Source organism: Scyliorhinus torazame, chromosome 15, assembly GCF_047496885.1.
Source record: "Scyliorhinus torazame isolate Kashiwa2021f chromosome 15, sScyTor2.1, whole genome shotgun sequence".
In the NCBI taxonomy this organism is placed as follows: Eukaryota; Metazoa; Chordata; class Chondrichthyes; order Carcharhiniformes; family Scyliorhinidae; genus Scyliorhinus; species Scyliorhinus torazame.
In genome coordinates, this window is record NC_092721.1 from 155,113,177 (window position 1) to 155,185,265 (window position 72,089).

General features: G+C 49.1%; 1 protein-coding gene and 3 non-coding genes across 4 annotated transcripts in view; 1 reads left to right on the forward strand and 3 right to left on the reverse strand.

The window, feature by feature from the left end:
* Nucleotides 1-24,309: 24,309 nt before the first annotated feature.
* trnav-aac (transfer RNA valine (anticodon AAC)) lies at nucleotides 24,310-24,382 on the reverse strand. The gene has a single exon. It is a non-coding gene; the product is annotated as a tRNA-Val (tRNA).
* A 201-nt stretch (nucleotides 24,383-24,583) lies between these two features.
* Nucleotides 24,584-24,657, reverse strand: trnan-guu (transfer RNA asparagine (anticodon GUU)). The gene has a single exon. It is a non-coding gene; the product is annotated as a tRNA-Asn (tRNA).
* Nucleotides 24,658-26,369: 1,712 nt separating this feature from the next.
* trnae-uuc (transfer RNA glutamic acid (anticodon UUC)) lies at nucleotides 26,370-26,441 on the reverse strand. Its single transcript has one exon. It is a non-coding gene; the product is annotated as a tRNA-Glu (tRNA).
* A 25,107-nt stretch (nucleotides 26,442-51,548) lies between these two features.
* Nucleotides 51,549-72,089, forward strand: part of alox5ap (arachidonate 5-lipoxygenase-activating protein) — a 22,280-nt gene continuing 1,739 nt past the window's right edge. Inside the window, exons 1-4 of the mRNA XM_072475961.1 lie at nucleotides 51,549-51,727; nucleotides 51,852-51,933; nucleotides 60,742-60,812; nucleotides 63,658-63,739. Of these exons, the coding sequence (XP_072332062.1) occupies nucleotides 51,658-51,727; nucleotides 51,852-51,933; nucleotides 60,742-60,812; nucleotides 63,658-63,739 (305 nt within the window). The 5' untranslated portion in view covers nucleotides 51,549-51,657. The remainder of the gene's footprint in view (nucleotides 51,728-51,851; nucleotides 51,934-60,741; nucleotides 60,813-63,657; nucleotides 63,740-72,089) is intronic.

The following is a 72,089-nucleotide window of genomic DNA, read 5'->3' on the forward strand; positions in this document are numbered from 1 at the left end:
CGACTGCCCCGTCCCCGGGACCCAGCCCCGCCGCTCTGGCTTCCCCGTCCCCGGGACCCAGCCCCGCCGCTCCGACTGCTCCGTGCTCCAGACCCAGCCCTGCCGCTCCGACTGCCCCGTCCCCGGGACCCAGCCCCACCGCTCCGACTGCCTCGTCCCCGGGACCCAGCCCCGCCGCTCCGACTGCTCCGTGCTCCAGACCCAGCCCTGCCGCTCCGACTGCCCCGTCCCCGGGACCCAGCCCCGCCGCTCCGACTGCCCCGTCCCCGGGACCCAGCCCCGCCGCTCCGACTGCCTCGTCCCCGGGACCCAGCCCCGCCGCTCCGACTGCTCCGTGCTCCAGACCCAGCCCCGCCGCTCCGACTGCCTCGTCCCCGGGACCCAGCCCCGCCGCTCCGACTGCTCCGTGCTCCAGACCCAGCCCCGCCGCTCCTACTGCCCCGTGCTCCGGACCCAGCCCCGCCGCTCCGACTGCCTCGTCCCCGGGACGCAGCCCCGCCGCTCCGACTGCCCCGTCCCCGGGACCCAGCCCCACCACTCCGACTGCCCCGTCCCCGGGACCCAGCCCCACCACTCCGACTGCCCCGTCCCCGGGACCCAGCCCCGCCGCTCCGACTGCCCCGTCCCCGGGACCCAGCCCCACCGCTCCGACTGCCCCCTCCCCAGGACCCAGCCCCGCCGCTCCGACTGCCTCGTCCCCGGGATCCAGCCCCGCCGCTCTGACTGCCCCGTCCCGGGGACCCAGCCCTGCCGCTCCGACTGCCCCGTCCCCGGGACCCAGCCCCGCCGCTCCGGCTGCCTCGTCCCCGGGACCCAGCCCTTCCGCTCCGACTGCCCCGTCCCCGGGACACAGCCCCGCCGCTCCGACTGCCCCGTCCCGGGGACCCAGCCCTGCCGCTCCGACTGCCCCGTCCCCGGGACCCAGCCCCGCCGCTCCGGCTGCCTCGTCCCCGGGACCCAGCCCTTCCGCTCCGACTGCCCCGTCCCCGGGACACAGCCCCGCCGCTCCGACTGCCCCGTCCCCGGGACCCAGCCCCACCGCTCCGACTGCCCCGTCCCCGGGACCCAGCCCCGCCGCTCCGACTGCCCCGTCCCCGGGACCCAGCCCTGCCGCTCCAACTGCCTCGTCCCCGGGACCCAGCCCCACCGCTCCGACTGCCCCGTCCCCGGGACCCAGCCCCAACTCTCCGACTGCCCCGTGCTCCAGATCCAGCCCCACCGCTCCGACTGCCCCGTGCTCCGGACCCAGCCCCTCTGCTCCGACTGCCCCGTCCCCGGGACCCAGCCCCGCCGCTCCGGCTGCCTCATGTTCCAGACCCAGCCCCGCCGCTCCGACTGCCCCGTGCTCCGGACCCAGCCCCTCCGCTCCGACTGCCCCGTCCCCAGGACCCAGCCCCTCCGCTCCGACTGCCCCGTCCCCGGGACCCAGCCCCGCCGCTCTGACTGCCCCGTCCCCAGGACCCAGCCCCTCCGCTCCGACTGCCCCGTCCCCGGGACCCAGCCCCACCGCTCCGACTGCCTCGTCCCCGGGACCCAGCCCCGCCGCTCCGACTGCTCCGTGCTCCAGACCCAGCCCTGCCGCTCCGACTGCCCTGTCCCCGGTATCCAGCCCCGCCGCTCCGACTGCCCCGTCCCCGGGACCCAGCCCCGCCGCTCCGACTGCCTCGTCCCCGGGACCCAGCCCCGCCGCTCCGACTGCCCCGTCCCGGGACTCAGCCCCGCCGCTCCGACTGCCCCGTCCCCGTGACCCAGCCCCGCCGCTCCGACTGCCTCGTCCCCGGGACCCAGCCCCGCCGCTCCGACTGCTCCGTGCTCCAGACCCAGCCCCGCCGCTCCTACTGCCCCGTGCTCCGGACCCAGCCCCGCCGCTCCGACTGCCTCGTCCCCGGGACGCAGCCCCGCCGCTCCGACTGCCCCGTCCCCGGGACCCAGCCCCACCACTCCGACTGCCCCGTCCCCGGGACCCAGCCCCACCACTCCGACTGCCCCGTCCCCGGGACCCAGCCCCGCCGCTCCGACTGCCCCGTCCCCGGGACCCAGCCCCACCACTCCGACTGCCCCGTCCCTGGGACCCAGCCCCGCCGCTCCGACTGCCCCGTCCCCGTGACCCAGCCCCGCCGCTCCGGCTTGCCCGTCCCCGTGACCCAGCCCCGCCGCTCCGACTGCTCCGTGCTCCGGACCCAGCCCCGCCGCTCCGACTGCACCGTCCCCGGGACCCAGCCCTGCCGCTCCGACTGCACCGTCCCCGGGACCCAGCCCTGCCGCTCCGGCTGCACCGTCCCCAGGACCCAGCCCCACCGCTCCGACTGCCTCGTCCCCGTGACCCAGCCCCGCCGCTCCGACTGCTCCGTGCTCCGGACCCAGCCCCGCCGCTCCGACTGCCCCGTCCCCGGGACCCAGCCCCGCCGCTCCGACTGCCCCGTGCTCCAGACCCAGCCCCGCCGCTCCGACTGCCCCGTCCCCGGGACCCAGCCTCGCCGCTCCGACTACCCCGTCCCCGGGACCCAGCCCCGCCGCTCCGACTGCCCCATGCCCAGGACCCAGCCTCGCCGCTCCGACTACCCCGTCCCCGGGACCCAGCCCCGCCGCTCCGACTGCCCCGTCCCGGGACTCAGCCCCGCCGCTCCGACTGCCCCGTGCTCCGGACCCAGCCCCGCCGCTCCGACTGCCCCATGCTCCGGACCCAGCCCCGCCGCTCCGACTGCCCCGTGCTCCGGACCCAGCCCCTCCGCTCCGACTGCCCCATCCCCGTGACCCAGCCCCGCCGCTCCGGCTTCCCCGTCCCCGTGACCCAGCCCCGCCGCTCCGACTGCTCCGTGCTCCGGACCCAGCCCCGCCGCTCCGACTGCACCGTCCCCGGGACCCAGCCCCGCCGCTCCGACTGCCCCGTGCTCCAGACCCAGCCTCGCCGCTCCGACTACCCCGTCCCCGGGACCCAGCCCCGCCGCTCCGACTGCCCCGTCCCCGGGACCGAGCCCCGCCGTTCCGACTGCCTCGTCCACGGGATCCAGCCCCGCCACTCCGACTGCCCCGTCCCCGGGATCCAGCCCCGCCGCTCCGACTGCTCCGTCCCTGGGACCCAGCCCCACCGCTCCGGCTTCCCCGTCCCCGTGACCCAGCCCCGCCGCTCCGGCTTCCCCGTCCCCGGGACCCAGCCCCACCGCTCCGACTGCCCCGTCCCCGGGACCCAGCCCCGCCGCTCCGACTTCCCCGTCCCCGGGACCCAGCCCCGCCGCTCCGACTGCCCCGTCCCCGGGACCCAGCCCCACCGCTCCGACTGCCCCGTCCCCGGGACCCAGCCCCGCCGCTCCGACTGCCCCGTCCCCGGGACCCAGCCCCGCCGCTCCGACTGCCCCGTCCCCGGGACCCAGCCCCGCCGCTCCGACTGCCCCGTCCCCGGGACCCAGCCCCACCGCTCCGACTGCCCCGTCCCCGGGACCCAGCACCGACTGCCCCGTCCCCGGGACCCAGCCCCGCTGCTCCGACTGCCCCGTCCCCGGGACCCAGCCCCGCCGCTCCGACTGCCCCGTCCCCGGGACCCAGCCCCACCGCTCCGACTGCCCCGTCCCCGGGACCCAGCCCCACCGCTCCGACTGCCCCGTCCCCGGGACCCAGCCCCACCGCTCCGACTGCCCCGTCCCCGGGACCCAGCCCCACCGCTCCGACTGCCCCGTGCTCCGGACCCAGCCCCACCGCTCCGACTGCCCCGTCCCCGGGACCCAGCCCCACCGCTCCGACTGCCCCGTCCCTGGGACCCAGCCCTGCCGCTCCGACTGCCCCGTCCCCGGGACCCAGCCCCACCGCTCCGACTGCCCCGTGCTCCGGACCCAGCCCCGCCGCTCCGACTGCCCCGTCCCTGGGACCCAGCCCTGCCGCTCCGACTGCCCCGTCCCCGGGACCCAGCCCCAGCGCTCCGACTGCCCCGTGCTCCGGACCCAGCCCCGCCGCTCCGACTGCCCCGTCCCTGGGACCCAGCCCTGCCGCTCCGACTGCCCCGTCCCCGGGACCCAGCCCCACCGCTCCGACTGCCCCGTCCCCGGGACCCAGCCCCACCGCTCCGACTGCCCCGTGCTCCGGACCCAGCCCCACCGCTCCGACTGCCCCGTCCCCGGGACCCAGCCCCACCGCTCCGACTGCCCCGTCCCTGGGACCCAGCCCTGCCGCTCCGACTGCCCCGTCCCCGGGACCCAGCCCCACCGCTCCGACTGCCCCGTGCTCCGGACCCAGCCCCGCCGCTCCGACTGCCCCGTCCCTGGGACCCAGCCCTGCCGCTCCGACTGCCCCGTCCCCGGGACCCAGCCCCAGCGCTCCGACTGCCCCGTGCTCCGGACCCAGCCCCGCCGCTCCGACTGCCCCGTCCCTGGGACCCAGCCCTGCCGCTCCGACTGCCCCGTGCTCCGGACCCAGCCCCGCTGCTCTGACTGCCCCGTCCCCGGGACCCAGCCCTGCCGCTCCGACTGCCCCGTGCTCCGGACCCAGCCCTGCGCTCTGACTGCCCCGTCCCCGGGACCCAGCCCTGCCGCTCCGACTGCCCCGTTCTCTGGACCCAGCCCCGCCGCTCCGACTGCCTCATCCCTGGGACCCAGCCCCACCGCTCCGACTGCCTCGTGCTCCCGACCCAGCCCCGCCGCTCCGACTGCCCCATGCCCAGGACCCAGCCCCGCCGCTCCGACTGCCCCGTGCCCGGACCCAGCCCCGCCGCTCCGACTGCCCCGTGCCCGGGACCCAGCCCCGCCGCTCCGACTGCCTTGTGCTTCCGACCCAGCCCCGCTGCTCCGACTGCCCCGTCCCCGGGACCCAGCCCCGCTGCTCCGACTGCCCCGTCCCCGGGACCCAGCCCTGCTGCTCCGACTGCCCCGTGCCCAGGACCCAGCCCCGCCGCTCCGACTGCCCCGACCCCAGGACCCAGCCCCGCTGCTCCGACTGCCCCGTGCCCAGGACCCAGCCCCGCCGCTCCGACTGCCCCGTGCCCGGGACCCAGCCCTGCTGCTCCGACTGCCCCGTGCTCCAGACCCAGCACCACCGCTCCGACTGCCTCATCCCTGGGACCCAGCCCCGCCGCTCCGACTGCCTCGTGTTCTGGACCCAGCCCCGCCGCTCCGACTGCCCCGTCCCCGGGACCCAGCCCCGCCGCTCCGACTGCCCCGTGCTCCGGACCCAGCCCCACCGCTCCGACTGCCTCGTGTTCCAGGGCCACTTCAAGGGAACTCCACTGATTACTGCCTATTAGATGCGTAGAGTCCACAACATAGAAAACGTCATTTGGCCCATGTGGGCATTCTTCTCTACATGAGCATGGGGTAGCACACTGGCACAGTGGTTTCCACTGCTGCCTCACAGTGCCAGGGACCCAGGTTCAATTCCGGACTCGCGTGACTGTGTGGAGTTTGCACTTTCTCCCCGTGTGTGCGTGGGTTTCCTCCGGGTGCTCCGGTTTCCTCCCACAGTCCAAAGATGTGCAGGTTAGGTGGAATCGCCATGCTAAATTGTCCCTTGGTGTCCAAAAGGTTAGGTGGGGTTATGGGAATAAGGTGGAGACGTGGGCCGGTACAGACTCGATGGGCTGAATGGCTTCCTGCACGGTAGGGATTCTATGAGGGTCCTGTCGACCTTCATCTATCCTTAATGGCAATCCTATTTTTCCTTCCTGCCTGTTTACTTTTCCCATAAATGCAACTATTCTGCTCATCTCAAAATCTGCTTGCGGTTATATGTTCCACATTCTTACCATTTTCAGTCAAGAAATTCTCCTGAATTACTGATTGGATTTATTAGGTGGAGTGAAATCAATTCCACTGTTCCATTGTGAATAATAATAATCTTTATTGTCTCAAGTAGGTTTACATTAACACTGCAATGAAGTTACTGTGAAAAGCCCCTAGTTGCCACATTCTGGCGCCTGTTTGGGTACACCGAGGGAGAATTTAGAATGTCCAATTCACCTAACCTGCACATCTTTGGACTGTGGGAGGAAACCGGAGCACCCGGAGGAATCCCACGGAGACACGGGGAGAACGTGCAGACTCCGCACAGACAGTGACCCAAGCTGGGAATCTAACCTGGGACCCTGGCGCTGTGAAGCAACAGTGCTAACCACTGTTCTACCGTGCCACCCAAACCATGTGTTTGAGAAGAACTTAAACATTAAGTCATAATCAAAGCTCAGATCAAATCTTTGGGATTATAATTACGTTGTGGTCCACTCCAGCAAAAACATGGCCAGAATTTGGCTGGATTAATTTCTCTGCTGAAGCAGCAACACAATGGTTCATATGGTGCCACCTGGTGGCAGGTGTGCAGTACTACACCATTAATAAACTAACTCGAAAGGAATTTGAGACGGTAAGAGAAAAAGTTGAAGTCTACCTTCACCTCTCTCCGTTTCACTGCTGTTTCTTTTTTTTCTTTTCGTTTCTTAAAATAAATTTTGAGTACCCAATTCACTTTTTTTCAATTAAGGGGCAATTTAGTGTGGCCAATCCACCTACCCTGCACGGCTTTGGTTTGTGGAGGCGAAACTCACGCAAACACGGGGAGAATGTGCAAACTCCACACGGACAGTGACCCAGAATCGGGATTGAACCTGGGACCTTGGGGCCGTGAGGCAGCAGTGCTAACCACTGCGCCACCGTGCTGCCCTTTCACTGCTGTTTCTAAGTAAAATACCGGTATATCAACAGTGCCATTTGCATCATACTGAAAGGCTTCGTCTCCAAAGGCAACCATTCAACTATATCACGCCCACACTAAATTGCATTAGGAGCACATTTACCTATTGAACAGTGAAATTCCAGGTTTGGTCTGGTCAATTTATAAAGCCAGTTGATTTCTGTCAAGGTGCTGATAGGAACACCGGCTGCCTCAACCTCCTTAAAATAGGAAGGAGAAAATCATCTACACGTATGAATGGGAATATTATTAGGCTGGATTGTGATGTCCTGCTACCTACTTTTGTATACATGTGTAAACAGTGTTAATGGATACTTTTAATTTGAATTTCTGGATCCGCACCTTTGTCAAAAACCTATCTCCGGACCAAGTTTTGTCGAAATCCAACACTTAGTAAGCATCCTTGCTGAAGCTGGGTAATTCTGTGCCTCAGCCGGCACTACTGCCACCTCTGGTCAGGAGGTGGAATCCACGTTTATATTCCTGTGTAGTCCTTTTTAAAAAATATTTTTTATTCTCCTCCTTTTTCACATTTTCTCCCAAATTTACACCCAACAATAAACAATAATCAGTAACGAATGTAATGTCAATCCCCATATCAACAACAACGATTCCATCCTCCCACCAAACCCCCGACATGAGCCCGCATGTTAACATAAACAAATGACAAAAAGGAATCAGGAATCACCCACCCCACCATTAACGCATACAGACCCCCTCCCCCCAACCCTCCCCGACCCAACCCCCCTAATGTTCGATGTGATCCAATTCTTGAAACTGCATAGTGAATAACGCCCATGAATTGTAGAACCCCTCCATCCTTCCCCTCAGTTCAAATTTGACCTTTTCAAGTATCAAGAATTCCAGCAGGTCCCCCCGCCACGCCAGGGCACAGGGTGGAGAGGTTGATCTCCACCCTAACAGGATCCGCCTTCGGGCGATCAACGAGGCAAAGGCTACAACATCTGCCTCCGTGCCCGTTTCCAACCCAGGCTGGTCCGACACCCCGAATATGGCCTCCCGAGGGCCCTGGTCCAGTTTCACGTGCACCACTTTAGAGATTACCCTAAACACCTCCTTCCATTAATCCTCCAGCTTTGGACAGGACCAAAACATATGAACGTGCTTTGCCCCCCCCCCACCCCCCCGGCAACGTTCACACACATCTTCTACCCTTTCAAAGAGCCAGCTCATCCTCACCCTTGTAAGGTGCGCTCTATACACCACCTTCAGCTGTATCAGCCCCAACCTCGCGCACGACGTGGAGGCGTTCACCCTCCGGAGCACCTCGCACCAGAACCCCTCCTCCATACCCTCTCCCAACTCTTCCTGATGGAATGCTGCTGCATTGGAGAAGGTCATCCTTGAGGATGTTAACCTCGATGTCCCTGTTCAGGTGGAAGTTAAAGGGTACCATGGATGTTATTCCAAAACTAGTGGTGTCCTTGGCAACATCAATCTCACCCTATACTATCAAAAATGAATCTTGATTGGTCATTCAACTCATTACTGTTTTTGGAATGCTAATTCGAATTGCAGTTGCACTTGCCTGCATTACAATAACTAAAATAATTTATGAATGAGCAAAATACTGCAGATGCTGGATATCTGAAATAAAAACAAAATGCAGGAAGAGGAATCAATAGACATGTTAAACTAGTTCTCCTTCCACAGGAAGCGCCGGTCTCCGTCTCGATACACGCCGCCTGATCCAGCGCCGCGTGCAAATGGTGTCCGGCCTGCGGCCAAACGAGTCCGACGCCCTCCTTCGCCAGGGTTTTCGGTGGATTCCTTCGACTTTGGGGGGGAGGGATGTTTTAACCTGCCTACTTACCATTGTCTGGGGACTAATGACTATCCCACAATCCTGTGGGAGTATGAGCTTCCCCAATGAGGGGGGCGGAGAAACCACTAGTAAACTCCTAGTATGAATAAAGCTGGCCAGTTCAGGAACCAGCAGGAAGGAGTATGTAGCAAGGGAGGTTACTGCTACTGTTATGTATATATGTTATAGTAAATAAATGTTATTACTTTGTATCCTTAAAACTCGTGCTGGATTCTTCGTGGCCCTTACAAAACTGCCATACCAGCTGACTTTTTCCCATCATTTTCTATTTGAAATTATTATGTGAAGTACGTTAAAATATTTTGAAGTAGAGATATTTGTTATATAAGTGCAAGCATTTCTTCTTGCCATCGCAAACAATATAATTAAACTTAATTTTGGCATTTTTAAATAGATTTTGGAAGTGTCTCTCATACCATAAGCTGGAGTAATTCTATCCTGAATGAAGTTTCTTCTTGTGTATTTGTGCAAGTATTGGTACTTTTTTATTTAATGTAAATGCTTTTTGACCTAAAGATGGCACCAAATCTCATTTTGATCTTTCAATAAATGCAGAGCGTAACCAATCAGTAACATTCCAACTAGTTATTTTTCTACAGGGTAATGGGTGTTCCCTACAGCAGTCTTAGTACTACCCTCAACACAGTTACGGTGCTGTGAATGTTTTAAGCCATCAATGTTTTCAATATTTAAGTCTTTCATAAAAGAACATGACATTGTGTTAGGTATTTAAAATACCTTTTAGATCAACTTTTAGATCAAAAAATTAAAAGTAATTAAGATCAACATGTGTTTGTTGATTTTTTATTTTTCAAAGCAATTATCAAAGATGGCAGCCCATGTCTACTTGTGCAATGACTGATTGTGGAACAGATGAAGTGAAGGGGTAGCATATTGTGCAAAGTTAGCTACAATTTGTTCAGTGTAGACTCTGACAAATATGCAGATGAGATGTGGTTTCCTCTTCCTGTTCCTCTACTTGAGAAAAGAACATAAATATTCAACTGTAGTTTCAGGCTATAGTGCCTAGTTTTGCTATTGATCATAAGTGTCTTGGGCCTCGGCAAAACATTTGTGTTGATAAGTTTAACATTTAGAAACCATTGCTTGTATTTTGTTTGTCAAACTTGAAAGATTATTTCACACCTTTGCTTCCTTTATTGCCCCTCTGCCCTTTGAGCTAAAGGACAACAATCAAATCTGTCCCTAATTCTCAACCACTCTACAGCCAGATATTTAGGAACTGTATGAAAGTAGCAAGGGGTGGTTCAGTCTCATATTTTGTGCGACCTATCTCAAGTGCCAATTTTCTTTCCCTGCAGTCTCTCTGCCCTGTGACCAGGAACTTGTGGTATGAACCCATTCGAAAGAGGAGCATAAGTTTCCTGCGTTAAAAATGGTTTCATGCTCATCGTTTTGAAAGTATTTTGTACAAACAAATTGAGAAGAATGTTACAAAATAAAAGGGGTGGGTGCATACAATTTTGGTACAGGTGACTTGATGAATCTGGAGCACGCAGGAATTCAAAACACTCGATGTACCGTGCTGCATAGTGTAGATTTTACAAAAAAATTATAAATCTTTGTGTTTCTGCTAAAAGGCCAATTTTAAGGAATGGAATTAAAAAGCAGAGAAATTAAACTTGCACAGAACATTTGTTAGACCACACTTGTGCACGATTCTGGTATCCATCTTATAGAAAAGGTACAGTGACACTGGAGAATGTGTGAAAAAGATTGACAAAATAGGTCCCTAAATTAGTGCAGCTTCCAGGAAAGGCTGAACAGGCTGGGACTCACTTTCCTAGAAAGGAAATGGCTGAGGGGTATCATCTAAACTATGGAAGAGCTTGTTAGGGTGGGGGAAGAGGATTTTCCAGATGCATCTACATTCATATCGAAATATTTTACAAAAGTTATAAGGAAGTCCTTGCGTTGAGAGGAGTAAATGTTGATGACTTGTGGCTGATGCAATTCTTTTCAGTTATTGTTGGATTCTGCTGACAGTTGATTCTCTGTTTCAGGGGTCCGGCAGTTCGATTGGGGGATTTCAGTTTTTTTCCAGCTGTAATCCTTTGCAGGCCCTGCCTTGGTCACTGGCATTACCTTCAGTATATGAAGTAACTCCCAGCTGCTGTTCCTCAGCACGCACACACATACAGCAACCAGCAGGCAGGCAGAGAGAGAGAGAGAGGCAGAATCACAGAAGAATGTTCCGCAGGCAGGCCAGCACAGATGTGTATTCCAAGTGACTGCTCTGTACTCATCTGTCTAGGCCAGGGGCCTTGAAATTAGATAGGCATTACATCCCTTTGTCTTCCAGAGTTGGAAAACAGTCTTAGGATCTTTTTTATAAGTACTTGAGTTGCTTGGAAGCCTCATTACATTTCCCATTGTTCCATAGTGACGCCCTGTAGCCATTCCTGTCAGTGGTCAATGGTACATTCACCGGCCATCTTAGGCGTCTTATGTCCATTTTTAAAAATCAAAGAACTCGGTCCTTTTAAAGTCCGACGTTTCCGTGTATGAGTCACATCATTTTATCTCCATCCCCATAACTCTTCCACACCTCATGGAAATGAGATTCTCATTTCATTACAAAAAGGAGGAATTTTTAAAATAAAATAACAAAACTCTCTCTCGCACACATTTGTTCTCTTCACAATGGTCGATACCCAGATGATCCCAAACTGTTTGTACCTTATCCTAAACTGGATAACCTGCTTGCAATTTTTTTTTCCTAAGCATTCAGCTTGGTGTCAAAGGGCCCAATTTTCCCACCCCGTTGCACCCAGCACCCATCCCATTGTGCTGGGTGAATAGCGGGAGAGGCAAAAATTGAGATCCGCGAACCATTTTGCAATTCACCTGGCCCGTTCCCAATGGCAAGGTCCAGATCTCGGACAAAAATGGTGAGAAGCCTAATCTGCGTTCATTAACGAGATTGAAGTCAAATGTAGTGGCCTCCCGGGTGTCACATGGGCGTTGTTTCCTCTATAAAAACAGGAACCTGGCGCAATGGCTACCGAGGGGAAGTGAGGAGGTGGGTAGCCATTTCCAGTTACTGGCATGTAGCTCACTGGAGTTTCTGCTTCAGTGCTCGGGGCGAGGGTTGTTTTGAGGGTTGGAGGAGGCCAGGTCTGGTTCATCCCTGGGCAGGAGATAGGGGGGCAGCAGGTGCCCTGTCTGAGAGGATGATTAGTGGACTGGATGTTCTGTAAACCTTGATACCTGAACAGTGCGCCTGTAATTCAGGTGCATCAGCACCATAGAGGCAGCTGTTAACAATCAAACACTGACGAGCTGGGCTTCACCACTGAGGATCCCCTCGCAGCCAAAGGGTAAGTGTCTGGATGAGCAGAGGGCAGCTGAGCACGGCCTCCATAATGTTCCCGGCAGAGGTCTGAGGCCTAGGGGTTCTTGATCAGCTGGGTGTGAGTGTGCAGAACAACATTTGCCAACACAATTTGCTCGCTGGATGGCACTCTGAGAGAAGACGGGACAGTCATGGCAGGGCGGGGAGGCTTGCGAGTTGTGAGGGTCCCGGGATGCAAGACTTCAAGTCATTTTTTCAGGTGAATTGCGCCCAAAGGTATTCTTTCCTTATTGTCAGCTCCAGTTGGTAGCTCTATCAGCCCTTTGCTGTGACATTGGACTAAGTATCATCAATGGAGTTTGGCTATTGATTGGACTATTCCAGTCAGGTGTAACTCTGGGGCCTGTGAATTGGCTGGATCAGACCCAGGCATTTTTACAGGTTTGATTGACTTCCACCTCCTGTAGGAATTCTGGTTCCAACATTTTTTGTGAGCCTTTCATCAACTCAGTCCTATTTGAGGTTTAGAGCTTGTTTGATTACTTCTGGTTTATCAGAGAATACCCCTGCATTGATTTCCCTGTTAATCTCCACCTGATTGCCACACACTCTACCTTCCTGAGGACAGACTTTCCTCTTTTCCTCTTTTGTTTGAGGAGGGGGTCTTCCCCTAACATGTCCCATGTACATGGGGACACTATTGCTCTCAATGGAGGTGGCATTCTTGTTTTATCTGTTAGGTAGCTTATCGACTGGGTGAGGCATCACCCTCACTCTTTCAGGGGCCAATTTGGAAACAATTCTGCTCCACATTCACCGGCGTCTTGCCTGGGGCCTTTGGCGTTGGAGGTTGTATTGGGCTAACATGTTCCATGTCCTCCAGAACATCACTGTCTTCTGGTGGAGGTTCAACTTCAGCTATGCTCCCTGTTGGCTTTTCAACTTGGGGAGGCATTTTTCTCACTTGCTCTGGGGTTATTTTGGAATCCATTGGCGAGACTTGGAAATTGGGCAAGCCAATACATTTTTTTTGCAGCGTTCAATAAGGACCAGGTGAATTCTGAGACCAGTAAGGAGACAGTGAGAGAGGTGCCACGCCCAGCTGTAGAGTTAGAGTTACTGGAAGTTAGAACGGTCAAAGACAGGCCAGCATTAACAAAAGAGGTCCACGAGTGACGTGTACATTTTCAAAGGGATGATAGGAGTGGGTCAATGATCTGTTTGGCCTCCAAATTCAGAAAGTTGGGTCTGGGCAGACAGACTTGCCCAGCATTGGTACAGGCTTCTTTGGATCTAACTCTGGGAAAGGTAGTTTCCCTGACAATGGAGTGTCTGTTTGGGTCCTTTTTGGGATCCCTTTCCTAAAACATCAGACAGCCGGACCTCCTGCTCACCTGGCAGGGGCTTGGTCTTCCCTCTTGGTAGAGTGCTTTGCCTGAGGTCCAATCTTCCTGTGTCTCTGTTCTGACCCCTGTCTTTGGGGATATATTCACTCACAGGCTTTGGGCTAGCTTCAGCTAAGTGGGGCGTCATCCTCATTCTTCCTTGGCCTATTTGGGGATTTTCCTGTTCCCCATTTAAATTTGCCATGAAGCCATTGTCCTGGAAATTTGTGTTCCCTTAGCCTGTTCCATATCTCCCGGAACATTATTGCGTTCAGCCCCAACTATATTCTTGTGGCTTTTCAACCTGGTGGAGTATCTCCATCACTATTTGTATCTCAGTTTGGGGACTCCTCTCATCCCCATTTATATCCACTATGAAACACTCTGCCAAACACATAATTGACTCATTCCTATCATCCCTTTGAAAATGTACACGTCACTCGTGGACCTCCTTTGTTAATGCTGGCCTGTCTTTGACCCTTCTAACTTCCAGTAACTCTAACTCTACAGCTGGGCATGGCACCTCTCTCACTGTCTCCTTACTGGTCTCAGAATTCACCTGGTCCCTCTTGAATGCTGCAAAAAAATGTATTGGCTTGCCCAATTTCCAAGTCATCCTTTCCCAGTCATCCTCTTTTCCGGGCTTAAATTCCACTGGTCTCGCCTGGACCTTTGAGACCTGCACAAACCTACTTGATTGACCGTATTACATCCCAGGAGCTGTCCTTAGCTCCAACAACCCCCACCCCGGGTTCTATCGTCTTTGGGGCTCCTGAACACTCTCTCTGTCCTGCTGCAGACTTTAGCTGCATGTCTTTGGCCTCTTAGATGGCAAGTAACCCTTGCCTAGCCTCTCCAACCTTTGCTGCCCCCCTTAAGAACTCTGAAGCATTCTGGGTTTCCTCTGTTCTTCCCGATCCTGGCCGGCTGCCTCCACCTTTTTAGCTTCTTCTGACTCGAGGAATTTTTCCTGACTGCTCGGGAGTATTATTTTGTGGGATGCCTTGATGGCCTCTACCTCCCCGTCCAGTTCACGCATTCTTCTTTGATAAGTTTCCTCTCTTTCTCCTTCCGAAGTTCTAACAGCAATTCTATTTCCCTTTTGAAACCTTGCCTTACTTTTGCGATGTAATTTTCCAGACCCACATTGCAATACTGTTCATCTCACATTTGAGGGAATCTCTATTCCTAAATGTCTAGATGTCTCTTTTAACTTTTCAAGCGACAGAGCTTTTAAATCCTCCAAAGTAATCTCTCCGTCCGCTAGAAAAGCACTTGCTTCAAAAGTGGACTTTTTAAAACTTAATTTTACAGACTCAAGAAAGTATTTTTGCAGTTTCTTAAAATTGGTTTGTCTTTTTAAATCTAAATTTAGAGTACCCAATTCATTTTTTCCAATTAAGGGGTAATTTAGCGTGGCCAATCCACCTATCCCGCACATCTTTGGGTTGTGGGAGTGAAACCCACGCAAACACGGGGAGAATGTGCACACTCCACACGGACAGTGACCCAGAGACGGGATCGAACCTGGGGCTCTGCGCCAAGAGGCAGCAGTGCTATTAAAATCGGTTTCAAAGAACAATTTACTTCCCCACTCTATTTGTTTCTCCTCTGGGAAACAATGCTGGACTATGAGTCCCCAATTTGCTATCCCATCATGAATCCCCAATTTGGTTCCTGGACAAGCTTCCCAATTTGTTACAACCAGCTCCAGTTGGGATCCCCCAAAAGTTATTGCCCCGGCGGAGTACCCTTGATTTGTCACCATCCGGCTGGAATACCCCCCAACTAAATGCCACAAACCCGGGTGACGAGGGATGATTGGCTCCGTATCTTTATTTAACCCACCCTCTGCTGATCATAGAATGAGCCTTGAAAGGATTCCCATGCAGACACAGGGAGAACATTCAAACTCCAGTCACCCAAGGTCAGAATTGAACCTGGGTCTCTGATGCTGTGCTAACCACTGTGCCGCTAGTGGCAACAAAGGTTTAATTTAACAAGGTTCCCTTGCACTTGGGTACCTTTTCCAGGCCCAGTAGAAAAAGGAGCCAATTCAACCAGGTTTTCTTGAGTTAAGATAAGTTCATTAGCTGCTAAAATAAAGATGAGGAGAAATAATAAAACACATGCATTTACATTCATACAAATTAGAAATAAATATGTTTTAAAATTATACAGAAGTCCTTGAGTTGCGAGGAGTAGATAATGGAGGAGGTTAATAATGAGTTGCAGCTGATGTGATCCTTTTCAGTATAGTTGGCTTCTGCTGACGAATAGTTGATTCTCTGGCTCAGGGGTCCTCTTGTTCAATCGAGGGATTTCAGTCTTTTTTCCAGTTGCAATCCTTTCCAAGCCCTGCTTTGGTAGCATGGCCCTTTAAGGGATAATCCTTTGTGGGCCATATGACCCGCCCGGTGTCTATGGGGATGGAGCCCACAATTGTAGCTTATCTGATGTTTAGGTGCGGACCAGGCTGTTGGACTGTGGTCAGTAAAGCTTGGGAGTCGAGGGGCCTAAACTTGTGTAGGTGTTGTAGTGTTCTGCATATAAGGTTCTTCTTAGTTAAATAAATCAAGGTTGCCTGGTCTCTTGCCTCACAATACAACACCTACCTTGGTCACTGGTATTACCAGTGCAGTAACTCCCAGCTGCTGTTCCTCATGTGAACACACACTCAGAGCAACCGGCAGGCAGGCCGAGAGAGAGAGACAGAATCACTGAAGAATGTTCTGCCGGCAGGCCGGCACAGAAGCTTTACACCCCCAGATGGGGTTGGTATGTACCTATCTGACTGGGCCATTATAGCCAGCGACCTTGAGGTGAGATAGTCAATATGTCCCTTTGTCTTCCAGAGATGGTAATCAGTCTGAGAATGTTTTTTACAAGTACCTTGAATTGTCTGGATACTCAGGAAGATATGCCATTGTTTTGTAATGAGCCCCTGCAGCCATTCCTCTTGGTGGCTAATGGTGCAGTCATCAGCCATTTTTGGCATCTTGTGTCTATTTTTTAAAATATAGAACTCGAGTCCTATTAAAGTCCAATGTTTCCATGTATGACTGCAAGTTTTGCTTCATTGTCAGAACAATAGTCACTAAAAACTCCATTAGGAATTCAGGAGAAACTTATTTACCCCGAGAATGTATAAGGAATAGTTGAGGTGAATAGAATAGATGCATTCAAGGGGAAGTTAGATATGTTACGATCCTGGTTGATGTTATAACTGGTCGGGAAGATCCCAGAATGGAACCCTGGCTCAAAAGAATGTAACTTTCTTTTTGGGGGGTTGGGGGTAGCATTGTTGCTTTACAGCGCCAAGGTCCCAGGTTCGATTCCCGGCTTGGGTCATTGTCTGCACGTTCTCCTCATGTCTGCGTGGGTTTCCTCCCACAAGTCCCGAAAGATTTGCTGTTAGGTAATTTGGACATTTTGAATTCTCCCTCCGTGTACCCGAACAGGCGCCGGAATACAGCGACTAGGGGATTTTCACAGTAACTTCATTGCAGTGTAATGTAAGCCTACTTGTGACAATAAAGATTATTAATTAATCCCCTCCCTCTGGATGTCAGACCCATCTGTGACCCATGCAGGAGCCAATTGCATATTCTCAAACCCCACCATAACAGGAATAAAAAAATACAAAGTAAATACATGAGAACCCCAGATCTAGAAGTATGTTTCACATATACCACATAATGCCACACAATTCCAACCTCAGGCACAGTACAGAACTATCATCATTCCACATATTTATACTGAGAACCAACAGCTATAAATTCAGATTATGGTCAGTGTCGTCAGCACTTCTCAACACATTAAATGATTCAGGATTAAAAAAGGGAGATCTACCAGGAGCAAAAGGATAAAAGAGGACCAAGATACAACAATAAATCCGTATTCCTCTGGCGCATTCCCACCCCCATAAGACCATAAGACATAGGAGCGGAAGTAAGGCCATTCGGCCCATCGAGTCCACTCCACCATTCAATCATGGCTGATTTCAACTCCATTTACCCGCTCTCTCTCCATAGCCCTTAATTCCTCGAGAAATCAAGAATTTATCAACTTCTGTCTTAAAGACACTCAACGTCCCGGCCTCCACCGCCCTCTGTGGCAATGAATTCCACAGACCCACCACTCTCCAGCTGAAGAAATTTCTCCTCATCTCTGTTCTAAAGTGACTCCCTTTTATTCTAAGGCTGTGCCCCCGGGTCCTAGTCTTCCCTGCTAATGGAAACAACTTCCCTACGTCCACCCTATCTAAGCCATTCATTATCTTGTAAGTTTCTATTAGATCTCCCCTCAACTTCCTAAACTCCAATGAATATAATCCCAGGATCCTCAGATGTTCATCGTATGTTAGGCCGACCATTCCTGGGATCATCCGTGTGAATCTCCGCTGGACCCGTGTGCCAGTGTGTCCTTCCTGAGGTGTGGGGCCCAAAATTGCTCACAGTATTCTAAATTGGGCCTAACTAATGCTTTATAAAGCTTCCGAAGTACATCCCTGCTTTTATATTCCAAGCCTCTTGAGGTAAATGACAACATTGCATTTGCTTTCTTAATTACGGACTCAACCTGCAAGTTTACCTTTAGAGAATCCTGGACTAGGACTCCCAAGTCCCTTTGCACTTCAGCATTATGAATTTTGTCACCGTTTAGAAAATAGTCCACGCCTCTCTTCTTTTTTCCAAAGTGCAAGACCTCGCACTTGCCCACGTTGAATTTCATCAGCCATTTCTTGGACCACTCTCCTAAACTGTCAAATGATGAAGAAGAGAAAAAGCTGCTCGTTCAGATAAGGGGGCATTCAAATCATAAGTGGGGAGGGAGGGCAACAGGATATCAACCACAGTACAGGAACCAGATCAATCCCACACCCTTGTGCGCCCAGGAATCAATAAACCAAACACTTCGCCTCTCAGGATGGCCCTAATAAGTGCCCTCAAGAAGGGATGTCCCAAGCATAAGAGGGCAACAGGATATCAATCACAGCAGGAGACTGGCCTAGTCCAGCACACTAAGACAAAGGTGTCAATATCCCCAGCACATGACAGGGCTAATCACTCAGCCGGCCCTGCACCTCACTAACCACACCCAGGGCACCGCACCAGCCCCCTGCCACTAGAAAAATCACAGCAATCTCGACCGAGGAGACTCCATAACCGGGGTCAAGACACCCAAAATGTGGGGGTCTTAGGAGGGGGATTGATGCTCTCCACCCCGGGACAATAAGAGGAACTCCCCTAACTCAAAACAGAACCAAAACAAGGCTTATAACAGCATGTTGCTTACCCATGTGTAGAAGAAAAAAACACTATGGGAAAATGCCCGAGTAAACCAAGAACATTAGAAACAGACCAGTACTGCATGCCATTGCAAAATGGGTATTAGGACAACAGCAACAAAAATAGTGCCTCCTCATGAAAGTCCCAACCACAATGAGGAGGACACTCAGGAAACCAATATTTAAGACCATCCGGAGTAGGGCACGGTGGCACAGTGGTTAGCATTGCTGCCTCACAGCGCCAGGGACCCGGGTTCAATTCCGGCCTCGAATGACTATGTGGAGTTTGTACGTTCTCCCCGTGTCTGTGTGGGTTTCCTCCGGCTGCCCCGGTTTCCTCCCACAGTCCAAAGACGTACGGGGTAGGTGGATTGGCCATGATAAATTGGCCCTTAGTCTCCAGAGGTGTGAAGGTTAGGTTATGGGGTTGCAGGGATTGGGTGGGACATGGTTCGATGCAGACTCGGTGGGCCGAATGGCCTCCTACTGCACTGTAGGGATTCTATTCTATTCTATTCTAACTCCCCCTCAAGCCCACCTCCAAGCCGAAGAAGGGCTCTGAGGTATAGCAGACATGCTCCCACTACAACAAATTGAACAGGGATAAACTGACCACACCCAGGCATACGCAATCGCTCATTTCCCTGTACCTACAGCCCAAAAAATGGCAACCACAAAAAGGAATCAGAAGGAACCCAGTCCTCTCCAGGATACATACACAGGCCTTCGAAGGAGACAAGCACCGATTCTCAAAATTCAAAGCAACAAAAAATGAAAACCCGAGACAATTAGCATTATCCGGGGGCTTTCCTCAATTCAAGTGAGGACTTGTCTAACCCTACCACCCACCACCACGTCAACCATCCACCCCTCACCTCGCTGTGGCTGCACCCATCTTCTCCATAAACAAGATAAGAGGTGTCTAAAATGCACCCCTTTTCATGGGTGAAAAGATCACAGCACATTAAAAAAAGGATAGGACTGAGCACAAACCACCTATCACGTCACCCAAAAAATATGGCTTTTGCTAAAATAAGATAACACGCAATCCTCGATTTCAAGCTCAAACATCATACACCCTTGTTAGGGGAACGACACTAACATGAAATTAACAGCGTAATCACAAGGGAATAAAGTTCTGGATTATTGATGAACTGCAGGATAATGTAGCATCTATGTTGCTTGAAAATGCCAAGGCATCTTTGCCTCCGCTACGCAGTCGCCCCGATTTCCAGGCAGTGAGGAACCTAGGCCCTGGCTGGGGATGGAACGAGAATGACTTGATATGGCCAGCCACCTCCAACCCTTCACAACGTGCATTGCGGACAGGACAACACAAGACTGGTGGTAGAGGCCTCCAACTGACCCCAGGGCTCGATGACGATGACCAGATGCAATGTGCTCCGTCGAACCTGATGCACCAGCCTTCAGATTAAGATTACAAGAGCAACGCAGATGCAAAGATCTTGGCAAAATCCCTGGCAAAGCAGCTGGAGAGCTGTGGGCCAGAGGTCGGTGCGGAGGACCAGGCGGGCTTTGTCAAGGGCAGGCAGCTAACAACAAACATCAGGCCCATGCAGAACATGATAATGAACCCCTCCGGAGAGAGAACACCAGAAGTGATCATCTCCCTGGATGCAGAAAACGCCTTCGACAGAGTTGAGGGGGGTGCTTCGTCCCAAGAGCTATATCGAGCTGCTTCTTGAAAACATACGGGGTGGGTTTCTCAGTTTCTGAGACTAAGTATTGACGCCGGCGCAGAATGCGTGGACATCTATGACAGCAAATCTGCCGCCACACCTGACCGATGCTGCTATTGTTAAGGGGCTAGCACTGGCGCCACGTGGGACACAATTGATTCCAATGAGAAACGGTGCCGGATTTGCCGGTTTTGCAATTGACACTCAGGAGGCTGACAAGCTGCAGCCGCATATACACATTTCACTCCCCACACACCAGCCCAGCCAACAAGATGGCAGCAAGAAGCGCGGCCCCACGCTCCACGGATGCCAAGCTGGAGACCCTCCTGGGCGAGATGGAGGAGAGACGGATGACATTGAACCTTGGCCCGGGAAGGAGGCTGCCAGCCGTCACCATTTGCCATGCCTGGGTGCAGGTGCCAGAGGCGGTGAGCGCCATCAGTATCACCGTCCAGACCGGACAGCAGTGCCGCCAAAATCTACATGTTCTGCTCAGGGTGGCCAGGGTGAGTAGGCAACACTGTGCCCCTGACACCAACCCTCATTGCACGCAACCGTAACCTGACACCCTCACAGCCGAAATCCCACCTTGCACCACATGTCGGCACCCATACGGTGCCCATGGCTGAGTGGTCTGGCCCCTGAGGCCACCAGCTACCCAGCTGCATCCGTCGGACTGTCTAACAGCACCACACCCCCGCCCCCAAGAGAAGGTCACCCACAACCGCCGGGAGCAGGAGGAGACAGGAAGGGGACCACCGGACCTGCGGCCCCCCACTGTGGCAGAGCAGAGGCCCTGAACATGGTCGGCGGCCCGGAGGAAAGGGAGGTCGCCAAGGTGGAGTTTGGCTGTGGGCAAGGAAGTGAGACCCCGCCGAGTTGCGGTTCTCCGTGTCAAACCCACCCCCCCCAACACCATCCCCACACCATCAACTCCCCACCACCCTCACCCCCCCAGCACCCTCACCTGCCACCATTCTTACCCCCACCCCACAAAACTTTCACCCCTACCCTCATTGCCACCCGGGACAGGGGAGCCTCAGGAGATAGCTCTGCTCGCATCGCCGTTCCATGGAGTAGCCTGGGGGCCATCGGGCACCCTGAGGGATGAGGAGGTGATGGGGCCCAAGCCGGTGACTCCCGGCAGCGGGCAGAACAGGGCAGCACCACACCACCTGGGACACCCATCCAGGCCCGGTTGCCCGGGAAGACGGCCGCCAATGGGGATCCACGTCGCAGGGCGGGAATCATAGCCGGCTGCCTCCACTCCTGCTGTACCATCTGGGGAAACACCAAGACTCGGCATTAGGGTCCGTGACTAGAAAGTGAGACACTAGTTAAGTTGGCACGGGTGCAGGACACAGCATTAGTTATAGGGGCTAGGGCACAAGTCAGTATAGATGCTGTCACATTAAACACCTGTTCACACTGCTACAACCTGTCTCGGTGCTCTGTCAGATGGGTGTGAGGGGTGGGCTGGCCATTCTCACCACCGTCACCCTAAGGGTCTATCGAATGGTGCGATGGAATGGCCAGCTCACATGCAGGGATCAACCAGGTGGACGGTGGAAAGTGCTACCGTGGGAAGGAGTCCGACATTGTCAGACGATGTGGAGCACCAGAGCTCATCGCAGAGCGGGTTGTCATCATCCTCCATCCCATGGACCAGACCCGCTGTTACTGCCAACCCAGGGCCCCTACCCCATAGGGCATCATCCTGGAGGGCTCCTCCAGAGCAGTCCAGGCACCTGTACTGCTTCTTCAGGATGCTGAAGCACCGCTCGATCATGCTCCTGGTCTCTGCATGGGCGTCGTTGTTGTGGGTCTCCGCGTCAGTCTGTGGTCAGCCGGAGTCTTCGACGGCATGCCCGGTCCGGCAGGTCCTCGAATGACAGGCGTTGCCAGTACACATGAGGCCTCATGCGGAGCCTCATTCTTCCTCGCCTGTTAGGTCGCTGGCTCTCCATCCTTGGTGGCTGCCTCCTGTCCTTCTGCACATGTTCCGCTGCTTCATGCTCCGCTGCTGCAGCTTCCCCCTCCTCGAGCAGCTCCAGCTCATACAGCCAGAGGGCATCCCCTGGGGCTGCGGCAACTAGCAGGAAGGCCACCATTGCTGGTTGAATTCCAATATCCATTGCCGGCAGGGGGTGAAAGGCCGACATGTTAGCATGGTGCGTACCCCCGTGCCCACCAGGTACAACCGGCTACATGGTGTCCCCGGTTGACACTGCGGTCTCTGTCCCCATATGTTCCCCCCCCATCTCTGCACCTCTGGCCCCGTCGGTGGCCAGCACCATGGGGGCCTCTGGCCCTGGTACCCATCCCTGCTGCCAGGAGTACTATCAGCTGGCACTGCCATTGCCAGCAGACCTGTAGGGGGCGACTATGAGCGTTGTCCTGGGTGGGCCGCCGGTCGCTGGCGTCCAGGTTGTGGGGGTGCGAAGGGTCGGCTGCTGGGCTGCGGGGGTGTGGGGACCAATAGAGCCGATGTCATTCTGCAGAACCAGAGGCCAAGGTGGGTGATCAGTGGGGTGCGCAGCAAGATAGCTGCCTTGCAGGCCGCGGCGGCCCGTGACTGGACACCACTGTTCCCCCTGTCAACCCCCCTCCCCTGGTCCTGGCAGAGCCCCCCACCCCAGCCAGCCCGGCCACTGTCCGGCCCCAAGCTGCGCCTCTCTGTGTCCTTCCTCCTCTCTCTCTCCCTCATCAGCCACAAAGCCAGTTTCATGAATTTTAAAAGCACAAATGAACCATGCCGTCGGGAACTCAGTCCATTGGAGGCGGAGAATTGCGGAGGCCCTGGAGAATACCAGGTCGGCCCGCTAATGATATGCAAACTGTGTTTACTGTATGTGCGTTCTGGAACCCATTGACACCGCTGTCGAGGTGACGGAGAATTGCGAATTAGTGTCCACCACGATTATGGCGTCCGAACCTATTCTCCGCCCAATTGCATTTCGCGATTTCAGCGTCAGCCAACGGAGAATCCCACGCACAATGTTTTGGTCTCAACTGCTTCCTGTGGTATCGAATTCCACAGGCTCACCAGTCTCCAGGTGAAGAAAGTTCTCCTCATCTCTGTCCGAAATGGTCTACCCCGAATCCTAAGACATTCTGGACAGCCCCACCATCAAGAACATCCTTCTTGCATCTACCCTGTCTCGACCTGTTAGAATTTCTTCTATGAGATCCCCTCTCATTGTGCTGAACTCCAGCGAATACAATCCTAACTGACTCAATCTCTCCTCATATGTCAGTTCTGCCATCCCTGGAATCAGTCTGGTAAACCTTCACCGCACTTCCTCTAGAGAAAGAACATCCTTCCTCAGATAAGGAAACCAAAGCTGCACACAATATTCCAGGTGTGGCCTCACCAAGGCCCTGTATAACTGCATCAAGACATTCCTGCTCCTGCACTGGAACCTTAAATCTTAAAGGAGAATAAAGGTGAAAACGATCCTTAGAAGGCAAATGCAGTTTTCAAGAAACGTATCTATAAATATATAATCAATTTCCTCAATAAACGCCTGGTGAAGCGAAGGGTTGTAAAATTAACTACATTTACACTAATAAATAACTAAACAACAATAATATTATAAATTATTTGTGGTAATTATTTTTACACGTCCAACGAAAAAGAATAACCTGCAGGGGTAAATGCTGTAGTTGACATTGTTGGAAAGACTCATTAACATTGAAAATCATTCAATCGATTTTTAAATTTGATTTTTTTTTCAAGTTTAAATTTTGATTTAAGTGAACAGCTGTTTCTGTCTAGCTTCAGCTGATCCTGGCCCTCCAACAGTGACCGTCATTGATAGATAGGTGGTGCATTTTTATTTACTTTAATTAAAATATGATCATCTAAAGGGACGATACATCACAATCGTAACTTGAACATTTTACAGTTTCATGCCTATTTTACAGTTAATGCAAGAGACCTAAATTTTGACCCCACCTTGGATGTTAATGGACTTTGCGTTTTTACAATCTAAGCACACATCTGTGCACCAAAAGATTAGAGCCCCAGCTCGACACTGAGACGTAAATTGGGATACTTATCAAATTTAAATTAGTAAGACCACTTCTTAAATAAATAAAAGTGTTTCCGCCCGGTTTCGAACCGGGGACCTTTCGCGTGTTAGGCGAACGTGATAACCACTACACTACGGAAACCTGCCTGATGACAAGTTGGAGTTTGCTGCTCTATAAACGTTAATGAACCAAACTAGATTACTGTTAGTATCTACTGCCAATTACTCTGTTAATTACTCTTTAAACCTCACTCGGACTCAGTCCTGGATAGGAGGGACATGCCTGAAGTTAACAAGGTTTCACCAAAACAACAGGTTTCGTGTCAAACGACAAAAACACTTGCGTCCCTGGGTGGGCTCGAACCACCAACCTTTCGGTTAACAGCCGAACGCGCTAACCGATTGCGCCACAGAGACTACGCTAGGGAGATACCTCGAGGTAGAAGTTGAGTCGGATGCGGCTCATCTGTTCAGTCTGTGATATTGCGGCGATCTGGCTCTCCCGGGAGAATCAATGGGATCCAGTTCTCAAGTCGGGTGGATGGATTTCACGCTCAGTTGACTGGGTTGCGACAGCATTTCGGCAGATGGATGACAGCCAGTTGCCTATCAGAAGCTGCTGGCTTTTAAAAAAAACAACCAGGGCTGCCTGGAAACAGCAGAAAGTTGCTGCAAACACGGCATAATTTGACCCAGCTACCTGCAGATTACTTAGTTCACGAATGGCTGGATAAGGGAAAAATATAAAACGTCACCTGGAGACAATAGAAACATGTTGTAGAGAAAACAGGACAGGCAGAGGAACAAAATAATTAGGCAGAACAGCTAAGCATTTTCATATGAATTCTGAGACCACAAGCATATTACATACAAACATATTAATATCAAAAACATTTATATAGCGCCTTTAAGATAATAAAACAGACCAAGGAGTTATATAATCATAGAATGAAACACATATGGACACCATTGGGCTTGTCCTTGCCAACTCCTAAAACAGAATTTGTGTCACATAAGGAGATATTAGGTCAAAGTTGTAGTTTTTAGGAGCTTATTAAAGGGGGAAGGTAGGTTAAAGAGATGGAGGGCTGTCGAGGGGTAATTCCACTGTTGGGGCCCTGGCAACTGAATGCACAGTGGAGCATTAAAATTCTCTGAAGGAGCAATTCGTCTCGTGTCACTCCCCTGCCTTCTCCCTGTAGCCCTGCAGATAAGCCGAATGAAGTAGAGGTGGAAACAGGCGGTCATGGCGATGGTTTGGAACTTTCCTTGGGAGTCAAGGTTGCAAACAGACTGGTTTAATTTCAGACTATTACAAGGGAGAGGGATGAAGTCAGCAGCTAAGGAGTGGAGTAATAAATCTAATAAATAAAGGTAAATGTGCGGGCCAGAATCACATTATAGTAAGAGTGCAAAACATCACAACATTGCGTCATAGTGACAATATAAAATGTGCTGCATCCAAAACTTCAAAACAGTTCGTGAAGCATTTCACACCCTTCAGGGACTTACAGCACAAAGCGATTGCATTAAGTGTAGAAATGAGTGTGATTAAATATGTGGCATCGACAGCCTCAGCACAGAGGTGATTGCATTTAATGTGCTGCACAGCATAAACATGCTCCATCCAGAGCCACTGCTTAACGTCTGCGTTACATGTGCTGCATCCAGAGCCAAATCACATAACGACTGAGTTAGGTGTCCACACACTGAACCGTTGTGATAGCTGAAAACAGAATTCCCCTTTAATAAACACGATGCATAAGATAAGCGACCTAGAGAATTAGCAGCGTCTGCATTAAATGCAGCACAACTCAGAGCTCCAATCGGCAGCCTTCTCGCTGATAGTACCTGTTGCTGCGTTACTTTTCTCCAAGGCGCCCTCTACCCTCACTCTGAAATTGCTCTGTGCTCTTCACGCTGCAGCGATCCCCGCTGGCCTGACCCTCCACTGGCACTCAACTCCACCAATGCTTTCTTTAAAAGTTCCGAACAAAAGCGGAGAATATCGTTCGAATGTAAGCGTTCTCAGCAATATACCCTAAATGCTGAATAAAAAGAAGTGGCGGTAAAGCATAGCCTCAGAATTTGAAAAAAAAAGCATGAATGGTAATTTGACAAAATGTAGATTCCCATACCGGGAGTCGAACCCGGGCCGCCTGGGTGAAAACCAGGAATCCTAACCGCTAGACCATATGGGACGCTGAAAAATCTTGCTCTAGTTTACAAATTGTTGTTAATGCTTCCGGTGACCTTACACTCCATCTTTATTTAGATTCACAGAGAGGCTTATTTAAAGACTTTTGATACTATGTACTAATGTGATCAGTTTCTTACAAAACAGCTAAATTGCATTTAGCCATGCCTGTACTAGGTACATGCTGGTACCAGTAATCACTTTGCCTCAATTGAAACTTATTATTTATCAAGTCAAAAATTAAGGACTCAACCTCTATTCCAGGATGAGATCATGTACTCCAAGCTTACACTTCAAGGCCCCTATGAGATAAGTTGCAATGTTTGTGCTGTCCCCGGTGCAGTCCTATATTTTACCTGAGGTGGGGGGGGGGGGGGGGGGAGCAGCAAATCAAGAGGAAACACTGACTTTCCTATATTTACATTTAGATTAATATTTATTGTCACGTGTACCAAGGTACTGTGAAAAGTATTTTTCTGTGTACATGTCCAGGCAGATCATTCCATTCATGAAAAACATGGGACATACAATATATATGTCATGTTATTTACCCTGGGGTAACACGGCCTACAACACGATGCAGTGAAATGATCAAGCATACACCAAACGTATGCGTTGGTTCAATAAGATTTATTGAACTTCAGTAACGAAGCACACAGCTGCCTGTGGCTTGACTCTCTACTACTCTAAGTAAACTAACATTAACTATCTAGACCAGGCTAGCTCTGGTCCATGTGTAGAAGGTGTTGAATGATTTGTACATCCTGACTGTCACTACAGTTGTCACCAGTGGAAAGAGGCAGAGTGCTGATGCCTCGTGTGTTTTATAGTTGGAAGCCCCCCTCTGGTGTTCTGTCTGGTGATTGGTCGTGTTCTGTTCTGTATGTTGATTGGCTCACCTGGGTGTCTGTCACTACCTGCTTTTACCTCATGATGTGCATCGGTGCATATTATGACATCCCCCTTTTTAAAAAAAAATTGTTGGCTGCTTAGAGCATAAACAACATATTTACACACAAAAGTAACTATATACAGCAATTGGTGAGTGAATGGATATATTCATGTAAGGTGTCTAGCGTGCAGAAACATAACAGTATATACACAAAGGAACTATTTATAAGTCCAGTCGTTGGGGCTGGCATTGGATTCTTGTGGACCGCCTGAGAGGTGGAGGTGGGGATGATGGTGTTTTGACAGGTTGGCATGCAGCCAGATTGGTGGCCTCATGGAGCGAGGGGTCCGGATAAGACAGAACGACATCTGGGAACGTGAGATCCGGTGGTGGGCAGGCAAGTTTGCCCTTCTGTTCTGCCTGACAATAGATCCATCAGCCATGCGAACCACAAATGACCTGGGAGCAGCCTGTCGAATAAAAACAGCTGGAGCTGACCAGCCTCCACCAGGTAACTTGATGCGAACAGCGTCCTTCAATAGCATGAGCATCATATGTCAGCTTTTGCCAGGTTCTGATCTGCTGCATCTTTTGCAGCACTGGAAGGTGATCCAGGTCAGGTACATGAATGGCCGGAACAGTTGTCCGCAGGTTACGATTCATAAGGAGCTGTGCCGGAGACATACCGTTGGACAGAGGGGTTGCCCTGTACGCCAGAAGAGCAAAATTAAAGTCCGAAGCTGAGTCCGCAGCCTTACAGAGCATCTGCTGCAAAGGGGTTATAAGTCCACCAGGTTTGAGACAGGACCAGCTTTTGCCACAATTCTCCCAGGTATTCACGATGGAACAGATGCAAAGTTCATTACAAAAACTAGGTCACCAGTTTTAAATGATCTGTTGCCTTTTGCCAAGTCATGGTATTTCTTTTGTGTAGCTTACCTCCATCCTCCCCACCAAACTGCGGAACACCAGGTTTAACCCAGTACAAAGGCGGTGGCCCAGTAACAGTTCCTTTGGTGTGACCTCAGTAATAGTGTGAGGGGTGCTGTTGTACGAAAGAAGGAAATAAGCTGCAATGGCCTATCTGGTTGCTTTTTCATGATTTAAAAGTTTGCACTGTTCTTTCTGACCATTCGAGGCCAGGTGATAAGGGGCTGTTTCGATGTGTTGGGTGTTATTAGTCTGCATGAAATGTGTGCCATTATCGGAAATCAAGACCTCTGGAAGGCCATGAATGGTGAAGATGCATCTCAAGGTTTTGATAGTGGCTGATAAGGTTGTCCCCGGAGGGCCAGGCCACTCCCATGGATGCAGATAAGCCGCAGGCGGCAAGGTTTGCTGTGATGAGCAGAAGTAATGCTGATGGGCCAGATTTTAAATATCTCTGTCAATCATAGAATCATAGAACTTACAGTGCAGAACGAGACCATTCGGCCCATCGAGTCTGCACTGGCTCTTGGAAAGAACACCCCACCCAAGCCCACACCTCCACCCTACCCCCATAACCCAGTAACCCCACCCAACACTAAGGGCAATTTTGAACACTAAGGGCAATTTAACATGGCCAATCCACCTGACCTGCACATCTTTGGACTGTGGGAGGAAACTGGAGCACCCGGAGGAAACCCAACATTTGTAGCCCTGGCCAGCATTTCCATTTTAGTCTGGCCAGGGTATGCACTGTGCAGTTCTTGTAGCAGTGGTTCTCTTGCCGGGGCTGGTACCACCACCCAGGACGCCAAGAGCAATACTCCGTCTTTGCAACTGACTTTCTTCATGTGGTGAAACGGCAACCAGACAACTACTGATGGAAGTTTAATGCCGTATATCACAGCTAGACCCTCTTTTTCAATTTGTGCATACTTTCGTTGGTGAGTGTTCAGGAGGCAAAGGGCCTGTCAATGCCTTTGTCTTATTGTGGGATAGGACCGCCCTTTTCCCGTAGGATGGAGCATCACATGTTAAAATTAATTGTTTGTCTGCGTCGAAAGGGACTAACAAGCTGGATGACTAGGATCAGTTGACCTTTTGGAAAGCCTGTTTTTTATGGGCTTTTGCAGTGCCTACATTGATGTTTTTTTAAAAGAAGTTGCAACAGCGTTGATGTTGTTGCCAAATTAGGGATGAATCGCCATAGTAATTTACCATGCCCAGAAATTATTTCAATTCTGTGATTTCTTTTGGCATAGGGTCCTCTTTGATTGCTTTCATCGTATCTTCTAAAGGGTGTAGGCCTTTGGAGTCCATCTTCAACCTCACATACATGAATTCACTGGCCTGAAATGTGCACTTTTCTCTTTTTAGTCTGATGCTAGCATCTCCAAACCTTTCAAGGATTTCCTCCAGACTGGTCAGATGCTTCTCATGTGAAGTCCCCGTTGTTGTGTTCAGTGTTCGTTGATTAGCAAGGATTCCACAAAACTGCTGGTGATTTGTCCAAACCAGGATTTTCATTAAAGCACACATGGTAAGGTAACAATCAGATACAGAGCAAGTTATCATGGAGTTTCTTTCGATTCCCCTGGAACTATCCCTACGCATGACTGTCTTCATGCATGTCTTACAACCTTCTGAGGATCACCGGATCTGCCCTCACTCATATCTGAGTCTCTTGCCACATGACCACTGTCTCCCGACCGCATGGTGGATCTGTACCGCCGCTTGCTGGTTGTAGGTCACGCCACCAAATGTATACAACAGCATCTACAGGCATATCGCCACACCCATCACCAAGATGACATCTAAGGACTACCATGACCTTTGGGATTCCTTGAAGCAAGTTCTCCATTGTCCACTGAAAAGCTGCGCCACAGACGATAAATCGAAGGATAACCTGGTATATTGGAAAACTCCCTTGTGCATGTTGATAGTCGTATGTTTCCTGGAGTCCTCGTCCAGTTCAAGTTGTAAATACATTTCACTTAAGTCAAGCTTTGTATACGTGATGCCCCGCCAACTTTGCACAGAGGTCTTCTATCTGAGGGATTAGATACTTGTCAAGTTGGGGTGCTTGGTTTATGGTAAATTTGTAATAACCACAGAACAGTCAAGTTTTAAGACAGGGACGATAAGGGTCGTCCAGTCAAATAAATATATGGGTTTTATGATCCCTAATTCTTCCAAGCATGTCTTTATTCCTCATATTCAGTCAAGCCCATTTTGTAACACATCTTTGTATTTGTACATCTGAAGTCCTAAATATTTCTAGCCAGTTTAGCTTTATCCAACATAGTCAAATACTAAAATCTTTTAAGATTTTCCCTGTATATATTCCAACCTAGCAGTTATGCTGCTTAGGCTCAGGGGTTGGACTTTATCTCAAAGATACTTGCAAATTTGTTTATCCACCACCATGGCTGACGCCCCTATGTCGACCTCCATGCTCAATGGTCACCCGTTGACCATAAGGACGATTTCTATGGGAGAAGTCTTGCTTACTTTAACCATGTTTAACTTGTAAATCTCAGATTTCTCTTCAGGATTTTGCTCTACTTTATGCACTGGCGTTGTGGTGTTTTTTTTTAAATTGGGTGTGCCCCTTCTGGGGAAACTCTCATTCTCCCTGATGCTCTGCAGAACTGTTGAGCTTGAGTTCAAATAGCTGAAGACATGGTCACTCATGTTATGAGAGGTAGACTAGAAGGAAGGTGAAGGAAACCTTAGCGGGCAGTGACCACAATGTGATAGAATATACCCTGCAGTTTGAGAGGGAGAAGCTACAATCAGATGTAACGGTATTACAATTAAATAAGGGTAACTACAAAGACATGAGGGAGGTGCTGGCCAGAGTTGATTGGAAAAGGAGCTAAGCAGGGAAGACAGTGGAACAGCAATGGCAGGAATATTTGGAGGTTATTCGGGAGGCAGAACAGAAATTCATCCCAAGGAGGGGGAAACATGCTAAGGGGAGGACGAGACATCCATGTCTGATGAGGGAAGTCATGGACAGCATAAAAGCAAAAGAAAAAGCATACAAAATGGCGAGGATTACTGGGAAGCCACAGGATTGGGAAGCCTTTAAAAGCAAGCAGAGGGCAACTAAAAAAGCATAAGGGGGGAGAAGATGAAATATGAGTGCAAGCTAGCTAGTAATATTAAAGAAGATAGGAAGAGTTTTTTTCAATATATAAAAGGTAAGAGAGAGACAAGAATAGATATTGGACCACTGGAAAATGAGGCTGGGGAAGTAATAATAGGAAACAAAGAAATGGCAAAGGAACAGAATAGTTCACGGTGGAAGACACCAGTGGGATACCAGGAGAATCAAGGGGCAGAGGTGGATGTGGTAGCCATCACAAAGGAGGAGCTTCTGGGGAAACTGAAAGGATAAATCACCTGGACCGGAAGGACTACACCCCACGGTTCTAAAGGAATAGCTGAGGAGACTGTCGAGGCATTGGTGGTGATCTTTCAGGAACCACTGGAGGCAGGGAGGGTCCCAGAGGACTGGAAAATGGCTAATGTAACACCCCTGTTTAAGAAGGGAGGGAGGTGGAAGATGGGAAATTATAGGCAGTTAGCCTGACTTTGATCATTGGTAAGAATTTAGAGTCCATCATTAAAGACAAGATTATGGAGTTCTTGGAAGTGCATGATAAAATACAACTGAGTCAACACGGCCTCATCACGGGGAGGTCATGTCTGACAAATCTGTTAGAATTCTTTGAGGAAGGGCAGCATGGTGGCACACTGGTTAGCATTGCTGCCTCACTGCGCCGAGGTCCAAGGTTTGATCCCGGCTCTGGGTCACTGCCTGTGTGGAGTTTGCACATTCTCCCCGTGTTTGCGTGGGTTTCACCCCCACAACCCAAAGATGTGCAGGGTAGGTGGATTGGCCATGCTAAATTGCCCCTTGATTGGAAAAAATGAATTGGGTATTCTAATTTTTTTTTTAAAGAAAAAAAGAATTCTTTGAGGAGGTATCAAGGAAGTTAGGCAAAGGAGAACCAGTGGACTTGATCTATTCAGATTTCCAGAAGACCTTTGATAAGGTGCCATATAGGAGGCTGTTAAATAAGTTAAGAGCCCATGGTGTTAAGGGTAAGATACTGGCATGGATAGAGGATTGGTTGACTAACAGAAGGTAGAGAATGCAGATAAAGAGGTTTTTTTCAGGATGGCAGCCAGTGACTAGTGGTGTGCCTCAGGGGTAGGTGTTGGGACCACAACTTTTCAGAATATAATAATAGCTTATTATCACAAGTAGGCTTCAATGAAGTTACAGTGAAAAGCCCCAATCGCCACATTCCAGTGCCTGTTCGGGGAGGCTGGTATGGCAATTGAACCCGTGTTGCTGCCTTGTTCTGCATTACAAACCAGCTATTTAGCCCATTGTGCTAAACCAGCCCCTAACATTAATGATCTGGAAGAAGGAATTGAGGGCACTTTTGCTAAGTTTGCAGATGATACAAAGATCAGTGGAGGGACAGGTAGTATTGAGGAAGCACGGGATTGCAGAAGGACTTAGACAGGCTAGGAGAGTGGGCAAAGAAGTGGCAGATGGAATACAATGTGAAAAAGTGTGAGGTTATGCATGTTGGTAGGAAGAATGGAGGCATAGACTATTTTCTAAAAGAAAAAATGCTTCGGAAATCAGAAGCCAAAGGGACCTAGGATCCCAGTTCAAGATTCTCTTAAGGTTAACGTGCAAGTTCAGTCAGCAGTTAGGAAAGCAAATGTAATATTAGCATTCATGTCAAGAGATCTAGAATACAAGACCAGGGATGTACTTCTGAGGCTGTATAAGGCTCTGGTCAGACTCTATTTGGAGTATAGTGAGCAGTTTTGGGCCCTGTATCTAAGGAAGGATGTGCTGATCTTGGAAAGGGTCCAGGACAGGTTCACAAGAATGAAGCCTGGAATGAAGAGCTTGTCATATGAAGAACGGTTGAGGATTCTGTGTCTGTACTTATTGGACTTTAGAAGGATGAGGGGGGATCTTATTGAAATTTACAGGATACTGCGAGGCCTGGATACAGTGGATGTGGAGAGGATATTTCTACTAGTAGGAAAAACCAGAACCCTAGGGCACAGCCTCAGGCTGAAGGGATGATCCTTTAAAACAGAGATGAGGAGTAATTTCTTTAGCCAGAGGGTGGTGAATCTGTGGAACTCTTTGCTGCAGAACGCTGTGGAGGCCAAATCACTGAGTGTCTTTAAGACAGAGATAGGCAGGTTCTTGATTAATAAGGGCATCGGGGGTTACGGGGAGGAGGCAGGAGAATGAAGATGAGAAAAATATCAGCCATGATTGAATGGCGGAGCAGACTCGATGGGCCGAGCGGCCTCATTCTGCTCCTATGTCTTATGGTCTTATGATGTGACGATGCCGTCGTTGGACTGGGGTGAGCACAGTAAGAAGTCTTACAACACCAGGTTAAAGTCCAACAGGTTTGTTTCGATGTCACTAGCTTTCGGAGCGCTGCTCCTTCCTCAGGTGAGGAATAATAACAAGTCACTAGGGTAGTGAGGGTAGTCACTAGGTGGTCAGCTGCAAACTGAAAAGTTCAAAAGACAAGTTCTGGGCTTCAGCATGGAGAAACAGGCCTCAACCTTGGATAGATTGATGCGGCCAAATAGTGACCTTGAAAGAGTCGTCTCTCTCTCTCTCTCTCTCTCCCCCCCCCCCCCCCCCCCCCCGCCAGTGCAGTGAAAATGCAGAGGCCCAGCCCCACGGGACTGGTGGTGGCTCTATGAGAACTGTATGTACCCTGTTTCAGGATTTCAGCACCCTCTCAGCCAAGATATGTCATGATGCCAGCAAGTTAGATGAGCCATACTGCCTGGGCAGCAGCTGAGGTACAGCATTTTGCAGCCAGGTCCTCACAGGCTAGAAGTTATCAACCACAACTATCCCATGGGTCCCAGAAAGAGTAATAGCAGCTTTCCACCATATGTACTCAGTCAGGGACCCAGTGGTCTTGTGGTTTTGATAATACCCGTGAAACTAAGAAATGGTAAGATTGTGACTGTGTGTCCTTAACCCTTCACGTATATACATAATGTGCAGATGCCGGCGTTGGACTGGGGTGAGCACAGTAAGAAGTCTTACAACACCAGGTTAAAGTCCAACAGGTGTGTGTGTCGAATCACTAGCTTTCGGAGCACTGCACCCTCCTCAGGTGAATGCCTGAGGAAGGAGCAGTGCTCCGAAAGCTAGTGATTTGAAAGAAACCTATTGGACTTTAACCTGGTGTTGTAAGACTTCTTATTATGGTCTTATGGTTATAAATGTGGGTGATTGTAGTTATGCGTAATGTCTCTTTAAGAACCGAGTCACGCGGCATGCGTGACGTCTTCGGCTACTTTGCGGGCTTTTGCTCTTAGCCCAATACCAGCCTTTGTACAGTGAAGACCTATTTAATAAACCTCTGTTTAATGTTGCTTTCAACCCATGCACACAACAATCGATACAACAGTTCAAGACACATGTTGTGCGGGGCGGCGCAGTGGTTAGCACTGCTGCCTCACAGCGCCGAGGACTTGGATTCGATCCCAGCTCTGGGTCACTGTCTGTGTGGAGTTTGCACATTCTCCCCATGTCTGCATGGGTCTCACCCCCACAACCCAAAGATGTGTAGGGTAGGTGGATTGGTCACGCTAAATTGTCTTTAATTGGAAGAAATGACACCATGTTGTGTCCTGAGATTTCTGCATGAACCGGAAATTGCAAACAACAGCTTTGTGTTGTAGAGAGCAGCAAAGGACAGAAGTATATTTTTCAATCATAGAATGACTCAGAGGCATTTATTTGTTCGAGGGATTACTGAAAAGCTAATTTGTCACAGAGGCACCTTAATTCATATTTAATAAAAAAGGAAGATAGTGCACAACATAACATACTAGTCATTTCTGATAATAAGTAGATTTGCTGGGCATACATTTCCAGTTATCTTTTGAATGAGGTATTGAAAAAGATCAGAATGATTCTACGTGGAAAACAATTCCAGTTATGATTATGTGTTTCTACTTGTTGCCATTTACAGATCTGCATGATAGGTTGCACTGCACTATTTCAAAAGGAGAATCTATTCCACTGCTGGGGACTGAGGACCTGAACAATTTCAGTGAGCTTTAGAACCATAAAGGAAATCATGCACTAAATTAAACTTATCCATGCTTAAATCGCAGATTTGTCGTTGTGATAGGTTGTCCTTGGCCTTTACTCGTGCTTAATTCACAGATACGTGTTTGAGATAAGTTGCCGTTTGCATCTTCTGCACCTCAAACCCAAGTAAAATGTTCATCTGTCAGACAGCATTTCTAACCGACCTTCAGTGCAGCTTTACTTTTATATTGTATATGTAAAGTCCTGGAGTTTGCACATTCGCCCCCTGTCTGCGTGGGACACCTCCCCACAATCTAAAGCTGTGCAGGATAGGTAGATTGGCCACTCTAAATTGCCCCTTAATTGCAAAAAAGAATTGGGTGTTCGAAGTTTCTTATCTCAGATTGATCTTAGATTCCCTCAAATCCTGCCACTTAATTTTGATGCGGTTGAGGGTCTATCGAAGCTCCTTCACAGTTGTCAGATTGCCTGGCCTGCAGTTGTTTGGGTTATTTCTCACTTTGTAAAATAAGGGGGCAAGGTTTGCAACCCTCCAGTCCTCTGGCATCACTCCCATATCCAAGGAAGATTGAAAGATTGTGGCCAAAGTCTCCTGTATTTCCACCCGCATTTCAAAGGATGTAAAGCTACTACTGGACAAAATATTAGTCAGCCTTGCCCATGTGCAGTTTTGGACAGGGTGTAGCAGAGGTACTAATATAAGGGGAATGAAAAAAATGAGGGTGTCATAATATACACCAGTATATTATGGTGCAGACACACACACACGCACTGATGGACATGCAGTGGGACCAATCAGCATACACAACACCGCAGCCAATCACCAGTGAGAGCACACACACTATAAAGACAGGGGACAGGAGAGCTCCTGCTCATTCTAGTAGCAGCCAGCTCGGAGCACAGAGCTCACAGCCTGCAACACAGACATTCACCATGTGCTGAGTGCATCACCTGGTTAGGACTACGCAAGGGTCAACAGTTAAAGCTGGTATTGCATTTACCCACAGTTCAAGTATGTTAATATAGTTAACCTTATAATAAAATAGAGTTGCACCACTTCCAGTGTTGGTGACCTGTTTGTGATCCAGAATACCCAACACATTAGAGGGAAGGCGCAAAGGTCTAAGACTTCTCAATGGAAAGGAGAAGACGGGTATATTAATAAAGTTAGGGCTACTTGAGTTGGGATGATGCAGTAGAAGGTAAAGCATGAAATTTGATCGGACATGTGTTAGATTCAGCCAGGATAAAAGGAAACAAAAATACCTTGTGGTTCCTATAGCTCTTTTAATTTTTTATAAATGTAATTGTTTATGGGATGTGTTCATCACTGGCTGGGCCAGCGTTTATTATGTATTAATTTTTTAAAAAATACTCAATTATTTTTACCAATTAAGGGGCAATTTAGCATGGCCAATCCACTTACCCTGTGTTTCCTTTTTGGGTTGTGGGGGTGGGACCCACACAGACACGGGGAGGATATGCAAACTCCACATGGACAGTGTGGAGTTGGGACCGGTTCTGGGGGAGGTGGGACCTGTACAAACTGGACGGGTTACACCTGGGCAGGACTGGGACTGATGTCCTAGGGGGACTGTTTGCTAGAGCGGTTGGGGAGGGTTTAAACTAATATGCCAGGGGGATGGGAACCTACGCAAGGAGTCAGAGAAAGAGGGAGCAAGGACAAAAGCAAAAGGTAGAAAATTGAATTAGAAAAGTGATAGGTGGAGAAACCAAGGGCAAAATTCAAACAGGGCAGTTAAGAAAAATATTGGGAGCAAGACGAGCATTGTGAAAAAGACAAACTTAAAGGCTCTTGTGCCTTAATGCACGGAGAATTTACAATAAAGTGGATGAACTAATCGTGCAGATAGATATAAATGGGTATGGTATAATTGGGATTACGGAGACATGGCTGCAGGGTGAACAGGGATAGGAACTGAATGTCCCAGGGTTCTCAGTATTTAGGAAGGACAGGCATAAAAGAAAAGATGGTGGCGTGGCACTGCTGGTTAAAGAGGAAATTAACACAATAGTGGGAAAGGATATTAGCTCTGACAATGTGGAATCTGTATGGGTAGAGTTGAGAAATACCAAGGGACAAAAAACATTAGTGGTGTCATATATAGGCCCCCAAACTGCAGTGGTGAGGTTGGGAATGACATTAAACAAGAAATTAGAGATGCATGTAATAAAGGAATGTAATAAAGGTGATCATGGGTGATGTTAATCTTCACATAGATCGAGCAAATCAAATTAGCCACAATGTCATAGAGGAGGAATTCCTGGAGTGTATACGGGATGGTTTTCTTGACCAATATGTGGAGGAACCAACAAGAGAGCAGGCCATCTTAGACTGGGTATTGTGTAATGAGAAGAGAATCATTGCCAATCTGGCTGTACGAGACCCCTTGGGGATGGGCGACCATAACATGATAGAATTGTTTATCAAGATGGAAAATGAAGTAGTTGATTCGGAGACTAGGGTGTTGAATCTTAATAAAGGGAACTATGAGGATATGAGGTGTGAGTTGGCCTTGATAGATTGGGGAGAGTTACTTAAAAGGATGACAGTGGATAGACAATGGCAAACATTCAAGGAACGCATGGAGGAACTACAGCAACTGTTCATTCCTGCCTGGCACAAAAGCAAAGGGGGTAAGAGGGCCAATCTATGGCTTACAAAGGAAATTATAAATAGTATCCGATACAAGGAAGAAGCATACAGATTGGCCACTATAAATAATAGGTCTGAGGATTGGGAGAAGTTTAGAATTCAGCAAAGAAGAACAAAGGAATTGATTAAGAAGGGGAAAGTACAGTACAAAAGGAAGCTTGCAGGGAACATAAAGACTGACACTAAGAGTTTCTACAGATATGTGAAGAGAAAGAGATTGGTAAAGAGAAATGTATGCCCACTGTAGCCATGTAAAATGGCTGACTCCCGATTAGAATGGCCAAACCCCGATTTAAAATGGCGAACGGAAGAGGCTGATGGGAAAATCAGCCAACAGGACACAAACAGACAGCTGCAGGTAAAACAGTTTATTCGCCTCTGGAGAAGCCAGACCAAACCGATACCTGCAGCCATCAACATGACAACACCCCAGCCATCTGCATATTAATCAGCAATCCCCGGGAACAATTGATACAGAATAGACACACAAAGCCAGCCCAGACCTTTCGGCGCCAGCAGGAGCTGACACTAAGAGAGGTAAACGACCACCCCTCGATCAAGGAATCGCTCCAGTATTGGAGAATATCGAACCAAGTGATTGGGACCAAGTCCAATCACTTGGAACCAGGTACAAGGTCCGCTCCGAGAGGCAGGAAGCCCCTGGGGACTATAAGAATAGGGGCCAAGTTCAAATCGACCCTTCTTCTCCACTCCGCACCCTTCGAGACCCTTGCTGAAAGAGAACGTAAGTTTTACTCCAACGATCGTAACCAGATAGACACTCCTGACTATCGACCTGTACCAGCTTTTGAATCCCGCAGGCTCAGAACCCATTCGAAAGGCCATTAGTTTCCCTGACCTGGTGGGCCATTTCCAAAGTTAAGTATTGGCCTGTTAGTGGTAGGTAGTAGTTTAGCAGTAGAATTAATGTATAAGTATTAATTGCTGTATATAATAAATGAGCGTTGATTTAACTCTTACTAAGCAGTGTGTTGGATTATTAATCATTACTCGGACTTGAACCACGTGACGGTATCAGAAAGATACCTGGCGACTCAAGAGCAAAGGTGACAGAATTAGAGCAATTAAACTAAGGCTAAAACGAGCAACACCACTACAGACAGAAACAGGGGAATGCATAATAAGGGACAAAGAAATGGCTGAGCAATTGAATACATACTTTGGTCTTGTCTTCACAAATGAGGACACAAATCAGATCCCAGAAATGTTGGAGAAGGAAAGGTTTAGTGAGAGGGAAGAACTGAGGGAGATCAACATTAGTAGAGAAATGGTGCTGGGAAAACTGATGGGATTGAAGGCGGTTAAATCCCCAGGGCCTGAGATCTGCATCCCAGAGTGCTTAAGGAGGTGGCTCTGGAAATAGTGGACGCATTGGTGGTCATCTTTCGGGATTCTATAGACTCTGGAACTGTCCCTGCAGATTGGAGGGCAGCTCACGTCACTCCGATATTCAAAAAGGGAGGTAGACAGAAAGCAAGGAATTATAAACCAGTAAGCCTCATATCGGTAGTGGGGAAAATGCTTGAATCCATTATCAAGGACTTTATAGCGAAACATTTGGAATGCAGTGCCAGGATCAGAGTCAGCATGGATTTATGAAGGGAAAATCATGCTTGACAAATCTGTTAGAATTCTTTGAAGATGTAACCAGTACAGTCGACAAGGGGGAGCCAGTCAATGTGATATATTTGGACTTTCAGAAGGCGTTTGACAAAGTCCCGCATAAGAGATTATTGTGCAAAATTAAAGCGCATGGGATTGGGGTAAATGTATTGAGGTGGATAGAAAACTGGTTGGCAGAGAGGAAACAGAGAGTAGGGATTAATGGGTCCTTTTCAAATTGGCAGGCAGTAACCAATGGGGTACCACAGGGATTGGTGCTGGGACCCCAGCTATTCACAATATATATTAATGATTTGGATGAGGGAATAAAATGTAACATCTCAAAGTTTGCAGATGATACCAAATTAGGTGAGAGGGTGAATTGTGACGCGGATACAGGGATCCTACAGCAAGATCTGGACAGGTTGGGTGAGTGGGCAAACCAATGGCAGATGCAGTATAATTTGTATAAGTGTGAGGTTATTCATTTTGGAAGTAAGAACAGGAAGGCCGATTACTACCTGAATGGTTGTAAATTAGGAGAGGGGGGTGTGCAGCGGGACCTGGGTGTCCTTGTGCACCATTCGCTGAAGGTAAGCATGCAGGTGCAGCAGGCGGTAAAGAAGGCTAATGGTATGTTGGCCTTCATTGCGGAGGTTTCGAGTATAGAAGCAGGGATGTGTTGCTGCACGATTGGTGAGGCCACACTTGGAGTATTGTGTGCAGTTTTGATCTCCTTCTCTGAGGAAGAATGCTCTTGCTCTCGAGGGAGTGCAGCGAAGGTTTACCAGACTGATTCCAGGGATGGCGGGACTGTCATATGAGGAGAGATTGACTAGGTTGGGATTGTTCTCGCTGGAGTTCAGAAGAATGAAGGGGGATCTCATAGAGACTTATAAAATTCTAACAGGACTAGACAGGGTAGATGCAGGGAAGATGTTACCAATGATAGATGTGTCCAGAACCAGAGGTCACAGCCTGAGGATTCGGGGTAAACCATTTCGGACAGAGATGAAGAGACATTTCTTCAAAGAGTGGTGAGCCTGTGGAATTCATTACCACAGGAAGTAGTTGATGCTAAAACTTCGAATATATTCAAGAGGCGGCTGGATATAGCACTTGGGGAGAATGGGATCAAAGGCAATGGGGAGAAAGCAGGATTAGGCTACTGAGATGGGTGATCAGCCATGATCGTGATGAATGGCAGAGCAGGCTCGAAGGGCCAAAAGGTCTCCTCCTGCTCCTATCTTCTATGTATCTATGTGACCGTGGGCCGGGATCGAACCCGGGTCCTCGGCGCCGTGAGGCAGCAGTGCTAACCACTGCGCCACCATGCCGCCCTTCACCAGCATTTATTACCAATCCCTGAGGGCATTTAAACGTCAATCACATTCCTGTGGATCTGGAATCACATGGGTGGGTAGGGGGGTGGGGGGGGGGGGGGTAGCAAACCAATGCAGTGCCAAGGTGCCAAGGTTTGGTTGGAAGAGCATGGTTGACCTAATTTTTAGCAGTTCACCTCCTGAGAGATCTCATCCCCCCCCCCCCCCCCCCCCCCCCCCGTTATTTCATACTCCAGAAATATAGAAATATGAAGAAAACTCCCACGGATTGTTAAATCACATTCATTATTGAGCCTCAAGATAATTTTTTGCCGATGGAGCTTTCAGCTCACCATTAGATTCTGGTTGATACATTTTGCTTCAGAATCTGCAAAATGAGGTTGTTGTATTCAATCATAGATAATTGTGACAAGGAGAATAAAGTGCCAGAAAGATTGAGCAGGATTCTCCGTCGGCCAATGGCAAAATCAGTAAAGGCGATTGGGCGGAGAAACGGTTTTGACGCCAATATCGTGGCGGGCCCAATGTTCGCGCCAAATCGCAATTCTCCAATGCCTCTACAGCGGCGTTAATGTGTTCTACTCTGCATGTACAGCAAACGCCATTGGCGTATCATCGTATCATTAACGGGCCTGACCCAGTATTCTCTGGGGCCTCCGTTCTCCGCCTGTCCTGGGTGGAATGCCCGACGCCGTGTTTCACTTGTGCTTTTAAAAATTGGGAAACAGGTGCCATGGCTGATGGAGGAGAGGAGGTAGGACATGTAGAGGCACAATCACAGGGCTAAGTCGCTGGCTTTGACAGCAGACCAAGGCAGACCAGCAGCACGGTTCGATTCCCGTAACAGCCTCCCCGAACAGGCGCCGGAATGTGGCGACTAGGGGCTTTTCACAGTAACCTCATTTGAAGCCTACTTGTGACAATAAGCGGTTTTCATTTCATTTCATTTCAATCGTGGGCTGCCGGACCTGACATTGGCCAGGCTGGCTGGAGGGGCCGGGGGCCTCTGCACGGGTGGGGGGGGGGGGGGGGATGGTTGGTGACAAAGTTAAGACGGGATGACCCCCTACAGGACTGGGGATGTAGCCAGGCACAGACTGCCATTGCCGTAGCCTGCAAGGCAGCCACCTTGCTGTGCACCCCACTGACCACCCTCCTTGGCCCATGGTTCTGTAGCGTGCCACCAGCCATATGGGTGCGCCCACCACCTTCGCACACCAGAGCCCATCCCCACACCCACCCTCCACCATAACATTCTCCCTCCCCAACCAGCCACCACCTGCTGGGGGGGCAGCACACGGTCACCCATGGGCAATGCCCACAATAGCCCCTTCAGGAGGGAGTCAGATGGGTGCTGCGGAGCGTACCGCTGGCAAGGACAGTGCCATCCGATGGCATCCCTCGCAGTAGGGTTGGGCACCAGGGCCAGCGACCTTCAGGGTGCCTGCACCAATGGGCCAGGGTATGGTGATGGGGCAGGAAGGTGCAGGGACGGAGCCCACAGTGCCAACCGGGGCTACCATGTAGCCCGGTGGACTTGGTTGGGCATGGGGGTACGCACCATGCTAACACTCCCTGCAGACAATGGATATTGGAATTCAACCAGCAATGGTGGCCTTCCTCCTAGCCACCGCAACCCTGGGGGATGCCCTGCGGTTGTATGAGCTGGAGCTGCTCGAGGAGCAGCAGAGCCTGCCCCAGGAGGCAGCCATTGAGGATGGAGGACCAGACGTCCAACAGGCCAAGGAGGTGCCACATGAGGCCTCACGTGTACGGCTGGTCTGTCATTCGAGGGCCTGCTGGACTGGGCATGCTGTCGAAGACTTCGGCTGAGCAGGGAGACAGTGCGACATATCTGCCAGATCATGGCACCGCGGGGGTATGGGGGAGGATACCCACTCCAGGTAGCCGTCAAGGTGACGGTCATCCTGAAGCTTTACGCCACAGGGTCCTTCCAGGCGCTGGGTGGGAACCTGTCCGGGATCTCACAGATCTTGATGCACAGGTGCATCCACGCCGTTACGGAGGCCCTATATGCCCAGGCGGATCAGTACATCCATTTCAATGTGGACCAAGCCCACCAGGCTGCCAGGGCAGCGGGGTTCGCCACCATCGCCAGGATGCCCCAGGTCCAGGGAGTGATTGATGGGTTGCATGTTGCCCTACGAGCACCTGCAGATGACAAGCCACTCTACACAAACTGAAAGGGGTTCAACTCGGATGAACGTGCAGCTGATATGTGACCATCAGTTGAGCATCATGCACGTCTGTGCCCAATACCTGGGCAGTGTGCACGATGCCTTCATCCTGGCACACTCGATGGTTCCTCGCCTCTTTAAGGTGTACACCCGGTTGTTGGTTGGCTCCTGAGTGACAGGGGCTATCTGCTGTGGTCATGGCTGATGACACCTATCTGGAGGCCACAGACCGATGCGGAGACCCGCTACAACGACGCCCATGCAGCAACCAGGAGTGTGATCGAGCGGTACTTCGGCCTCCTGAAGATGCGGTTCACGTGCCTGGTCAGATGCTATGATGCTGAGAGAGTCGCCCGCATTGTGATGGCCTGCTGTATCCTCCACAACATCGCACAGCAGACGGGCGACATGCTGGAGGAGGAGGATGAACACCAGGCCCAGTCCAACGAGCAAGATCGGGGCAGTGCAAGGATGGGCAGGACATGGGGCCCAGGGAGGCACGGGAGGCCGCACAACGTGTGCGCCAGGGCCAACGAGCACGGGACGCTCTGGCCGCCTCCAGGTTCACCGACTAGGAGGGAGGGAGGAATGGCCCAGCCAACCCTCATCTGCAACCCCCTCCGTGAAACCTATCTGCTGCACCAAGGGTTGGGCGCCCTGGGTTGGCAGTCACAGCGGGTATGGTCCATGGGATGGAGAATGATGACAACCTGCTCCAGGATGAGCTCTTGAGCTCTGTATTGTTTGACAAGGTCTGAATCATGCCCACGGTTACACTTCCCACTGTTCACCAGGGTGATCCATGCATGTGAGTTTGCTATTCCATCACACAGTCCCAGCAAATCCCTGGGGTGGCGGAGGTGGGGCCAATGGAGGAAGGGGGGTGGGGGGTGCATGAGTGGGACACCGGAGTGGTGAGTGCTGGCTTTATCGCAGTCCCTGGGCCAAACCCATCCCCAACACCCGTTCATTCTTCACCCCCTCTGCAGCCAGTCCAGACCAGCCCACCGCTCACACCCATCTGACAGAGCACCGAGGCAGGTTGTAACATTGTGCATAAATGTTCATTGTGAAAACATACATACAGATCTGTGCCCCATTCCCTATCGCTAAACTGTGCCCTGCACCTGTTCAACTTAGCTGGTGTGATTCCCATCCTGTGACCTGGGCCCGCTATGGTGGCCTTTTTCTGGAGCGACTGGACCAGGATGGGCCTGACTCCTGCTCGGGTGTCCCAGGTGGTATGGTGCCACCTTGTTCAGCCCGCTGCCCACCAGATGCGTCAGGGACAGGCGGGGGACGTGTCCGGGGTGCTGTGGTCTTCCGGCACCTCCCCTGCAGGAGTCACGGCAGGGCCCTATCACGTCCTCCTCCCTCAGGGTGTCCAATGACCCGCAGGCTACTCCATGGGATGGGGGTGTGAGCAGAGCTAACCCCTGAGGTTCCCCTGCCACCTGGCACTGCCAGTCCTGGAGGCCCGCTGCTCACTTGAACAGGATCTGCATGCTCGCGGCCATGGAGCACAGGGAGTGGACCATCTCCAACTGCGACTGCATCACATCACACTACCACTGTGCCACCACCTTCTTAATCTGTGCCACATCAGCCTGTGACTGCACCATCTCCCTCTGGGACTGGGCCACCTCGCTCTGTGTAATGCTGCCGTCACCCTGAGCCATGGCGCGCTTTGATTGGGCCACGCACAGGAGCACCGCTGCAATGTCCAGGTGGCTCTGACTAATGACTGCCTGTGACAGGGCAGCCCCTGCTTCCACAGAGTGCCCCAGGCCTTGAACATCTGATCCATGGCTGAAACCTTCGCCCCCAAGGCCTCCACCGTGGATGCCACCCATGCGGTGTTGGCCTGGGTGGCACGCATGGTTGGCACCACCTCCTGCTCCTGTACGGGGTTAGAGTCCTCCAACTGCACCTGCAGGTACTGGATGCTTGCCGACAGCCCCTCATGTAACCCCTGGCTCTGCGACTGAATCTCCACAATCGGTAGGATGTTCCCTTCCTGAAACCCGAAACCTGTTCTGATAGCAGCTAGTTCATGGGGTCGTCCCGCCCTCTGACCGTCCGCTCCCTCGGGTGTTCCTACCATCACCTGCTGTGCTGGAGCATGAGTGTGGTGTGCACCAGATAGTGTTCCAGGAGCCTCTTTACTAACATGCCCAACCAAGGTGATAGTCTCTGGGATGGTGGAAGGTGTTGGGACAGCTTTGACGGGAAATCAGTGTCATCCCCAGACTAGAGCTCCTGGGTCTCCTGCGATGCGGGTCGAGGGCTCCCGTCCACTTGGTATCGTCCTCATCGCTGCCCGGCACCTGGGCTTTTGGCTGCGGGAGACCAGAAGGACCCACCCTATCACCAGCAATTCTTGCAAGACACAACACACATGACTGCATCAGGGCTGGGGTTGGGGGGGGATAGGGGGTGGGGGGAGGGGGGTGTGGGGTGGGGGGAAGGGTGTTGGGGAGGGGATGTGTTGGCGAGGGGAGAGTGGGTTGTGTTGAGGGGGGAAAGGTGTGCGTTGGGGAAGGAGACGGGTGTGTGTTGGGGAAGGGGGAGTGGGACTGGAGGTGGTATGGGTGTGGGTAGTGTGGGGGTAGTGTGGGGGTGGTGGTGGGCAGGGGTTGACACATGTGCCATGGAGAACCTCAACTCAGTGGAGTTTCGCGTCCTCGCCCGATGCCGACCCCCACTCCGGCGACTGCCCTTTCTTCTGGCCCGACAACCACGTCCAATGCCCTCTGCTCTGCTGCGGTGAGGAGTCGCAGGCCCGTCGAAAACCCACAGTGTTGGACAGTCATTCGCATGCAGCCCACAGGGTGGATAGCTGGTGGCTTCAGTGGCCAGGGCACTCGGCCGTGGCGGCTGGTACGCATGCCGGCATAAGGTACAGGGTGAGGGTTCGGCCACTTAAGTCTCAGAGGGGCGGCACAGTGGTTAGCACTGCTGCCTCATTCCGCTGAGGACCCGGGTTCGATCCCGGCCCTGGGTCACTGTCCGTCTGGAGTTTGCACATTCTCCCCATGTCTGTGAGATTTTCGCCCCCCCAACCCAAAGATGTGCAGGTTAGGTGAATTGGCCACACTAAATTGCCCCTTAATTGGGGAAAAAAAAGAATTGGGTACTCTAAATTTATTTTAAAAACACACAGGTCTCAGGAACGGAGAATCCAGCCGATTGGTTATCAGAGGTCACAGGTAAGAGTTCTTTTATGTACACAGGCCATCCAGCCCCTCAAGACTGCCCGCCATTTAATAAGACCATGGCTGATGTGATAATATCAAATTTGGATTCTGCCTACCACAGTAACCTATCACCCCCTTGCTTAACAAGAATCTTTCCACCTCTGCATTAAAAGCATTCCGAGACTCAGCTTGCACCACCTTTTCAGGAAGAGAGTTCCAAAGACTCATGATCCTCTGGGAGAGAACATTTTGCCTCAGCTCTATCTTCTTTCTGCGCCCCCTTATTTTTAAACAGCGACCCCTTAGTTCTAGATCCTCCCACAAGAGGAAACATCCTCTCCACATCCAACTTGTCAAGACCCCTTAGGATCTTATATGTTTCAATCAAATCGCCTCTCTTCTAAACTCCAGAAGATACAAGCCTAGACTGTCCAACCTTTCCTCATAAGACAACGCACCCATTTCAGGTTTTAGTCAAGTAAACCTTCACTGAACTGCTTCCAACACACATTCTAGGGATGCAATGTATCAAGCTGACCACAAGAGCATTGGAATAGCCAAATCGAAAGCTTGAAATGCAATGACTAAAGGGTGATGAAAGCAGATTTAATACTTTCCATCGGGAATTGGATATATCCTTCAAATCATGAGAAATAGGACCAGGAGTAGGTCATTCATCCTTTGAAACCTGTTCTTATCTGATTGTGGCCTTTAACTCTACTTTTCTGCCTGTCCCCATATCCCTTGATGATCAAAACCTGTCTTAACTCAGCCTTGTATATATTCAATGACCCAGCCATCATTGCTCACGGGGTAAGAGAATTCTAAAGACTAATGACACCCTGAGAGATGAAATTTCTCATCATTGTAGTCTTAAATGAAAACTCCTTATTTTCAAACTATGCACCCTTTTTCTAGGTTCCAATATCCTCTCGATATCAAATCTCTTGGTGGTAGGAATTTGGGAAATTAACTAGGTTATCAGAACTTGAAATGAAAACAAAATAGCAGACAAGGAACAAGACTTTCAGACATCGAGAGGAATAATGAGATGCGGTTTTCCCAGTAACAAGATTAGGAGGAGTCTAGAGACATAGAGGTGCGAAAGGCTACGAGGGCGGCACAGTAGCACAGTATTAGTACTGTTGCTTCACAGCACCAGGGACCCGGGTTCGATTCCTGGCTTGGGCTACTGTTTGTGCAGAGTCTGCACATTTTGCATGTCTGCATAGATTTCCTCCTGGTGTTCTGGTTTCCTCCCTGAAAGACGTGTTTGTTAGGTGAATTATACATTCTGAATACTCCATCAATGTACCCGAACAGGCACTGGAGTGTGGTGACTTGGGGCTTTTCACAGTAACTTCCTTGCAGTGTTAATGTAAGCCTACTTGTGACAATAATAAAGATTATTATTATAGAACATTGGTTACCAGAGATCAGTTGGGCTATAGAAATGCTAACTTCTAAAGACAATGGGCTGGATTCTCCGCACCCCGCGCCAAAATGGCGTTCGGCGACAGGGCGGACATTCCATTTTCGCGCACAAAATGAGGACCATCATTGGTTTCGCAATTCTCCGCCCCCCGAAAAATGAGTACGCGGCGCCGAGTATCCACCGCCTCAGACCATTGCCTGAGGCCTGCCTCACTATTCTCCATCCTGACTGGCCGAACTCCCGACGGCATGGTTCTAATCTGGTCCTGCCGTTCAGGAACCTCGCGTGGCGGCTGCGGACCCAGTCCGGGGCCGCCACATTCGGGGAGAGCCGATCGGAGGGCGGGGGGGGGGGTTCATTCGGGACTGGGGGATATGTGTGTGGGCGGTCCGGGGCGGGGTGGAGTGCACATCCTTCACAAAAGCATCCACTTCAGACAGCACCCTCTTGGTGTTGTCCTTGTTGGGTTGGAGTGACTGCACCATCTTCACAGACAGAAGACGATGGGACTCCTCCAGTCAGCCTTGCAGTCCGAGGAGGGACGCTGTCACCCTTTCCCGATGCTCATGACTCTGACTATGCAGTTCCAGCAGCTCTGGGGCAAGAGGACCTATGGGCACGTCATCGGCCTGGGTCCTAGTAGAGTCCTGGTGTCCGGCATCCCCCCCCCCCTGAGTGCCAGTCCACTGGGACGTTCCTTCCTCCACCTGCTGTGGATCTTCAGCTGTGAGGTGCTCACCAGTGTGTGGCCCAGAAGCCTGCCTACTGGTTATGCCCACCGAGGTGTGAGTATCTGGGCTGGTGGAGGGTGTGGGTGACAGCTGTGACACCTCCTCGATGCTTGTTTCCGAGATGTCTCCCTTGGAGCTGCTCGGGTCTGTGGTCCAAGGCCCATGAGGATTATCCTGGCTGGTTGACTGATTGACCTGCAAGGGAAGGTAGATGGCATTAGTGCATCATGGGGGATAGATGATGGGACTAAGTTTACTCAGGTGAGGCTTGAGGAATGCATGTGTGTCCTCAGGGTTCTCACCTCTGGCTGCAGCCGCACTTCACCCTCTGTACAGGCATGGTCTTGCTCCTCTCCAGTCAGCTCAAGGGCTCTTTCCTCAAAGGGCATGAGGCATTGGTGCTTGGGCATTACTCCAGGTGGCTGTGCCCGCTCATGCCTGTTATGCTCGGGTTTGTCCTGCAATGGGACAGATGGGGAGCGTGTAGGCAGGAGTCCTGCCTGAACAGATGGTTATGAGGAGTGGCATGCATAGGGCTTGAGTGAGAGTGGGGATGTGAGGAGCAAAGTAGATTCTGGAGGGACCATAGGGATTGTGGGGGCAAATAGGGCCTTGTGACAGGTGTTGGCAACCCACGAGGTGGCTGGGTTAGAGATCATCTTGGAGGTTTGAGTGGTGTGTCAGGAGGTACAGTGAGACTGGAGGGGACAGGCTTACCCTGGCCACATGAAGGAGGTCATTCATCTTCTTGTGGCACTGCTGCCCCGTCCTCTTCTGCAGTGAGCTGGCACTGACTGAGGCTGCCACTGCCTCCCAGGTGGGGGTAGTCACCTTGCTGGATGGAGGTCTGCATGACTGTGGATAGAGGACATCCCGCCTTTCGTGCACTCCATCCAGGAGTCTGGTCGGGGCTGCCTCTGAGAATTGTGGTGCTGGCTTCCAGACTGCCATCCTCTCAAATGGACCTGGAACGAGTGCTGGGGAGGTGTTTATATGGAGCTCCCCAATTATTGTAAAAATTAAGTTGCCCGGGTGAGTGAATCAGCAGGAGGATGCCTTGAGCATGGCGTGGCTCACGTGGTAAAACAAATTTGTTCAAGAGGGTCAATATTCGCTCAGATTTCCCACCAATGGCTGACGCTGGCTGGAATCGCACCGGTTTTCTCACCGGAACTGACACTTTGCCAAATTCTGTTAAGGTCCTGTCTATTGTCATGTGAGAGTACCTTTAAGAAATGGGTGTTTAAGAAATGTACGTTTCAAAAAGGTTAACCTGAGTTCATAGAATAAACATTGTTTTGCTTTAAAAAATACTTTTCCATTTCTGCTGTACCACACCTGTAGAGTGGGCCATATGCTCTATTAAAAGTTGTGGGTCAGGTGAACTTCATGATACACTTTGGGGTTCTCTACACCCTGGCCCATAACACTATAAATTGTAAACAGTTGAGGTTCCAGCACTGATCCCTGTTGTGCTCCACTGATTACCATTTACCAACCTAAAAATGATTCATTTATCCCAAGTCTGCTGTTCGTTAGCCAATCATCTACCCGCACTAATATCTCATCCCCAATACCATGAGTTCTTATTTTGTGTGACACAAAATGCCACCTTTTATTTGGCACCTTATTAAATGCCTTTTGGAAAAATGCAATACATCTACAGATTGCCCTTTATCCAGCCTGCATGTTACAATTTCACAGTAACTTCATTGCAGTAAGCAATGATAATTTTATTATCCTCAAATAATTCCAATAAATTTGTCATGATTTCCTTTTCTAAAAATCATTTGACTCTGCCTGATTATGTTACGATGTTCTAAATGTCCCATCGTTTCCTTCAAAACGGATTCTAGCATTTTCCCAATGACAGCGCTAACTGGCCTATAGCTTTCTGTCTCCCTCCTTTCTTGAATAGAGGTGTTACCTTTGTGATTTTCTAATCTGTTGGGACCTTTCTAGAATCGAGGGAACTTTAGAAAATGACACCCAATGCATCCACTATTTCTGCAGCCACTTCTTTTAAGATCCCAGGGTGCAGGACAGGGACTCGTCAGTATTTATTCAATATTAGTTTACCTAGTACTTTTTCCTAATTTTTGCCTCTTGATTTTACACTATTCTTGGCACGCTGCGTGCCTTCCACTCATGGATGGATACAAAATACTTGTTTAAAACTTTTGCTATTTCCTTGTTCCCCATTATTAGTTCCCCAGTCTCGCCCACCAAGGAACTTGTGCCCACTTTAGCTGCTCTTTTTTCTGTACTGGTGGAAGCTTTTGCTGTGTTTTTTTCAGTAACTTTATTGCAGTGTAAGCCTACTTGTGACAATAAATATTATTATTATTGCTCCTTTTCTATCATACTCTATGTTCTTCCTTTTGTTTTAAAGTCATCCTTTGCTAGTTTCCAAACAATGTCCCAATCTTCTACCTACCAGTAATCTTCACTGCATTGTATAAGTTTTATTTCAATTTGAAATCACCTTAACTTCCTCAGTTGACCACGGAAGTTGGTCTTTCTCAATGGAAAGATTATCTCTGTTGAGAGTTACGAAATATGCTCTGAAATGCCTGCCACCCCACCATTTTACCTTTTAATTTCGTGTTCTCAGTCCTTGAATGGAAAAAGAAAAATGCAGGGATTTGTGGAAAGGGCAGGGGGAATGGTATTAACTGGACAACTTTAACTGGAAACCGTACAGGGGCGATTTAGCTTTTTTAAACTGTATTATGCAAATGTGAGAACGATACTTTCCAAACTGTATTTATCACTGAAACTGTTGCATTCTTTACCAGTTCTCAGCTATCGCCCTTAATGTTCTGCCTTTGCAAAGAAACTCCTTTGGCACGCGAGTTTGTGCTAACTGGTCGGTATGAAGAAATATTAAAGAAATATTGACCCCACCCCCAATCCCCGCCCCCACACCCCTCAAGTATAAGTTAGCATTCTCCCACTGCATGCAACACAAACGGGGGAAAATACCTCGGAACTTTAACAGATAGAGACAACATTTTATTCTTTCCCTCCTCTGGCAGGCTCACAGGACCGCGAGCATGGAAATTGCCATCCTGGACAATGTGATCTTTCTGGGCACTGTCACTGTGCTCAGTGCTCTGCAGAATGGTAAGAAAATTGTCTTTACTTGTGACCTGTCTGCACATCCGCATTGCAATGGATGCATTTGGTTCTCCGAAAGAAAGAAATGTTGATTTTATTACGAGAGCACTTATCTTCCCTTCTCTTGTAGTATTCTTCGCGTACACCGTGCAGAATGAATCCGTCCACAAGCGTGCGGGACACACAGCTTTCGACCGGGTCAATGTAGCAAAGTAAGTCACCACATCGGACGCTTTATTTATATATGGGGGGGGGGGGGGGGGCGGTGAAGAACTTTATGCACTTTATTTACAATAAGGCTGTTTTAAAATCAGCAGCGACGTATCAGTGAATAAAGTCGACTCTCCAGACACTCTACAAATGTTGACTCACTCCCAAGACCAATCATTGCTGACAATTGCACTGAAATCAACGAATCCCCCCAAATTATCGTTTAATAATCCCGTTTACAAAGCAAAGCCACACCTTCCGATGGGAATATAGTCAATAGATTCTGATGGTGATTAAATGCTTCCAGGAAACCACTGTGCCTGTGAGTAACTCCGCGGTTTCTTACATTCAGTTGCCAGGGATCCTTAAATATTTACCCAGCAACATTTTAATTTTACGGACACGGCACCCGTCTCATTTTCCTGCTCCATTGAATATTGAATAATTGCAGAACATCTGCTGGTTGTTGCACCCCTCCGTTCAGTATTGAGGTTGATCAGAGGAAAGGGGGTTAAACATTGAATGGGGACTTAAATAATCATAGATCATAGATTTTACAGTGCAGAAGGAGGCCATTTGGCCCATCGAGTCTGCACCGGCTCTTGGAAAGAGCACCCTTCCCAAGGTCAACACCTCCACCCTATCCCCATAACACAGTAACCCCACCCAACACTAGGGGCAATTTTGGACACTAAGGGCAATTTATCATGGCCAATCCACCTAACATGCACATCTTTGGACTGTGGGAGGAAACCGGAGCACCCGGAGGAAACCCACGCACACACGGGGAGGATGTGCAGACTCCGCACAGACAGTGACCCAAGCCGGAATCAAACCTGGGACCCTGGAGCTGTGAAGCAATTGTGCTATCCACAATGCTACCGTGCTGCCCATAATGCTGCCAATAATGGCATGGTACAGATAAAATAAACTTTCAAACTAGCTAAGGACAAATTGTAAAGTCGTGCAAAAATAAAAGTAAATTGAGTTTTAAAGCATCTTAGATTTTTTTTAATTTTAAGGCAACTCATTTTTAGAATCCAATTTATTGAAACCTGATTATGAAGGTAACTGACGTTTCAGCAGGTTGACAAGAAATATTCTTTCAAATTGTATCCTCTGTGAGCCCGACAGTAATACCAACAACTTGTATTTCTTCAGCACCTTCAATGTAATGAAACACCCCAAGGTGTTTCACAGATACAGTTGTTGCCATCTCAGATAGCCACCTGCAAAGGACCATGGGAATTATGGCCAATCCAGGACTCAGACACACTCAGAGCTTGTGTGTGTATTTGCAATCCAGATAGCTAGACACGATCGAAACCCCCGCTCGTTTGCATTCTAATGGCCCATTTCCCCAGAACAAAAGGACTGTACTCAGGTAACCAGTACAGATGCAGACTAACTGGCGCCACTCCCTTTGCTAAGAAAGCCCAAACAGCCAAGGTAAATGACAGCTCAGGACATGCCCAGCCATCAAGGCACCCGCGCCTTTATTGACCAAAATCAAAGGCAGTAATCGAAGCCTGCCGAATTATTGGGTCCAAAGCTAAGGACCGCCCCAAAGAGCATGAAATCCCAGCGGGATAAGAAGAGTCACAGCCATGTGTTCGGTCTCTCTTGGCCCCGGCCTACGCCTAAAACCAAGTGTAGCATTACGACCAGAAGACAAGTTCAAGACCAACGATCGTTACCAGATGGATGAGCCCAGCAGAAACAGAGCCACTTCTTCCACCCAGCCACGCAAGATCCGAACAAAGGCCTTGTTCATCTGCAAAGAGCCGGTTGCCCTGAAGTTAAGCAATGGTTATTGTAGTTGTTAGGTGTAGTTTAACTTGTAGTGTTTTATGTTGCATGTCGATGTAATCCTTGTGTGTAAACAAACTATCTTTGAACTTGAACTGACTGGTTGAACTGATCGATATCCGGTAAAGCCTTGTGGTTGTATCATTTGATACCTGGCAACTCTGAAAAGCAATATTATCATTAATAACTGCCATTTCTAGTTAAGTTGGCAACACAGTGTAAAACAAAATATGGCACCAAGTAACACAGAACAATATTCGGGCAAATGACCAAAAGCTTGATCAAAGAGGTAGGTTTTAATGGGCATCTAAAATGAGGACTTAAAAGTTAGCCAGGTGGAGAGGTGTAGCCGAGGATTTCTCGATCTTGTGGCCTAGTCAGAGCCCCAGATGTTGGCGGGATTAAAAATGGGGAGCTCAAGAGGCTAAAATTAGGTGGGGGGGGGGGCGCAGATACCTCAGATCACTGCACAGCCAGGTGTGATTCAGGGATGGTGGGGTTGGGCGTGAAGACCACAGGGATTTTGAAAAGGATTCAAATTTCAAAATGGAGGTGTTTAATCAGGCGTCAATGGTACAAGCTTAATAAAAAAACAAGAAACTATGCAGAACCATTTGTTAGTTATATTGGTATATGTGATGAATGTAGGTATTAGCGATATTTGATGCGGTAAGGGTGAGAAGCCAGACTTAGGTTGTGTGTGATTGCTGCAGTAGTGTTTTAAAAAATCCTGGCCTGAAAGACAGATAGGCTTTTAGGAGCCAGAGGTGCAATTAAAGCACTGTAAAAGTTTGGGCTGATAGATTATTATTTATATTAAGACGGTTCCCTGCAGAGTATTACTTAGAGGCATTGTATTCAGTTTAGTGAGATGATGTAGTTAATGGGAGGAACCAGAGGTTGAAGCAGTCAGGTGCTGAGGTTCGGTTTTAGTTTTTGGAGGGAGGTGAGCTGAGAGATTTCTGAAGAAATACAGCCAGAGATTTTACATTATTCTGACGGTGTCATGTCTCTTACTTTCAAGCAGTCTCAAAAGACTTCATTCTCAAAGTGGAGTATCCAGACATCTCTGTACACCAAGTATTCCTGAGCCTGCTAACTGTATTTAAAAGTGGATTGGGATCTGAGATGGCTTTATTGTTTGAGTGGAAATAGAGATAGCAGTTAAGGGTTATTGTGTCACCATATTGATTAGCATTGTTTAAGGGGTAATTGTAAGTTATTTTCTTGGGTGATGTAAAGATATTTTAATACTGCATTAGTAGTAAAGTTTGTTTTAATATAACATATCTCTATTTTTCGTTAAATCAATCCTGGAGCGAGGTATCCTTTTGCCTCAGTCTTACAAAATTGAAATAAAATATTTATGGTATCATAGAATTTACAGTGCAGAAGGAGCTCATTCAGCCCATCAAGTCTGCACTGGCCCTTGGAAAGAGCACTCTACTTATATCATGCCTCCATCCTATCCCCGTAACCCAGTAACCGCACCTAACCTTTTGGATACTAAGGGGCAATTTAGCATGGCCAGTCCACCTAACCTGGACATCTTTGGACTGTGGGAGGAAACCGGAGCACCCGGAGAAAACCCACGCAGACACGGGGAGAACGTGCAAACTCCACACAGACAATCACCCGAGGCCGGAACTAAACCCAGGACACTGGAGCTGTGAGGCACCGTGCTAACCACTGTGCCACCGTGCAGTCCTAATATTAGGGTTTCTGACCAGTTTCCACACTACTGTTGGGGTCTGGTCTGGAATTGTAATATATACAGCAGTCAGTTTCTTAGTAAATGAAACAAAATTATATCCAAAATGACTGCGTAATTGCCTCTGACTGTCTTTACACCAAAAGGAACCAATTTAATTCCAACAGGCACTGAAGATCTGCCGGTAGACACCATCAATAGAAACCCACAATGCCATTTAATTACGTTCGGGGACAAGGTCAGTCTTGCGGGTGAAACCTTTGCAAAGGTTTGGCCAATTTTGGGTGAATTATGCTGTAACTAGCAGTGCAACTTAATGGAAACTCTACCCCCTTCAAATTCAACGGTGCCAGAGGCTTCACTTTTTAACCTACTCTTTATTTATGCATTAACATTTCCTGTACAATGCAATCATTTGTTATAAGCCCTTTTTTTTTCAAGAAAATAGCTTTAAAACACTTGCCTGCTTTCTTCTTCCTACATCTATTGACTAACTTCCAAAAACTAATCTTTGAGAACCAGTCCCAAAGGCTGTTTATTCAGCCGAAGAGAAGAAATGTAAGGATTGTCCCATTTTTGTGACAAACTCAATGTCTGGTGTATAAGAATATGTCAAAGCAGGAAGATCTACTGTTGGCATGAGTAAAACTAATCTGGGCATGGCAGGTGTTAAATTGCTTCCAATTAAATCGAAATGTATCAAAGGTGGTTTATTTCTTTGTCTGCGCAATTGCCTCTGAAAGTTTGAAAATGTCTGCGGCTATCTGACTGTTATTTAGAGGAAGTGAGCAATGGGGGAGAGAGCATTTAGATACAGTGCTTCAATCAAACAGAAATGTAAGGTGCAACTCTGCTGGGTTATAAAGTAACCATCGCAACTTGAAGAGTAAGGAACACTTTGACAGTGAGATAAAACAGGTTATCTCAGAGTGCTTTTTTACACCTCCCTGGTATCTGAAACCTTATGAATTGATAACATGTAAAAGATGTTGGGAGTGAGAAAATAAATGAGAGATCGGGGCCAAACGATTCTGCACAGCCGATGACATGATGAGTCAGCTAAATTGTTAATGCCTTGTCGCTGGTGATGAACTTTCACTATTGTCCTAATTGAGAGTCCAAATTACTATCACTTTCATTATCACTATAATTTCCAATTTGAGAATGAAATTATAGGGTTCTTGACTCTTATTAGCATATTGCGCACTTTGTCCTTTTTATGTTTGAACATCTACCATCGCCATCGCCAGTTCAACCTGATCAAGCAAATGCCTTACTTTTTTAGCCATGATGTGGAGATGCCGGCGTTGGACTGGGGTGAGCACAGTAAGAAGTCTTACAACACCAGGTTAAAGTCCAACAGGTTTGTTTCGATGTTTCACCTGAGGAAGGAGCAGCGCTCCGAAAGCTAGTGACATCGAAACAAACCTGTTGGACTTTAACCTGGTGTTGTAAGACTTCTTCCTGTTACTTTTTTAGGTTTGATCTTTTTTAGCTTCATCTCTCTAAGGCATCATTTCCTAGCCAGTCAGCTGGACACAATAACTGTTTTTCTAGTCTCAGGGATACTGCTCTTCACCCTTCGGCACCGTGGCCTGACTCAAAGGCTGATTGACTCAGTATTTCTGAAGACGAGCCTGACCTCACTTATAAATTTCCGTTCATATTCTGAGAAAGATTTGGGAGGCAGTGAACTCTCGGTCTGACACATTGTGACACAGGTTAGCCTCTAACTTCACTGTTTAAAGTGAAGCTAACACCTCCCTCACTTGTAAATTCGTATCAATTCAATCAGCTCAAAAAGATTAGGGGCAAAATTCTCCCCCAACGGCGTGATGTCCGCCGACTGACGCCAAAAACGGCGCCAATCAGACAGGCATCGCGCCGGCCCAAAGGTGCGGAATGCATCTTTGGGGGCCGAGCCCCAACATTGAGGGGCTAGGCCGGCGCTGGAGGGATTTCCGCCCCGCCAGCTGGCGGAAATGGCGTTTGTTGCCCCGCCAGCTGGCGCGGAAATGCGGCGCATGCGTGGGAGCGTCAGCGGCCGCCGACAGTTTCCCGCGCATGCACAGTGGGGAGAGTCTCTTCCGCCTCCGCCATGGTGGAGGCCGTGGCGGAGGCGGAAGGGAAAGAGTGCCGCCACGGCACAGGCCCGCCCGCGGATCGGTGGGCCTCGATCACGGGCCAGGCCACCGTGGGGGCACCCCCCGGGTCCAGATCGCCCCGCGCCCCCCCCCCAGGACCCCGGAGCCCGCCCACGCCGCCTGGTCCCGCCGGTAAATACCAGCTTTGATTTACGCCGTCGGGACAGGCAATTTCTGGGCGGGACTTCGGCCCATCCGGGCCGGAGAATTGAGCAGGGGGTCCCGCCAACCGGCGCGGCCCGATTCCCGCCCCCGCCGAAGTCCCCGGTACCGGAGATTGGGCGGGGGCGGGATTCACGGCGGCCAACGGCCATTCTCCGACCCGGCGGGGGGTCGGAGAATGACGCCCCTGATCCTGATGGCTTTTGACAGGGTGAATGGGGAGAAGGTGTTTCCTCTTGTGGGAGAGTCTAGAACTCCGGGTCACTGTTTAAAAATATTTTTTGAAATTTAGAGTACCCAATTCATTTTTTCCAATTAAGGGGCAATTTAGCGTGGCCAGTCCACCTACTCTGCACATCTTTGGGTTGTGGGGGCGAAACCCACGCAAACATGGGAAGAATGTGCAAACTCCACACGGACAGTGACCCAGAGCCGGGATCGAACCTGGGACCTCGGCGCCGTGAGGCAGCAGGGCTAACCCACTGAGCCACCATGCTGCCCTGTCCCAGTTTAAAAATAAGGGGTCACCCATTTAAAATGGAGATGAGGTTAAATTTGTTCTCTCCGAGGGTGGTGAGTTTTTGGAACTCTCTTCCTGAAAAGGTGGTGGAAGCAGAGTCTCTGAATAATTTTAAGGCAGAGGTGGATAGATTCTTGATAAACAAGGTGGTGATAGGTTATCGGGAGGAGACAGGATGCAGAGTTAAGGTAACTTTATCGGGTCAGCCATGATCTTATTAAATGGCGGAGCAGGTTAGAGGAGCTGAATGGTCGGCCCCTGCTCCTTGATCGTATGCTCAGAAATCGCCCAATTTTCCCAATCACTATTTTTATTATTCAGTATTTTTATTAACCTCTTGACATTTAAATGCCAAGGTATGGTTTTGGACAATGTGATGGAACTTAACTATTGTTTACATGATGTCAGTGTTCTGCCACAGATTGGCATTACTGCCAAGTGTACTTTCACAGCCTGAATTTGCGCAAGATGAGACCTATCTCATAAATCCTGGAAACAGCTGTATGACATTTGTCAGGTCCAGAACATGAGCAGGAAACGTCAAAAAAAGGATTTCCTCTTTTGCAATAAAGTTGGGCTCATTTTTAAAGCCTCAACTAATATGATGCCACATCTGTTTTACCTATTGTTGCATCAGAGACCACCATGTTCTTTAAGTGGTTGCTTGAGATATGAAATCTGTTTCTTATTCTTTTACAATTATCATAGAATCATAGAATTTACAGTGCAGGAGGCCATTTGGCCCATCAAGTCTGCACCAGCCCTTGGGAAGAGGACCCAAGCTAACCTCCACCCTATCCCCACAGCGTCTCCACCCTATCCCTGTAACCCCACCTAACCTTTTTTTATTTCTCCATAATGCCTAAAATTCATTCAATAAATTATCAAGATAATAAAAAGGTAAAATTATTGTTGATAAAGTCAGATTAGTTTTCAGAATATTTTTCTTCGTATGGCTGATTTATGCATGGGTGGCATGGTGGTGCAGTGGTTAGCACTGCTGCCTCACAGCTCTGAGGACCCGGTCCGATCCTGGGGTTGGTTAGCTCAGTTGGCTGGGTGGCTGGTTTATGATGTGGAATGACTCCAGCAATGTGTTCAATTCCTGTACCAGCTAAAGTTATTCATGAAGGCCCCACCTTCTCAACCTTTCCCCTCACCTGAGGTGTGGTGATCCTTCGGTTCAATCATCAAAGAAGAGAGCAGCTGATGGGACTGTGGTGACATTTACATTTTTACCATTTTTGGTTGAGCAATGTACATTATAAATGAATCCTACCAATGTTGTACAGCATATATTTTTATTATTCATTCTTATCCCATGACTGTGGATGGCAAGACCATCATTTGTTGTGCATTTTTGACAGGAGATGGGTGGCCTTCTTGAACTGCTGCAGTTCATATGTTGAATCTTCGTTGTGGTGCCCTACGACTGAGTGGCTGGCTAGCTCACTTCATAAAGGAGTCAACCACATTGATATGGGACTGGAGTCACGCATAAGCCAGATTGAGTGTGGGTGGCAGGTTTCGTAGAATCACTACAGTGCAGAAGGAGGTCATTCAGTCCATCGAGTCTGCACCGATCCTTCGAAAGAGCACTCTATCCATGCCAACTCCCTCATCCACCCACCCTATCTCCATAATCCAAACTGCACATCCCAGGACACTAAGGGGCAATTTATCATGGCCTATCCACCTAACCCCCACATCTTTGGACTGTGGGAGGAAACCGGAGCACCCGGAGGCAACCAACGCAGACACTGGGAGAACGTACAAACTCCACTCAGACTTTCACCCAAGGCTGGAATTCAACCCGGATGCCTGGTGCTGTGAGGCAGCAGTGCTAAACACTGTGCCACCATCACTGGCACAGTAGCACAGTGGTTAGCACTGTTGTTTCACAGTGCCAGGGATCCAGGTTCGATTCCCGGCTTGGGTCACTGCCTGTGCAGAGTCCGCATGTTCTCCCCGTGCGTCGATTTCCTCCGGATGCTCTGGTTTCCTTCCACAAGTCGCGAAAGACGTGCTGTTAGGTAATTTGGACATTCTGAATTCTCCCTCTGTACCCAAACAAGGAATGTGGTGACTAAGGACTTTTCACAGTAACTTCATTGCAGTGTTAATGTAAGCCTAATTGTGACATTAAAGATTATTATTATTATATCTTTCTGAAATCTGTTGGGATTTGAACAAGTGTTTCATTTTGTCTTCAGTCAATTGTCATTGCAATTATTAATTTACTTTACATTTCTATATGGCATGATTAATGTATATAACTTTTCAATTCAAACATTGCTTTCCATTAAATTTCCCTCCTACTTATTTAATACCATAGGTGCAAATTTAATTTTACCCATAATTGGACATGCTAAATTGCCCCTTAATTGAAAAAAAAGAATTGGGTACTTTAAATTTATAAAGAAAATTCATGTTACTTTGACTATATTTTCTTTTTTGTTTTTAGCCATAACTGCGTTGATGTTTATCCCACGTTTCTTGCATTAATGTGGACTGCTGGACTTTTCTGTAGTCAGGGTAAGGTATTATTTATATCATTTACATATGAAGAATCTGCCTGTAGTTTGTGAAATGAAAACCATGTATTTCTGTCATTGTATTATTTAATTTGTCTCTATTAATATGCTCTGACCTTTCTTATAGATAATTCAAATCATTTGGGATTCCGGTAGCATTTCCTAACAAAATTAAAGTAACATTATTGACACTTCCACAACACATAAGGGGAATCAATGGGCAAGAAACCGAGAACATTTCAGCAATAGGCCACTCATCAACAGCTTGAACAATATTCAATTACTATCCTAAAATCATAACATTAAGGGCTGGACTTTCCCTTTTTATACCTCCGCAATTACTTCCAAAATGAGAAAAGTGGAAGAATTCAGATGTTACAATGGAAGAAATCAAGTGAAATTGTATATATCCCTGTCCCACTTAATTTATGCCCCCCCCCCCCCCCCCCCTCCCCCCCCTCCCTCCCCGGCCTGGCAACCTTCTTGGTTTTAAGACCTTCTCCTTAATTTTATTGCTGATCCCAGAGGCCACCAGCACAGGGATGATAGTCATCAAAGGTGCAACAGGGCAGCACCCGGCCCTGGCTCACTGTCTGTGTGACGTTGGCACGTTCTCCCCATGTCTGCGTATGTTTCACCCCACAACCCAAAGGTTTGCAGGGTAGGTGGATTGGCCACGCTAAATTGCCCCTTAATTGGAAAAAAATAATTGGGTACTCTAAATTTATTTTAAAAAATCAAAGGTGTAACAGCAGTGAATAGCTTTTAGGAGGGAGTAAGCCTAGTAGTGATACCTCACCCACCCGACTTACTTACTTTAGGGAGCAGCTCAGCCTGAGGCCTAAAAACATTTAAATGTTCCGATCATTGAGTTTTGCTGCCCCTTAAATGGGTGTCACATTGTAGTAGCACTACCTGCATCTTCCTCTTTCTCGGTGGGAAGCTCCCCCTTGGTGGCAGAGATCCCACTGGGAACCCAATCATTATACTTGATGATGCCCAGCCAAGGAACTGAGCTGGCGCCACTGAGTGGCTGGAGTAGCAGTTAGAATACTCACCCCAATCCTCCATCCTTCTGTTTGTTATAATGTAAGTCTGATAAGTTAACACCTTTGAATAACAAGTCGAACAGCTTTGAATAATAAGTGTAGCTTATAATTTACTGTTAATCTTGCACTTTTCACATATGATGCCCTGATCTTGTACACATAAAATTATATTTTATTCATTACTTTTCTTAAAGTACATTACACTACACTACTAATGTGTCATACTGATCAGTTTATTTCATTGCAGAACATGAGGTACCTCACTAGACCTGACATTACAGATTATATATGCAATGTATATTATTCATGAAGGCCCCACCTTCTCAACCTTGTCCCTCGTCTAAGGTGTGGTGATCCTCAGGTTAAATCACCACCAGTCAAACTTATCCCAGATGCTCATCAGTCTGAGAACCAACAGAGGACATGAGCTGTAGATGACGTTGAACTGAGTGCCTCAGCTGTTTAGGCTAGCCACCCCTCTTATGTCCGCATCATTCCTGATGGACTCAGCCAAACGTTTCAAACAGCACACCAACGATACATGGAAGAGAGGACAGCACCACCTGACTCCAGGTTCACTCTCCTACAAATTCATTCATCACGCTTTAATTATTTTACCTTTCTCTAATTATCTGTGCTTAGTTCTGGAGATGCCAGCACGATAAATCTCCCATCATGGATATTGTAGTGATTATGCATCACTGTACATACACAAGGGGTTAATGTAAATACACTACAACTAAGTAACCACTAGAGGGAGCACCAGAGATGTCATGATATGCAGACATGCAACCAATGGGTCATTCGAACAGGACACAACCAATGGGTAATCAGGACACCCAGAGGTGGCATTACCACAAGGGGGCACTACACGATCTATATAAAAAGGACAAGGCACACAGGCTCTGCCTCTTCCACCATCAGAGACCTAGAGAGTAGGACAGGGTTGATTAACAGCAACATCACACCCTAGCACATGGTCAAGAGCAAGCATGTATAGTCAGCGGAATAGACTGAGTTACTAGAGAGGCAGATTAGCAGAGTGTCAAACTCATTTAGGAGCATTGTTAATCATTCAATAAATACGTTAAACTTATCTCCGAGTCTCGAGCATCTTTCAGCAAAGCCAACAAGTGGCAGCTTATGTTACTAGCAAAAACATAACACAACAGATATGGCATCCATTTTGTTCTTGGCTTTTTGGCTCTCTGCTGGGTTGAAAAATCTGTGTTAACGTCATTTTTCCAGGGTTTCTGCACCTCTTCTGCCAAAATGATAGTGAATGATTAGAAAAGCAACAGCCGCAATTCACCCCCGCAACCTTTTATACATTTAATTCCACAAGCTACAATGCGTATTCAGATACTGACCAATCTGAGTGGGACTTAACGGGTCAACCACCATAAAGAGACACATGCTAAGCAATCAAAATGAGCCAGTTTCAATTGTAAGACACCAAACGAGATGTCATTGTAGCTCCTTTACTTTCCCACCGGGCACAGAAGACTCAATGGGCCAAATGGTCAGGGTCTGCTCCTACGGTTTATGGTCTAATAGCTAGATCCCATCTGTCTTGCTCATCTTGCCTAACCTCAATGTAATGTCTCTGGGTTTGGAACTTTGACAGCCTCAGGCTCTTAGCTCATAATTCTTAGATTTGGTGCCTTCTGTTTTCAGAAAGTTCCGTGGGATCGTTGCAAGCACCATTTGTAGTGGGCAATGTCAATGTTTACTCGTGTTTTTAGGTTAGCAAGGTTTGGGGTAACTAACTCTGCTCTGTGATTTCTCTTCCGTCAGCTCCTGCAGCCTTCGCTGGCTTGTTATATTTGGTGGTGAGACACAAATACTTTGTGGGTTATTTAGGAGAAACCAGTCAAAGGTAAACATTCTTTGTTCCATGGCCATCTCTTTAAGTGCAAGTCTGTAATGTTGGACATCTTTGATATTACTCACCATTTTGTGTTCAATATTTCAATGACTTTTAAAAAAAAGTGATTAATTTTTGTGCTTATTGGGTGGCACGGTGGCACAATGGTTAGCACTGCTGCCTCACAGCGCCAGGTTCAATCCCAGGGTGACTCTATGTGTGGAGTTTGCACATTCTCCCCGTGTCTGCGTGGGTTTCCTCTGGATGCTCTGATTTCCTCCCACAGTCTAAAAATGTGCAGGTTACGTGGATTGGCCATGCTAAATTTCCCCTTAATGTCCAAAGATGTGTAGGTTAGGTTACAGGATTGAGCGATAGGGTGGGCGAGTGGGGGCCTCTTTTGGAGTGCTCTTTCGGAGGGGTGGTGCAGACTCAATGGGCCAAATGGCCTCCTTCTGCACTGGAGATATTCTATGATTCTATGAAAGATGAGTTGTTAATGCTGTGGAAGGGAAAATATTCTTCAGTTTTGTTACCATTAGTATCAGGTCAGATTTATTGAGTAGTCAGTTCTCAAAAAAAATGTTTATTTTGACCTACTTGCGACCTCACAAAAAGGCCATCTTACATCAGGAAACTACTGGAGGCCATGATTCAGGATGGAACCTTTCCATCTAGTCTGATGCAAGCAGCCAGTGAATGCTGGTTCAGCACTTGTATCTCGCCAATCAGATTATAAATGACGCCTGGCTCTCAAATAACTTGAGGCCTCATACAGAGAACCTCGGGCAAGCTGTATAATTGTGCTGCCCACTTTTCTTCCGAGATTACAATAAACTCTGGGCGATTACAATAAACTGGTAGCACAGTGGTTAGCACTGTTTGCTTCACAGCTTCAGGGACCTGGGTTCGATTCCCGGCTTTGGTCACTGTCTGTGCAGAGTCTGCACGTTCTCCCCGTGTCTGCGTGCGTTCCCTCCGGGTGCTCCGGTTTCCTCTTGCAGTCCAAATATGTGCAGGTTGGGTGGATTGACCATTCCAAATTACCTTAGTGTCCAAAAAAGCTTAGATGGGGTTACTGGGTCACGGAGATAGGGTGGAGGTGTGGTCTTAAGTAGGGTGCTCTTTCCAAGGGGTGATGCAGACACAATGGGCCGAATGGCCTCCTTCTGCACTGTAAATCCTATGATCTATGGTCTCAATATTGTCTTGTAAGTCTTATCTTATTTTGAAACCATTTCCTGTTACATCTAGCTGCCTAAATCTTTGGTGCTATTTCCACATTAGTAGGGTGAACATTGTGGTTTCCACATCCTTTAGTAAATACAAATCTTCAATCAAGTTGCTTTGCTCAGGTGCCGGAATTTTATAGTTAGTCCTATTTTGCAGTTACATTTGGAAAATGTCCTTATTATACAGTCTCAGTCGAGTCACTGTATAGTGATAAAGGTGCCATGGTTAAATCAAAGGCAAGTAAACTTGGGGCAAGATGTAAAATAGGCATTTGATCAGATCCCATCAGTTTCTTGTAGGGAGGGGCAGGGAGTCAAAAATACCCGAGATATTTAGGAAAGGTACAACTCAGATTTACCAGTATTACTATAAGACCATAAGACATAGGAGCGGAAGTAAGGCCATTCGGCCCATCGAGTCCACTCCACCATTCAATCATGGCTGCTTTCAACTCTATTTACCCGCTCTCTCTCCATAGCCCTTAATTCCTCGGGAAATCAAGAATTTATCAACTTCTGTCTTAAAGACACTCAACGTCCCGGCCTCCACCGCCCTCTGTGGCAATGAATTCCACAGACCCACCAGTCTCTGGCTGAAGAAATTTCTCCTCATCTCTGTTCTAAAGTGACTCCCTTTTATTCTAAGGCTGTGCCCCCGGGTCCTAATCTCCCCTGCTAATGGAAACAACTTCCCTACGTCCACCCTATCTCAGCCATTCATTATCTTGTAAGTTTCTATTAGATCTCCCCTCAACCTCCTAAACTCCAATGAATATAATCCCAGGATCCTCAGACGTTCATCCTATGTTAGGCCTACCATTCCTGGGATCATACGTGTGAATCTCCGCTGGACCCGCTCCAGTGCCAGTATATCCTTCCTGAGGTGTGGGGCCCAAAATTGCTCACAGTATTCTAAATGGGGCCTAACTAGTGCTTTATAAAGCTTCAGAAGTACATCCCTGCTTTTATATTCTAAGCCTCTTGAGAAAATGACAACATTGCATTTGCTTTCTTAATTACGGACTCAACTTGCAAGTTTACCTTATGAATTTTGTCACCGTTTAGAAAATAGTCCATGCCTCTATTCTTTTTTCCAAAGTGCAAGACCTTGCACTTGCCCACGTTGAATTTCATCAGCCATTTCTTGGACCACTCTCCTAAACTGTCTAAATCTTTCTGCAGCCTCCCCACCTCCTCAATACTACCTGCCCCTCCACCTATCTTTGTATCATCAGCAAACTTAGCCAGAATGCCCCCAGTCCCGTCATCTAGATCGTTAATATATAAAGAGAACAGCTGTGGCCCCAACACTGAACCCTGCGGGACACCACTCGTCACCGGTTGCCATTCCGAAAAAGAACCTTTTATCCCAACTCTCTGCCTTCTGCCTGACAGCCAATCGTCAATCCATGTTAGTACCTTGCCTCGAATACCATGGACCCTTATTTTACTCAGCAGTCTCCCGTGAGGCACCTTTTATCAAAGGCCTTTTGGAAGTCAAGATAGATAACATCCATTGGCTCTCCTTGGTCTAACCTATTTGTTATCTCTTCAAAGAACTCTAACAGGTTTGTCAGGCACGACCTCCCCTTACTAAATCCATGCTGACTTGTCCTAATCCGACCCTGCACTTCCAAGAATTTAGAAATCTCATCCTTGACGATGGATTCTAGAATCTTGCCAACAACCGAGGTTAGGCTAATTGGCCTATAATTTTCCATTTTTTTCTTGTTCCCTTCTTGAACAGGGGGGTTACAACAGCGATTTTCCAATCCTCTGGGACTTTCCCTAACTCCAGTGACTTTTGAAAGATCATAACTAACGCCTCCACTATTTCTTCAGCTATCTCCTTCAGAACTCTAGGGCCCGGAGATTTATCAATTTTTAGACCTCTTAGTTTCTCTAGCACTTTCTCCTTTGTGATGTCTACCATATTCAACTCTGCCCCCTGACTCTCCTGAATTGTTGGGATATTACTCATGTCTTCTACTGTGAAGACTGACGCAAAGTACTTATTTAGTTCCTCAGCTATTTCCTATTTCTCCCATCACTAGATTACCAGCGTCATTTTGGAGTGGCCCAATGTCTACTTTTGCCTCCCGTTTGTTTTTAATGATTTAAAGAAGCTTTTACTATCATTCCTAATGTTACTGGCTAGCCTACCTTCATATTTGATCCTCTCTTTCCTTATTTCTCTCTTTGTTATCCTCTGTTTATTTTTGTAGCCTTCCCAATCTTCTGACTTCCCACTACTCTTTGCCACAATATAGGCTTTCTCTTTTGCTTTGATGCATTCCGTGACTTCCTTTGTCAGCCATGGCTGCCTAATCCCCCCTCTGATAACCTTTCTTTTCTTTGGGATGAACCTCTGTACTGTGTTCTCAATTACTCCCAGAAACTCCTGCCATGGCTGTTCTACTGTCTTTCCCACTAGGCTCTGCTCCCAGTCGATTTTTGTCAGTTCCTCCCTCATGCCCCTGTAGTTACCTTTATTTAACTGTAACACCTTTACACCTGATTCTACCTTCTTTCTTTCAAATTGCAGACTGAATTCTCCCATATTATGATCACTGCCTCCTAAGTGTTCCCTTACTTTAAGCTCTTTTATCAAGTCTGGCTCATTATATAACACTAAGTCCAGAATGGCCTGTTCCCTCGTGGGCTCCATCACAAGCTGTTCCAAAAAGCCCTCCTGTAAACATTCAATGAATTCCCTTTCTTTGGGTCCACTGGCAGCATTATTTACCCAGTCCACCTGCATATTGAAGTCCCCCATGATCACTGTGACCTTGCCTTTCTGACATGCACTTTCTATTTCGTGGTGCATCTTGTGCCCCTGGTCCTGACCACTGTTAGGAGGCCTGTACATAACTCCCATTATGGTTTTTTTGCCTTGTGGTTCCTCAACTCTACCCACACAGACTCCACATCATCTGACCCTATGTCATTTAGTGCTATTGATTTAATTTCTGCCTGCTTTGAGCATATCCAAGTGTGAAGAAAACTAAAAATACTGGGGCCTTGTTCATTAGAGCGACTCTGAAAACAGAGTAACGTGGTAGAATTGCTTAGAATTATGAAAGAATGGGGCAGGGCAGTTGGAACCAAACATTTTCTAATATTTGAGATGTCAGAGAGCAAGGGCCAACACCTGACCCTGCTGGTCCTTACCTGCACCGGAATCGGACAGGTATCCCCGGTGAGATCACGGCCGGGATTCTCCATGTGGGAGAATATGGGTGGGATTCTCCGTTGCCCGACGCTGCTATCGGGCGATCGGGCGGAGAAAGGGCTCCAACGACCAAATCGGTGCCAGCGGCAGTATGATGCCGGTCAGCATGCTCCGCCCCAACGGAAGTGGCGTAATCGTGTTGTACACCGTTGCGTCCCAAATGGAGAATCCCAGCCGTGATCTCACCGGGATACCTGACTGATTCTGGTGAAGGTGAGGACCAGCAGGGTCAGGTGTTGGCATGCCATCGAAGGCTCTCCCGCGATGCCCTGCCCCCAATGAGCCTAGCCTCATTCATCTTCCTTCATGGATGAGTAACCGAAATGTTGTAGGGCGGCACGGTGGCACAGTGGTTAGCGCTACTTCCTCATGGCTCTGAGGACCCGGGTTCAATCCTGGCCTCGAGTCACTGTCCGCGTGGAGTTTGCACATTCGCCCTGTGTCTGCCTGGGTTTCACCCCCACAACCCAATAAATTGCCCCTGAATTGGAAAAAAAATAATTGGGTACTTTAAATTTATTTAAAAAAAACTCTAAATGCTGTAACCACAATGTTTACAAACATCAACAACTTCAAAGAGAGATAAGTGCTGTCAATTTCCAACTCAGCACTCTCTTAAGTGTGAATGGGGTGACTAAGATGCACTTGGGGTGGAGAATCCAGTCCCAGATATATTTGAGACAATAATATGTTAGGTCCGATTGAATGACCAGGAGTAGGACAAACACATTTAGGAATGTCTGACTATGGCCCATCCTTCTTATTTTAAAGCCTTGTAGGTCAGGCAGAGGTTCTGCCCACAAAAAAACTAGACAAGGAACTTTGTCTTTGGGTTAGGATCCAATGTAGCTGGGTCCTAGGTGCAAAGAGCTGAGAGGGGATCAGAACTTGCTGTGAGTTAAGATATGGGCAAAAGAGTTTGGGATGACCTCTGATTTACAGAGACTAGAATGTGGGAAACCAGTTAAGCGTGCATGGAATAGTTGAGGCTAGAGGTAACAAAGGCATGGGTGAAGGTTCCCTCAGCAGATGAGCTGAGATGGGCAAAATTGAGCAATGTTTCTGAGGCCTGAGCGGTTTGAGTGATGACACGAATATGAGATTGGAAACTTATGTCAGGGTCAAATGTGACATCAAGATTGCAAACAGATTGGCTTAATCTCAGACTGTTGCCAACGAGAGGAATAGAGTTGGTAGCTAGGGAACGGAATTTGGCACGGGGGCCGGAAACAATGGCTGCAGTCCTCCCAATATTTAATTGGAAGAAACTTTTCCTACTCTTGTACTGGATGTCGGATGTGCCGTCTGATAATTTAGGAGCAGTGGAGGAGCTGAGAGAGGTGGTGGTGAGGTAGAGCTGGGTGCCATCAGCGTACATGTGAAAACTGACACCGCGCCTTCAGATGATGTTGCCAAGAGGCAGCATCGAGATTAGAAATGGGAGGAGGGCAAGGATAGATTCTTGGAGGATACCAGTGGTAACAGTGCATGAGCAGGAAGAGAAGCCATTGCAAATGATCCTCTGACTATGATTAGATAGATAAGAATCGAAACAGGTGTGAAGCAATCCCACCCAGCTGGAAAACGGTGATGTCACCATTTGACGGTCAACCATATCAAAGGCTGTAGCCAGGTCAAGAAGGTCAAGGGGAGAAAGCTTATCTTTGACACAGTCACATGGGCTGTCAGTCCCATTGAATTTATGATGTGACTTCGACAGAACAGCAACACCATTTCAGGACCAGCACCTTTGCAGATCAGCCTTCGATCTCACATCCTGTGAGGAAAATATGCACTGTCATCCAATTTATTGTGGTTTTTAATACCAGCATTCTTTGATCAGCTGGTGATGTGTCTTTTGTGTGGGCAAAGCATGTGTATTACTGTTCTTCCAAAGATGGGGCATTGAGTGAAGTGACTGAGGACTAATAAAACTCAACAGGGATGATGTTGTGAATGCGCATCTTGTGACAACAAATTTTGTTTCTTGAGCAAGCGTATGGGGTAATTGTGGGAGCATGCCTACCTTGCTGCAGACAAGGCCCACCTCATAAAGTGGGCATTTGAAAGAAATATCTCTTCTTCAAATGTGTCAAAGATTAATCATTTTTTCTTTAAAAATATTTTTATTAAGACATTTATAAATATATACATAAAACACAATCCAAAACCAAGAAAAAGAGAACAAGCAGGAAGTCACATAGCCAATATAAAACACCCCACCCTCCCTGCCGTTCTGTCTCTCCCCCCTCCCCCCCGGCGCATTTCCCTTTCCAATCCCTTGACGCTCTCAGCGCCATTGCCAATGGTTCTATCGCCAGGGCAAAAAGCAATGGCGAAAGTGGGCATCCCTACCTTGTCCCAAGATGTAATCCAAAATACCCTAAACTCACCAATTCATCCTTACACATGCTACCGGACCCTATATAACAACCGGACCCAATCCACAAGCCCCTGCCCAAACCCAAACCACCCCAGTACTTCCCACAAATATTCCCATTTCACCCGATCAAAGGCTTTCTCTGCATCCATTGCGACTGCCACCTCCACCTCCTGTACCACTGGGGGTATCATAATTACATTCAATAAGTGCCTAACGTTCGCCAACTAATGCCTTCTCTTTATAAACCCTGTCCGGTCCTCCCCTATCACCCTGGCACACAGTCCTCGATCCTTGAGGCCAAGATATTTGCCAGCAGTTTGGCGTCCACTTTTAACAGCGATATCGGGCGATAGAACCCACACTGCTCCGGGTCCTCATCCTTCTTCAGAATTCAGGATAGCGAAGCCTGCGATAACGCAGGGGGAAGCTCCCTCACCTCATTATATGCCCTTACCAACAGAGGACCCAGATTCTCCGAAATCGTCTTGCAAAATTCCACCGGGAACCCATCCAGACCTGGGCCCTACCCTGCCTGCATCTCCCCCATACCCTCCATCGCCTCCACCAGTCTAATGGGTGCCCCCAGCCCCTCTACCAAATCTCTTTCCCCCCACCGGAGGCTCTGATTCATAGAGCTTCTTATAAAATTCCTCAAACGCCCCATTCACCCCCACCCGGTCCAGGACCGCCCTTCCCCTCCCATCCTTCACCTTTCCAATCTCCTTTGCCGCCTCCTGCTTCCTAAGTTGGTGGGCCAGCATCCTGCTTGCCTTTTCCCCATATTCATACACTTCCCCATCCCTCTGCAGCTGCCCCACTGCCTTCCCCATGACACCAACCCAAACTCCATCTGAAACTTCTGTCGCTCCTTCAACAAGCCTGCTTCCGGGGCCTCCGAGTATCTCCTATTGACCCGCAGGATCTCCTCCACCAGCCAAAGCATCTCTGCCCTCTCCTATCCCTGTGAACCCTAATCGATATCAACTCCCCCCTGAACACTGCCTTGAGTGCCTCCCATAGCATGGCAGCCGATACCTCACCCATGTCATTCAGCTCCATATACCCCAAATGTTGGCCCTCACCCACTCGCACAACTCCTCATCTGCTAACAATCCCACGTCTAATTTCCAATGCGGGCTCTGGCCTCCCTTCCTTGGTCTACTCGCAAGTCCACCCAATGCGGTGTGTGGTCAGAAACCACAATCGCCGAATACTCCTAGTTGACCACCCCTGCTAACAAAGTCCTATCTGCCACAAAGTAATCGATCCACGAGTACACCCTGTGCACGTAGGAGAAGTACAAAAATTCCTTCGCTTTCGGCCTCCCAAACCTCCACGGGTCTACACCCCCCCCCCCACCCCCCCCCCCCCCACCCCACCCCCCGTATGTGCTCTGTGAATCCCTTTATCTCTTTCCCCATTGCCGACAGTCTCTCCGACCGTGGACTCGACTGGTTCAATCTCTGCTCGATGACCGTATTAAAGTCCTTTCCAATAATCAACCGGTGCGAGTCC